This window comes from Chelon labrosus (genome assembly GCF_963514085.1).
Source record: "Chelon labrosus genome assembly, chromosome: 13".
In the NCBI taxonomy this organism is placed as follows: Eukaryota; Metazoa; Chordata; class Actinopteri; order Mugiliformes; family Mugilidae; genus Chelon; species Chelon labrosus.
Window position 1 is genome coordinate 26927905 of NC_140346.1, and position 53446 is coordinate 26981350.

Sequence of the window (53446 nt, forward strand, 5' to 3'; positions counted from 1 at the left end):
CACCAACCACTTGAGGCAAAAGCTTCGAGAATGATGCTGCTCTCAGAAATCTGCAGGATTTCTGCCTCTTTCCATACTTAACAAATTAATAAAACAAAATAACTACAAAGCCAACTACAAAAGCTAACATCTAGATGAAAAGATTGAAGTATTAGCCAACCTAAGCTGTTCCTGCAACACTAATGACTCTATATATAACCAACAGGCACCAAGAATGGACCACCTGAGTGGGATGTGATCTGACTGAGCAGCTAACTTCCACTTCCATTAATGAGCTAGATGCTCTCCGGTTTCACAAAATGATAAAAGTAAATGTTCACTTGAGTGTTTTCTCCGTGTAGCAACAGGACTGCTAAAGGCAAAAATTGTGTAATGGGGTTTGGGGGAGGGAACAGCAGGGGCGTAGTGGTTATGGTGACGGCGCTGAAAGGTCACAGGTCACTTCCTGTAACGGCACCGTTTGGGTTACGAGCTAAAATACCTGACATGAAAGTGTAAATGAACAGCTGGAGGAGCAACAGACATTAAAAATATTTATACAAGCCTCAGAGAACACCATCTGACAGTGCAAAGAAGTAGAAAAATAAATACTAAAAAACAAATCAAGCAGAATATAGATTTAAGTTTATATATTTCTCTCTGCAGAAAACATGAAGAGAACATACGCCTCTGTGTGAGAAAGCTAAACGGTTTATAAAGGAAATACAGAAGACAGGTGATATAGAGGGCAGTTGGTTTATGACGGGTCTTAGTGCTGTTGATTTAGTCACAGAAACATCACAAATAAGAAATATTTAGTTTGAAAACAAAAAAAAGAAAAAGAAAGAAACCCATGTTCTCATCCGTTACCGGGAACCAACTGTAACTGCCCCAAAAAAAATATATACGAACACATCAAACAGTTGACACAATTAAAATGAAAAGAGCTGAGGAACTGAAATGAAAAGAGAATGAAAAAAGATGTGAAGCTAAAATGTTCTTTCCATATAAATGTGTTTTTGTTGCCGTCTGAATAACTGTTTTCACTAAGCACTGAGATGAAGAGAATACATCTATTTATACATCAATAAGTTTGTTTAAAATAGAGATTTAACTTTAAACCCTTCCCGTTACCCGAGAGTCTTTTTATAGAATCTGAGTCTGCAACGCTGTGGTTAAGAGAGAGAGAGTGTGTGTGTGTGTGTGTGTGTGTGTGTGTGTGTGTGTGTGTGTGTGTGTGTATGAAATATGTGTTAAGTCAATTTGTTCACAAAACTTTGTCTTCATCAGTCTCACAGGCAGTTGCTGCAGTGCGTTTTTCTCGTCTCTTTTCACTGATAAGTTCAGTGTCCAAATAAATGTTAAAACAATCCGACGCCCAACCACGTCTTGAACTTTGTGGTTCTGGGTTCGAGGTCACTGACAGAAGGGTGAGGCCGTGGGGTCGAAGCCTTTGAAAACATCCTTCAGAGAGGCGTTGTCCTGCTCTGTGGTAGCCTGGTCAGTCTGAGCAGGGCTGTTTCCTCCAAAGGGGCTACTTGTCCCGCCAGGCTTGGCGGCCTGCTTTACTACACCAAACAGCGTGGACACCGGCAGGTTGTGGACACCTGCAGGCCCCTGTTCTGCTGTGGCTCCAGGAGCGCCCTGACCTCCAGCTGCGGCACCCCCAGCTACAGCAGGCCCGCCCTGGGCCGTGGAGTTAGGTGAAGGGGCAGGCTTGGGCCGGGGCCTGTTGTAGCTGTTGTATCGATCGGTCCCTTGCTCTACACTTTTCTCTGGCTCTGGTTGGTCCAATGCAGACTTCCGAACAAACAGGGGTTCCTTGGACTTGGGTTTACTTGTTGTGGCGTCACTAGGTTTGGAATCTGTGCTGACTGAGTTGGGGGAGTTGTTAGAGCCGCTACTAGTACCAGGGCTGCCTGGTTTGTTAGTCCGAGGGTCATATAGACTGATGCTGCTCAGCACACTGGCTCCCCCTGGTGCCCCTGTCCCCACACCGCGCCCTGCTCCTCCTGAGGAAAGCAGCCTGGGGTCATACGGGGCGATGGAAGGTGGGGAGGAGCTGGCTGCGGTTGCCGAAGATGTAGAGGGAAGAGGAGGGGGCACGGGATCTGATGGCTGCTTCAGTGCTGATTTCTGTGGCTGGAGACGGGGGTCTTTACGAGCCATACGGGGGTCAATGGGCTTTTCTACAGGTGCAGGAGTCAAGGGGGGAGGTTGCGACATAGGGACGGCAGGTGGGGGTAACAGAGGAGGGGAGGGGCTCTGGGATGCGCTGGAATTCACAGTCTTCAAGATACGAGACAGCAGCTCAAAGTCTGGTAGGGAGGAGGCAGAGGAGGAAGGAGCTGGGGGTTCTGAGGCGGGAGGAGGCTGTATGGGAGGAGGTTGTGAGTGAGGCAGTGATGTGTGGAGCTGCTGTTGAGCGCGGGACAGACGTGGGTCAAGGGAGGACACAGGAGGGATGCCTGGTGGGAGTGGAAGGAGGTCCTGCTTGGGGATTGGGAGCGGAAGGAGATCTTCAGGCGACCAGGTGATCGTTTTGTAGAAGGCCGGCATGTGGAGAAGAATATCTTTCTTGATATGGCTGAACTGCTGGAGCTGGGAGCGTGGGTCTCTCAGTGCCATACCCATGAGTGGGTCCAGAGGGATAGGCACAGGCTTGTCCCGTAAAACCCGCTCCGTCTCCTCCTCATCTGCTGCTGGGGTTGTTAGGGGCGGGGGCTTGTAGACCAGAGGAATTTCTGGCTTAGGAGCAGGAGGCGAGTGGGAGGAGGATCCGGATGAGGCAGCAGCAAGTCTGGCTAATCTGGGGTCAGCAGGTGGTCCAGAAGAAGATGGAGCCGGCATCGAGTGGGTGGGGTCAGAAATTTGACTCGACTCAGCACGTGCCAGGCGCGGGTCCCGAGCCAAGCGGGGGTCTGCTGGACGAGGAGGAGGGTTGGCAGGAGAAGCCTTTTGAAGACGAGGGTCACTCGGAAGGCCGTCTGATTTCTGAGAAGGCTGAGTCTGCTGACGGAGGGTCTTCAAGATGGAGGTCACACTGCCACCACCATCCTCATCCTCACTGGAGTACCAGTTCCCTGAGTCGCCTGATGAAAGACATTTGACATTTGATTAACGCTGAAAGTCATATTTATATATATTTTTTAATTTTTGTTGAAAAATTAATCAGCTGAAAGAATAAAACCTTCAAATGAAATCAATGTCATACTGTACAAACCAAGAGATTCTGATATATTGTATGTGCACCAAGTAACAGAATAAATTAATGTTCACAGGTGAATTTCATCCTTCAGAGATGCGTGCCAGTCCAGCAAAAATACTCTATGTACAGATGACAGAGTGGGTAAAAGAGCTGTGATCATATGTGGAAAGAAAAAAGCGGATCGTACAGAGAATGAAGATATAAGGTTCTGTCAAATTCTGCAGATCCACTGTAAGGAATAATGAATCTTTTAACAACATGTAACATGAAAGCTGGTCTACTACGTTGAATGTTCATCTTAAATCTACAGTCTTTACTAGAGATTACACATTCAACATATAGTTTTCGAGACGAATGTGTAAAATTCACAAGACAAAGACAACAAGTATTATACACAGGCAGTCACAGATGCTTTTCCTCTACCTTCAGTGTCTTTATTCTTTTCTGTTCCTCCCTCGGCCATCCTACGAGCTCTTTCCTCTTCCTCCTGTTGTTTCTGTTGGATCCTCATGAAAAGGACGCGCTGCGCTGGAGGCAGAAAGTCGGGCACAGAAATCCCTCCCTGACTGGCTGAGGCTCCATTAGCAGAGCCTTCCTGGCCGCCAGACTGATTACCAAATTTCCCTGCTCCACCTCTCTCGTCCATGCCAGAGAAACCCTGGTAGTTGTCACCTGAGCAAAAAGACCGAGTACACTCATTAGTATAAATCTCCTACAGTGAGCCGGAGTTTAGTTTTGATTTAACTGAACCTGAAACTCCCACTCACCTTCTTGCACCACTCCCTCCATCTTCATGCCCTCCTGCTGATTGTAGAAGTTGTTGAAGAAGTTTCCTCCACCCTGCGGCGGACCTGGAGGCATGGGACCTCCGTGTGGAGGGCCGTCACCAGACGAAAATCCTCCCATCATGGGTGGTCCACCAGGGCCCATGTTGGGGGGGCCCTGGTTCATCCCAAGGTTTGGGCCCATGTTCTGCATGTCAGGGGACATCATGCCTGGAGGGCCAGGGAAGCGGGTAGGGGGGGCACCTGGTGGCCCTTGGGGTCCAGGTGCTGCAGTTTGACCCTGGGTGCCCTGGGTGGGAGTCTGCGTTCTGATATAAAAGGGAGAGTGGGATTTAGGATTCATTTCTGTATCTGCTACATTAGTTGTGTCTCTAGGAAAATTAAATTGGGGTATGTGGCCTAAATCTTGTCTATGTAGCTGGGATAAATAAAATATAGTTTTTGGATAACATGATAAAATGAGCTGCCATACTGAGAGCAATCTAACAAATGTTTGGAGCTACCTGTGGGTGCAAATATTCAACATCTGAACAACACAACGAACGTCTAACATACTATAATTTTATTTGATCTCATCTGGACTGAGAGCTACATTTATGTGGGGATTTGTTTTCTGGTTTCTCACCTGACAGCCAGTTTCTGAGCCAGCTGTCCTGTCGGCTGAACTTTAATCTCAAACAACGAGGGGATCTTCTTCCCCATGCCACCTCCCCCTCCTCCAACAGGTGGTGGAGGACCCATGTGGGGAGGAGGGCCAGTGGGATTTGGGGGTCCGCCTTGGAAGGGACTACCATCAGGACCATGGACAGGTGGACCGACACAGGGGGGTGGGCCAGGCAGTGGTCCTGGTCCAGGGGGAATTTTGCCAGAAATAGGCATCTGATTAGGACCTGTAGGAGGACCCCCAAAGTCACCAGTCACAGGCCCACCAAAATCCCCAGGCCCCGTGTTGGGGTCTACAGGAACAGGCCGTGGAGGGGTGGGGAGGAGGCCGACTCCAGGAGGGGGTTTAGGAAGAGGGTTAATTCCCTGCTTCTTCAGCTCCTCCACCTCCTTCTCATCCTCAGCTCCAGCCTCTGCATCCTCTGCCAGCATCTACAAAATGTTACATGAAAAAAAAAAACTCAGCTTCTTCTTAAAAAAAACAAACTGTTAATTAAACATTTATATTCCTGCAGAACTTTTAAATGTCTCCCGGGTTCACACAAAATATAACAGTCAAAGATCTCACCTTGTTGAGCAGTTCTTGGGTGTCATCATTGAGGTCTTCGTGGGAGAACATACACTCGTCACCATTGACACAGTTCCCTGTGGTGTGGAACAGCTTACAAGGGAATTCACGTATAACGGGAGTCAAGGAAAAACCTTCATGAAGAATTAAACTTGTCTTCATACCGATAAAGAGTTCATAATTTAATTATCTCTAGCCAGTTGTATACACATTTACAGAAACAAACAGGTCCTCATCCCCATCCCAGAATAATCGTCCTAACTAAGAGGCTCTCCATGTGGTAAACAGTAAAGGATATCATGCATGTAAGGGCAGTGGTCGGCCCGGGCGCAGAATCCAGTGATGTAGAACTTGCACAGCTCCTTCTTCTTTGGCAGCTCAATGTCGTGGCTGAAGTTGCAGTGGTCCCCCTGGTGGTTTAAAAAAAGTTTATAGTATAAGTTTACGCTGGTTCCAGTGGAGCTAGTGTGCTGAGCAGAATGAGGCCTTGTTGATATCACTTTGTGTAAACCATTAAAACTAAAATTGCAGACATTTGTGCCATCGTACCCAGGTGCATCTCCCCTCAATGTAGTACTTGCAGATGGCCTTTCCTTTCTTGTCCTGGTGCTTTTCGTTCTGATTCCTTCTCCCTGGTCCTGGTCCTGGTCCATCCCCGTCCTGAATTAAACACACACAGCAAACAGCAAATACACACATGAGCATTAAGTCACGTCAGTTTGTCCAAGGTGTTTCAAAGTCACTTCAAACTGATCTGATAAAAAAAAAAAAAAATGAAAGAAAAGTTTTACCCCATTGTCCATGTCTCCGTTGTTGTCGTCATCATTCCCCATGTCCCCTCTTCCTCTCCCTCGGTTTCGACCCTTTAATCCTCTGATCATCCCCCGCCCTCCTTTACCTCTGCCTCGACCGCGGCCACCTCTACCTCCTGGATCAGAAATGAATAAACAGCGTGAGTGAATTTATTGGCAATGCAGATAGTTGTCAAGAGTGGAACAGCAGCTCTGCAAGTAAACAAACTTCTCAGATATTTATTCACGGAAAACAGAGATGAGAAAACACACAAACCTCTTCCTCTGTCTTTGGACTTCTTGTACTGGTTGAGCTCTTTTGAGTAGTCGTCGTAGTCGTCCTCCCCCATGTTGTCATAGTCGTCATCTCCGTACTGTAAGGACAGTCTCTTAGTCACCTTCGGCATCAGCTCAGAACAAAACGTAAAGCAATTTATTAAGCTGATTTCTGCCTCTAATTACTGTTAACATCTTTAAATTAATAACGTGTCTGAAGTAAAATCTGTACCCTTGATTTGGTTTAATTTGGGATATAGGACAGCAGTTATAGGACTAGGCGATGGGCCAAGAACTGGATAAGTTTATTTAGAGTATTTATTCCATTAATAGGAAAATAATCACTCAGTCAGTGCAGAGGAGCTAATGGGAATAATCCATGTTTGTCTTTTGAAAAGAATGGTATTCGTTTACTGGAATGATTCCATGTGAAGAATCTTATTAAAAACTGAGTAAATAAACAAAATACAGCAACTAAAAGAGAGCAACAGTTCGTCCTCTAGACTTTAATCCAGCTAAATAGACAATGGTGTTCATTGGGAGCTCTAAAACCTCACCTCCATCTCCTCTCCGTAGCCGTCTCCATCATCGTCACCTCCCATCTTTCCTCCTCCTCCTCCTCCTCCTCCTCCTCCACCTCCTCCTCCACCTCCACCTCGTCCTCCTCTCCCTCTGCCTCCTCCTCGCCCCCTCCTCCCTCCTCTCATTCCCCCACGGCCTCTCTGGTTCTTCATGCGACCTCTGCCCCCTGCAGCCACCCAGAGGAAAAATAAAAAGAGAGATATGAAACTAGAGTAAACCACAGCGGCTGGAGAGACTAACAGTCACTAACTTATCTGTGGAATTTGAATTGATTAGAGAACATTTGGCAAATAAGCTCTATTGTGTGTCCACAACTGTGCAAATAAAAATGTGAACTGTGCGACAAGTACAACAGCAGGGACATGATGAACTGCAACCAAGCTTTTTTTAACACAGTGCCACACTGCTTGGGGATCCTGCTAAGTTAATTTTTATAACATACACATACATCAGATCTTAAAATAAATTCTGCCATCCAACATATCCTAGCCGAGGAATTGTATCCTCTGTTTCAGTCAAACTTCATCTGAACAAATATTTCGCATATTACCTCGCCCCCCGCGGCCTCCTCCTCCCTCCTTGGCCTTGCGATACTGGTTGAGCTCCTTGGTGAAGTCATCATAGTCTTCATCCACCATGTCTTCTTCTTCCTCTCCTTCATAGTTGTCCTCTTCATAGTCATCATAGCCTCCATAGCCCTGTTTTTCCATCTTCATGTAACTGGCCTTCTTTGAGCCGCCATAAGGCCCGTGAGACTAGAGAAGGGTCAAGAATCAACAAATTAAAGATGCTGAGATACTTGATTTTCATAAAAACAAATGAGTTAGACACAACTGTTAAGAGGTGTGAGGAATGTTTGCTTCTCAGACTCACAGCGGGGGGATACTGTGGACTGTACTCTCTGTACTTCCTCTTCTCACTGGGACTGTAGTCAGAGTCATCACTGAAGTCCGAGTGGTCATCATCAGAGGATGCATGACGCTGAGAGGGAGAGAGAAGGCCGAACATAAGACAAAGAGACAGAACAAAGGCAATATTCTCTAGATAAACACAGAAGGCTGTTGCCAGAATTCTTACTTTATGTTTTGATTTGCGTTTCTTCTTGGCCCTCCTCTTCTCCCGTTCCCTCTCCCTCTCTTTCTTCCGCTTCCTCTTGCGACGGTGGGATCGCTCATCGTCCGATCCGCTGCTGCCGTGGTGCTCCTTACTTCGCCGAGGCCTCTCCACTGCCCCTTCCCCTCCTGCTTCACCTCCTCCGCCTGCTTCATCACCTCCATCTCCACCTCCTACTGCTGCTGCAGACACACTTCCACCCACTTCCTCCTCATCTATTTCTCCCCCGTCATCTTCCAGTTCACCCTCCTCCAGCTCTCCCTCTTCTGGCCTGTACATGAAAGTAATGCACACAGAGTTACGAATCTCATCTCCTGATTTGTCATGGCTCGGGCTGATTTTAAAATTTTAGGACATACATCTGAAGTGTAATTAAATTATACAAACCAATGTGATAAACTCAAAAATTGTGTAAATGTATATAAACAGTATATGCAACTGCAAATACATCAAAGGGAAAACAAGTACAGAGGCGTGGTTGAATTTACCGCAATTTAAAATAGTGAAGAAATTTTTTAATCATTTTGCAAAATAACAGCGCGTTTTAAATATATAAATAGGGAATATAGCTTATAATTAATTTATTCTAATTACACACTAACAGAAATATCAATGGTTTAAGGCCCTTGAAATTGAGCTTGTAGCTGCAGATTCCTCACACAGTGCTACAAGGTTGTGTATGATGTACTTTGAGAGAGCACTTGACACGCAGTTGGAAAGACAAACGTTAACCGGGTTTTATGTTCGTGTACTATAATAGGTGATTCACGTTGTGGGCGTAAAAGACTGTGTTTGTGCATCTCTGACTTTACCGTGTTTATTAACGAGGTGTACATATTATCATCATAATACTCACAGATGTTTGACTGTTTAAACCACTTTTAAAAAGCTTTTGCAAAGGTGCCACCGCTTCACGTATGCATACCCTCAAAAGACATATGTAGAAAAAACCAACAATGGCTTTAAGAATCAGACAAAACTGTCTAATCAACATTAAAACCTACACAAGAGATGGCTGCACTAAAACTCCAAGCACAACCGAAATATAATTTCTGAATACACGCTGTAAAATATATCATCCGGTTCTACACTACCTCTGAGAATAGGTGCCAGTTTAATCCAAGCAATACACCATACACAAACTACCAAAACATATATGCTTGCCACAATTCGACTGATCATTGGGGTATATTTTAAGGCACAGTGAAGAAACAAAGTTTTAATCCCTATTTGAGTAACATCTAAAGCAGACCGACAAGTGCGGTTTGTGGCAGGCTGGGAGAGGACCCTGAGGCCAGAGGCATCTTAATAAGATTCCTCTTATTCACTGGGGCTACTGACTTGCATATTTGACTAGTCAAAGACTGGTTTTGTCCTATAAAGCACACAGTGAACTGAGTCAGAGCAGGTGGTGAGTAGAGTCGATCTACTGTTTGGCAAACTGTCAGCTGCACAGTATGCATAAACTGAACCACACCACATCCTCAGTTTACAAGTTTCCTCAGGGGAGAGCAACAGAACAGTCACACGAAATCAAACTACAGACATTTCTGAAACTCATTAGCTCATTCCGTGCTGATTCTAAGTAAACAGCTTTGGTAAAATGCTATATTGATTTTCTATCAGAGGTTGGGCCCGCTTCAAAGTTATCTGAATAACTTTGCAGAGTAAGGAACGGCGATTCCAGGTTTAGAGTCATCCAGAATACATTGCAAGCACATTTTACAACAGGTCCCAGTGTAAAGCCAGGACAAAATCAAGTTATCTGCTGCTTGTTAAAGAGCACAATCCAGAACAAACAACATAATCTGCCTTCATGCTTGTTTTTATTGAATATTACTCTGCAAAATCAGCCAAAATTAAATCCTGGATGAGCTATGCCCTACTTCGATCACCTTTGCTCTGTAATTCTCTGCAAAGCAAACAATCACTCACTATCAGATACCAAGAAGCCTAGTGAATATGTAAACTTTTTGTCTCTGTTCATTAAACTTTACTGAACTCTGAGAGGTAATTTGTTCTGCACCAGCTTTCAGCTTCGAAACACCACAAATTCAGCAGTATTATCTCCACCACCAGACCACTCCTCTACTATTGACATGTACTACATTCCATCAGGTTAATCAAAACTCGTTAGAGTCAGGTTTAATTAAACCTTTTTGGTCCTGTGGGGGAGGGGGCTCCCTATAATAACACAGGGATTTAGCTGTATTGTGTACGCAGCTTGTTGTGAATAGAGTTTGTCTGGGATCACTGTGGGCAGAAGTCGATGGCCTCTCTGGCCTGTCAGACAACTATACACACACACATCAGCTGCTGCCAATTATGTTCCAGTTTCGAAAAACTTGCAAACATACTAAACCCATGACATCTCTGTGTCCCGCCAGGAAATTTAACAGGTCGGGTCAGCACAAACTTTAAAAGTTCAAATAAGTCTGCCAACATAAATGTATGCTACACAGATCTATGGAGAGGAAAGCTTTGCTGAATTAGTTACTGGTTAAACCCTACACAAGCAGCAGTGACAACAATAAAGCCCACCCTGGTGCAGAATATCAACCAGAATATTTTCCGTTTAAATCTATTAACAAAGCACCAAACTGTAAAATCTCCGAGCACAACCTACTAGCAGACAGCCGTGAGAAGATCTGACAATTCAACAGAGCACAAGATTAATCTGTTCTATTAAGGCTGACTGAATCAAAGGATTTACCATGCATTATGGTACATTATTAGCTCAGTGAATGAACCTATTAATTAATTAATTAAAAAACTAGAAGCAAAGGGCCATGTTTAAAATGGGGAATACTTACTGTGACAGGTTTTCTTCACATTTTGCATTCAAAACCATTGAGAAAAATTAAAAAAAAAAAAAAAGTTTTTCCTCTAACCTCTCGGGACACTAGTGGGGTTTGTGGGTTTTGGAAATGGGGCCGACTGGGTACAGCAAATTTGCCAACTGGGGACTGTGGAAAAGGGAACTTTGTGTTTGACTTTAAACACTTCTGGGATGCTTTGCAGACGTTTTACACATTTTGGAGGGGTACTTTTTGTGGATGTTTGGGGCGAGTCAGTGAGGGCACGACTGTGAATAAAAGTGACATGTTAGGCAAATATCAATGAACAACAAACTACATGTTTATAACGTTAGCTACTGTAACAGGGAACTAATTACTCGATACTTTTAAAAAAAAAAATAATATTATGAAGATAATTCAAGTGTAAGCCCTGCTGGAAATAAAAGAAACAAGATGATAATCATGTTCAGGGGCCTTAAAACAACATTTTTTCTTACTAATTTATAACTTGGTACGAAGACTTCAGATAATTTCTGAAGTGCGCAGTGCTAATATGAGGGACAAGTTACTTCCCTCCGCCAACTGAACGAATGCAATTAGAAGGATTTCACGACGATTTAATAGAATAAATTAATTAAATAATCTTACGCCGGTCTGGTAATATTAGTTGGCGCAATGTGTTTAAACGATGTCGAGGCTGAGAACGTCGGTGAATTAGATATCACCAACAACAAAATAACATTAGCCGTTAGCTTAGCTTCACTGTAGCTGCCAACAGTTTGAGTCGGCTGCTAACAGGCTAAAGTTGCTAACAGGCTAATGTTGCTAGTTTAGCCTAAAACAGGCCCGATGTTAGCAAAAAGACGATCGCTTGTATTTTTACACCTGCGACGTTAAAGCAGCTGTCACCGTACTCAAAATAAATAGAACTAACGTTGATTTGTTAACCGCTCGTAACGATGGGCAAGTGATTAACCGCCGCTTTATGATCGTTGAATTGTTAAGTTTGGCAGTTAAAAGTATAGTTGGTTAGCGGTGTCGACCTCATCTTTTCCCTTCAAAGTTGGCTTGAGTCGATTGATCGTTGGTTGAGATAACGTTAATAAAATGCAGGGAATAACGTTATCCCAGGTGATATTTGGCCTCCCAGTTGGCGTTGTCGTGTCAACATGGCGTTCGTTACCTCTGTACTTGTTTTCCAGAAAAGGCGAGTTTAATCCCTCTGACAGAAAAAAGAAAAAGAAACCCCGGGCTTTTTGTGTAAAAGCACAGGACAAATAAATAATTTCATATAAATATGATTGTAGAATTACTCGACCTTTCGTCAGTCAGGAGACTGTTGTGTTCGTGGTTGGTAGTTGGGGAGTTTGGATGGACAGTCATGCTTTCCACAGCCATTTCCTCTAGCTACATTGAGGTGCAAAAAATTTCAACTCGACACTGGAATCTACTGGCTTATGCGTCACTTCACTAGGATCTACTTGTTTTTGATTTTAGGAAGAGATTCAGTTCATAGTAGGCAATTCTCCACTACAGTTGTAAGAGAAATATGATGAAATTGAATCCTGACGTTCTCCGTCCTACTGTAGCGATGTGAAATGACGACTGATAAACCTAAAATGGCCGACTGTCTTCTCCAAACAGAAAGGGGTGGGGTTTCCGAGAATGACGACGTGACGAATAACGTACGTATCTCACGGAAATTAACGAATGGCATTTATGCATTGTTAAATAAGCCCTTGTGTTTGACTCGCAGGTGCAACGGCTTGCTAAACGGCCGAAGTAGTTTATGCAAGAAGATGGTTACACGATACTGAAATACTAACAACTTTATAGGCATGATTTTAATCTTAAATAGAGATACAACGAGAGATGTACCTTCAATGATCCCCATATGAGAAATTCATGAGGTCAGAAAAAAACAACATTCTGCGTTTAAACAATATGTGCCAGCAAACTGATTGAGTACAGCAATAAATATGACCATGTGCAATCTGTAAACAAGAAATTTCTGGTAAAAGTTGAAATGAATATGGATAGGAATTGTACATAAACAGTAAATCGAACCATGTGCAATATACAAACAAACAAATACAGACTCTGGGACTCAGTTCAACTGTATATTGACATGTGATGCCAGTTGTTAATAATAAATAAAATGCAGGTCTACAACACTCAAACACTCAAAATCGGTCAATAACTCTTTTGCTCTTTTTTATGTTATGAATTAGAGGTCTTACTCCATGGGACGTCATAAAATTAGGCACAAGCAGGTACACTATTTTTGGGCTTTGTCAAATAGGAATAGGGCTCACAATATCTGTTCTAAACGTAAATATAGTTATTTTCTCTCGACCCCTTTCTGTGGTTGTGCATTAGAACCATATATGACCTGCCTCCTGCACAGGATTTATGTAAAATACTTTGAAACCCATAGGCTAACAAGTTTTTTTCTTTTCAATGCCTCGACCGCTCATTTTGCCATCTGCACTAAAGCAAGCATCTGAGGTATGTTTTCTAAAAAACGGCTGTAATATTTTTCACAAAAGACCATACGCAGGGAAAATTTTACCCACGACTCCGCCAGAAGCCACGTGATCAATATAAAATAATAGAAATAAAGTAACTAACGGTTATGGATTCTGTATTTAAATTATAATACAAGGATTAATTATATAGATTACAATACGATAAAATTTATTTATGTATGTACCCAGCTACCTTAAAGATCAGTACGAACATTAAAACAAAGATGAAAACAAAAATGTAAATTAAATTCCGACATGAAGACAAAGGAATAACTAAATAAAGCAGGGACATCACATATTAATAAATAAACAGAGCAATGAAAAGGAAAATATGCAAAAAAAAAATAATAATCAGAGATTGTGTTACACCTGCCAAAAAACACATCTATTGTTTGTTCTGTCGACGTCATCAGTCAGCGCCCATTCAGCGGGACTGTCGCGGCATTTGAAACATCCTCATTTGTTCCGCACAAAAGGATACTTTACACCGTAATTTCGATCTTTGGGGTGGACTAAAATGATCGACATGATCGAAAAGGAGGACCCGGTCATTAGCGAAGAGGAAGCGGCGCAGTACGACCGTCAGATCCGACTGTGGGGGCTGGATGCTCAGAAGAGGTCAGTTAGCTTGGTTAGCTTGAAAGGCTAATCGGTGCAGCGGAAGGATTTGACTTGTTGCACTCTTTCTCCACCGGTTCTGACCAAGTGCTTGGTTTAAGACACTTTTGTGATTTGCAGACAGTAACACTTTTGTTTAATAACTATCAGCAAATGCTGTCTGCGCGAGATACTGTTGATAATGTCAATATGTAGCTGTATTAAACGAAATCTGTGCGTTTTTCATACAGATGGTGCAGACACTGACACTCAGGACTTCTGTTTTCTGAATGAAAAATGTATAAATAGAGAGGTATTGCTTAAGGCATCGAGTTTGTATAATAACAGATAAACATGAAGTAACTGATTTAGTTAGATTTTATGGAGTGAATGTTCTCAGGATGGCTCTTTAGGTTTATATGGTAAACGAACTATGGATTAAAATCATGCATTTAAAAACAGAAAGCCTTTAAAACTCACTTTAATTCAAAGAGTCAAAGATTTTTTAATACACATTTCAGATATTCCTCGTCATAGCTGATCATCTAATTCTACCTGAATTTTGTTGTTTAGACTTTTAACTCTTTTAATTTCCACCAGCCTTACATTCAGTCTGCGTTCTGTCTGCATTGCAGGTTGCGGGGGTCCCGTGTGCTCTTGGCAGGTTTAGGGGGTCTCGGGGCTGAAGTGGCAAAGAACTTAATCCTGGCTGGAGTGAAAGGACTCACTTTGTTGGATCATGAACAGGTACACATGCTCCTACAGTACACACAGTAAAACAGGATCAGACACTCTTCTTCTCCTTCCCCTACTGAGATCTTTTTTGCTTTAAACTGTAATTTAAACTGTTGTCTTATGGGGATACAGACAGATTTTACTTAGTGTTTTGATTTATTTATAACTCATAAAGCAGTGAAACACTAGAAGGCATTATATAAGAGTTTCAAGCTTGTAGTGCCACATGTGCCCACTAGATGGTTCTTGTGACAAAGTAATAATCTTGGTGAATCTTCTTTTTATTACATCTCAGTGAAATTAACGTTGCAGTAACAACTGTGTCATTCGGTCTTTGTGTTTATTTTGTAGTAAGAGCCGAGAGGAAATTCTTTTCTTGTATTTCTTGTACTGTTCTTCTCTTACCTTGCGTTTCCTGTTGTTGTGTCTACCAGGTGTCGGAGGAGTCATGTCGAGCTCAGTTCCTGGTTCCTGTGACGGCCCAGGGTCAGAACCGTGCTCGGGCCTCTCTGGAACGTGCGCAGAACCTCAACCCCATGGTGGAGGTGCACGCCGACCAAGACAAAATTGAAGACAAGCCAGACGACTTCTTCCTGCAGTTTGATGCGGTGAGTGGAAAAAGATGTTCATTCAACACACAGGCCTGGTAACTGAACAACAGATATACCTAAAGGCAGTAACATGTCCACAAATAAGTTGGATGATTTAAAGACTTAGACTTTGACAGACTTTATTGATCCACAAGGGAAATTGCTTGGTCACAGCAGCTCAGTTACATATAAAAAACACTCTTAAGAACCACAACTAAAAAGAAAGATAAAATAAAATGAGATCAAAATAAACTAAAAATAAAATATTAGTAATATCTAGTAAAATAAAATAAAAATAGTATAATCATATGAACTAATGTACAGGAGTAACTTGACTCAGAGTTTGTCCAAAGATACCATTCCTTGAAAGCAGACACAACTCTTCACCTTTGTATTTCTAATGCTCCCAGCTACTGTGCAATTGTGAATCATATAATATAATAAAAGTTTTTATTTTCCACTTCATTCAATCTGAGCTCCCAGTGTTGTACCACTCAGATTCACCACTAGATGTCGCTAGGAGCCCACTCTGTGTATCTGAAGTTCTCTGCCACCTGCAATAAGTTGATGTCTGTAGAGACTTGCTTTGGTATGGCAGCAGCTTCTTAGTTGGTTAGCTAGCAGTACTGGTTACGTTTGATTTAAATGTCTTTGATTCAGCTGTTTTTGATATAATCAGTCTTTTATTTACATAATGAGGATAGTTGCTGCTGGTTTAAAGAGTGTGTTTGCCTCGTATACTCCTGTAACTTGTACAGTGTGTGACGATTCGTACTCACTGGACTTTCTGTTGATGTTCAAAAGGTTTGGTTTTCATGCAATAGTTTGCTGAGGGAGCTTAAACACATATTATAAATGGGGCATCTTTCACTTACAACTAAATGACATTTATAATAATTAATTCCAGAAACTACTACAAACTACTCTGTGCTTTGACAGTGATATGTTTATGGTACTCAGTATTTGAGGACATTGGAACTGAACATGAAATACTGCAGGAAATCTAGCAAATCTGCTCAAAACTCAAGTGCAGAAGAAGCAGAAATATTAGACCCCGTATGTAAGGTCTTAAAGCGGTCAACTTTAAAGGTCTCATTATTTTATTTCAATCCTTGCTGAGAGGATGAAAGTCTGAGTGACCATGTCTCTGGATGTAAGACCTTCTCTTTCCGTTTGCATCACCAGGTGAAACGACGATGTAGGAAAATTATCATTATCACTTCACTCACGTATATGATGAGTTCGAGGTGAAGGTTTTCATTCCCTGCTGGAAGAATGTACCTCCCCCTAGGTATACCCTTGTTAAACATGATGACATAATTGCCGTGATACTCTACATTGTTGAGCCAGTCGATGGGTTTAGGTTGCGCTATAACTGAATAGATGACGTGATGAAAGTGGCTTTAATGGTTTAGTATTCATTTCCACTGACAGCTGTACACACAGGCTGGATCTCAGTTTTATCACTGCTGACAGCAAGAATGTATTTGAACACCATCAGAAGAGAAGCAGAGATTTTTTTCTCCCTCCTGTTGTGTCTGAATTGTCGGCAGTTTTCCTCCCTCTGGGGGTGCTAAGCGAGGGTCGGGAGGGGGGAGGGAGGAAGGCGAGAGTGTTATCAATAGGACGAGGGGATGTGAGGGCAGGATGTGAAGGATGTTAGTAGGGCAGACAGGGCGGGAAAAGAAGGTGGGACAATTAAAAAAAAACAAAAAACTGGAAAACAGAAGGGGGGTCTATCTGTCTGTCTCTGCCGCGGACCGCTCATCACTTTTATCTGCTTCCACGGATGTATCCGTGCGGCTCAGCAGGAAGATGGAGGGTGATTAAAGTGGAACAGTTGGAGTGTGGTCGCGGTTTTTCATCTGAGAGCCTAATTACTGAAGGATGAATACAATGGAAAGACACTCTCTGTCCATCTGTGTGCTCGCAGAGTGCTGCCGACACGCTTTACGATTCACAAATGTTTCATAAGTACAGAAAAACACCACATTATCAATAAATGTGTGGCTTTCTTTGTGTTTCTCATTAAGCACCAGAAAATACATTTTTTTTATTCTTCTGTATCCTCAATGAAATTAAATATTCATGACTAATTGAGAGGCAATAAAAAATAAATGAACTAATCGGTTGTTAGAGTTGTGTTGCTGTGCTTTGATTAAATGTAATTGACATTGTTGTCTCCATGGCAACTCAGACAGGCTGTTTATATTGTGAATGGAAATACATGATGTCACCTCCTGTAGTGGTTCGTTAATGAGAAAAACACTCATTAAAAAAAAAAAAGTAGTGTTGGTCAAATTTGCCTTTACGATTATTTTTTTAAATCAAATTTTAATCCTACACTTCACTGTTTGCATGAAACATGGAAACGGAGGTGTTTTGTTTTTGTTGGATGGGACTGGCTTCAGCCACTGGCTATGTTTTCCACACCCACAGGAGTCGTCCTCCACCCACAGTGTGGAAAAAGTAAAAAAACAACAAAAAATAATAATTTCTTTTCATGTGACAGTTGATGTGTGTGGAACCGCTGATCACTGACCCCGGTCTGTCTTCTGCTCTGTGGGACCGAGGCGCAGCGTCCATCTTATCTGTGATCTGAGGGTGTTTTTGGGTGTTCTGAACTGGGTCAGTTGGATAAGGTTGACCCAGCCCACCGGTCAGTTGTTTACAGTCGCACACCAGCCCACCCTGGCGTAACCCAAGTACACTGTGTTACTGTGTTGGCATCAGTCCCGTTCCACTCGGGGAGGTGAAGTGTGAACGCTGCAGAAGGCGTGTCTCGGTCAGTTTGGCAGCTGCTGCTCAGTTGAGAGAGTCGAGTGGGTTGAAAGTTTCTGATGTTTTAATTTTTAATTTTTTTTTTTAAAGCACTGCAGCCATCCATACCAGACAACAGTGTTCATTGATGTTTTCTGTTCATACAAGAAGTTTTCCTGCTCTGACTGTATGAATAAAAGCAACTGCAGGAGTGGATGTTACACAATATTTCATCTGCAGAGGGTCAGGGTGCAGAAAAGTTGTAGAAGTTAATTTAGTTATACAGAAGTATTTGTATTATGTACTTCACAAAACTGACAGTCAACACCTAAGTTGGAGAAGCTGCAAATATAGTCTGAAAGTTTTTAAAGGCTTTCTTAAATGTTTTCTTGGGATCACAGGGTTCCTGGAAGGATGGAGAAAATATTGATGAATTAGTAAAGAAGAAAGTCATTTAATCATTTGAAGAGGAAAAGAGTTTAATAGAAAACGTATGGTGGACAAAAAAAGCTGTAGCATATTCATATTTTCTCATCTGTCCTGTGTTCTGTCTTTACTGTAAAGGGATGGACACAGTTTGGTACATTTATAGTTAAAAGGGTTCGGTTGCTGTGAAGAGGTTTAGCAGACAGTGCTGGAAATTGAACCAGTTGCTCTTTGACTCTTCTCCCTAATCAGACATTCAGAATTTTTGTTGACAACATTTTTTTTTTGTCCTCCTTCAGGTGTGTCTGACAGGCTGCTCCAGAGACCTGATGGTGCGGGTCGACCAGCTCTGCTCTCAGAACAACATCAAGGTCTTCTGTGGGGACGTCCACGGTTACTACGGTTACATGTTCTGCAACCTCGGAAAGGAGCACAACTACGTTGAGTAAGTGTGGACGATGGTTGGAAGTGTATTCTTAACCCGTGTGTACTGTCATTACAGCCTGCTGGTTGTTAAGTGCATGAAGCCGCTCAAGACATCGAACACAGGATTCCTGAAGAGCAGTTTTGAAGCTCAGTGTAGCGTCTCCAGCTGTCGCCATCTTGGCTGTGACTGAATCCATCTAATTCCCAGCTAATGGGCAAACAGCTGGAGCTTGAGGTGCTCCTGAAGCTCACCTGGTGAAGGCTTATAGGTGGTTTACACTTGTGCACCAAATTGATGCAATTGACATATGCAGACTGTACGCAGACCCCAACGCTGTAGCCTGACGTGCACCTCCCCAGAAATGTAACTGAGAACAAGAGCAGTGATTGGTCTGCTTGGTAGTAGCGTGTTTCCGCTTTAGTATTTCTGGCTGTTTCTCCATCTCCGCAATTTTCTAAGTGATTGTTTTGGATCAATGAAGATAGAACACATGGAGGAAATGTTTGGAAATATTCAATTCAATTCAATTTTATGTATATAGCGTCAATAACAGTACAAATCGTCTCAAGACGCTTTACAAAACCCCGCCAGAAACCCCCAGAGCAAGCCTGAAGGCGACAGTGGCAAGGAAAAACTCCCTTTTAACAGGAAGAAACCTTGAGCAGAACCCAGCTCATATGGAGGGACCCATCTGCCTAAGGCCAACCGGGTACAGATAGAAGAAAGAGAGAAGAGAACAGCAAGATAAACATACATCTAAAGGCGGAGGGGAGGGGAGGGACACACAGCAGTAAACATTCTATATAGTAATAGCACAGAATTGCATGACTAGTAGTAGATAGGAAATTAGAGGGCAAGAGCTCTGTGCCAGAGAAAAGAAAGTGGAGGATGCGAGAGAGGAGAGAGAAGAAAGAAGGAGGACATGTGCTCAGTGCATCATCCCCCAGCAGCCTAGGCCTATAGCAGCATCACTAAGGGATGGTTCAGTTCAGCCCTAACTATAAGCTTGATCAAAAAGGAAAGTCTTGAGCCTGACCTTAAAAATAGAGATAGTGTCTGCCTCCTGAACCCAAACTGGGAGCTGGTTCCACAGGAGAGGAGCCTCCTATTCTACTTCTTGAAATTCTAGGAACCACAAGTAGGCCTGCACTTTCAGACCGAAGTGATCTGTTGGGATGATACAAACATTTGTATGACTAATGCTCGGTGAAATTTCGGTGAAAGTTTCAGTCGCCATTGTTGAAAGTGAAGCAGGAAGTAGAAACAAAACTAACCCAACTAGCAAAAAAGACACAGCGCTGTCAGACTGACGAGCGCACAAGTATAAGTGGGTCGCACCAGCGTAGGCTTCGTGCATAGGTTACAGCGTCTAGTTCCCACAGTACCTAAATGAGCCATCAGTGTATCCCCTCACATTCATCCTGTTATTTCCTGTCTTTGTCCACTGACAACTATCCAATAAAAGCTCAAAAAGGCCAAAAGTATATCTTAAAGAGGCGTAGCTTGATGGAAGCTGAGGAGGCTAGCTAGCTACTTGGGAGGACACAATCCTGTCACTTAAACTTTAAGTTTTAACACAGTTTAAATGAGTGATATGAACATTGATCCCTGTTTTGTATACCAGGTTGTAAAAATATTTATTTCTGCTGTAATGTTGGACATTTTAACACGGAGGTCTGTGAGGATTGACTCACCATTTGAGCCACTCTTCCAAACTTAATACTTCCAAACTCTCTCTGAGCTCAGTTTCCATTTTAATACTCAATGATTCTCTTTACTCTCTCTTTTAAGGGAGAAACCTAAATTAGTGAAACCAACCGGTGATTCCAGTGGCGGCCCAGAGGCAAAGAAAGCCAAAGTCGACCCCAACGAGACCACCATGGTTAAAAGGGTAGGTGGACAGAAATATGATCCTTTCTCACATTTTCTCCTGTGCTGTTTTCTGTTGTTGCATAGAGATATTAACTAAACGTTGTTGAATAATAAAAACATTACAATATAAAATCAAACTGAATTTTTGATATTTGCACAGCAATGAGTTTTTGTAGCCGTGAGTCTAATTTATCTCAGTCGTCTGTTACTTTCAGAATCCAAATTAAAACCAACTGCACCCATTGAAATATTGCCAGACATTGTTATGACATGTGACATTATATATTTTATTTAAATCTCCAACCGATCAGACGGCCAGTTTCTGCACTCTGAAGGAAGCTCTGGAGGTCGACTGGACTAGTGAGAAGGCCAAAGCTGGACTGAAGCGAACGCCAGTGGACTACTTCCTGCTTCACGGTACTGAAAGGGAATTTAATTTAATTTAAACAATATAAATGTTTTAATGGTTAAGAGGTTATGAATGTGAAAAATTCCATCTGTTTTCTTGTGATTTTATATATTTATATTTGGTTATATGCTGTAAATTTGTTTGTCAGAAACAATCTTTTTGCATTTTTAGCCACGTTTCTAAACACACTTTGGCACCTGCCGAGGTATATTGTTTTATATCCAACACAAACTGATAATTAAGATAATCATGATTAAACCTGATTTTTCTAGACTTTAAAAAGTTTTGAAATTACAATTTAACAACTGTTTACTTGTTAGTTGTGATATTCCTGAGTTGGAGGCCACATTGTCTTTACAGATTAATGTATTTTAGTCTTTCAAAAGATTTTATAGAGAGATTATTGTTTATCTCACTTTAAATTAAGAAACACAAGACGTCTTGTGACATTTCTGCAGAGGAGGCCGGACACAAAGTGAGTAAATGGTAAATATCAAAAAGAATCCTGAAAGCTCTAAAAAAGTATAGAAAATTGAAACTGAAAATGCGTAGGATGCTACAGCAGGACTGAAACACGTAGCATGAACATGCAAAATAAACGCATAAAATCACTGTTCCATTTATCTGGCACGAGCACGGAAAATCATGTCCGTAAAGTTTGTTAAATGTCGTTCCAGTGTCTAGGGCAAAGTGTTAAATGTCAGCGTTGCCCAAGACGTGTCGGTGGGGTTCGACAAGACAGTGAAAAACCTCAAGTAGATAAAATCAGCTTAAGATCTGTGATTACACCGAGAAATATTAAAATGTGAATCATTTCTGTTAAACGTTCAGCGACTCAGATGCCCTTCTGACCCTTGTAGTGATTTGTACCTTCCTGTTTTTCAGGTTATTTATTCATCTGATGACCTTCTCTTTAGATGTTGTTATTGTCCCGTCTGTCACCTGGCACTACACCATCCCACACCACACACTAGTTTCCATCACAGGCTGTCCATGGCCAGTCATGTGCACTGAGCGTAGAGCAGACACTGCATGACAACAAGCGTGTAAAAGAGCATGAAACAGCCAGAAAACGACTGACGGGTGAAAAGATGTAATTTGCAAAAAAACAAAACAAAAAAAAAAACCTTCCTGTGCAAAAACGCAGTAAATAATGACAGTCAAATGGAACGTTTTGCAGGATGCATTAGACACAAATATAAACCAGATTATATAATATTTAAAAGTCATATAACATCATCATTTGGAGAATCACAGCACACAGACTGCATATATTCAAAATGCATATATTTACAGTTTTTATAAGCTTCAGCTATAGCAATTAAACCAAATGCAACATCAGTATCTGCATACAGAGCTTTTATTATATTGATGCACACGCAGCAGCTCACAACATTTCAGTGCTGATGATTGTTTTGCTGTGGCTGCTGTGGTTCCTTTAGGGTTAAACCACTACTGAGTTTAAAGCAAATCCAAACGTGAAAGGATAAAATAGACATGAAAATAGTTCTTATTGTTGCACTTATAATTAGTTTCTGCTCACATTTAAATTCTCTATAAAGTGGGAAACTCAACACAGACTTTATGCTGAAGGTGGATGAAGCGTTCTCAGGTTGTTCATATGCAGGAAAATATGAAGATGATGAACCTCCAACTTATAAGAAGTGGTTTCCACAGGCTGTAGGTTGTCATGGGTGTGTGTTTAAAAAAACATTTCACGTGGCTCAGTCGCTCCTGGTTTGCAGGTGCATTCCAGAACATCTCTGCTGGTTATTTTAGGTCTGCGTCGTGGGCTTCCGTCTAATATCACCCCTTCTGAAACCCACCTACCCACTCAGGCCTCGCCCTGTCTCCGGTCTGCTCATTTCTGAGTGGAAACACCACCTAGTTGTTTTTTTTATTTTGTGAAGGTGAGAACATGTTATTATTCCTTCACTGTTTCTATAATTGGCGCTAGCGGTTGTTGTTTTCAGCAACCAATGAGGAAGTGGCTCTTCCTCTGTTACAACTGCTTCCTGTCTCACTAGGAACAGTCGGGTGATCTGAACCGCAAGAAGGGTGTGTGTGTTTTATTTTTTTGCTTTTTATTATTATTAGTATCTATCATCTCTTTTAATTCCCTTTTTTGATACATATACGGATCAGGCACAACATTATGACCACTTACAGGAGAAGTGAATAACACTGATCATCTTGTGACAGTTCAGTGTTCTGCTTAGGAAACTTCTGGACCTGGCATTCATTGGTGTGGATGTTACTTAGACATGTAGCACCCACCTAGACCAGACCAGGCACCCCCACCCCATAGCAATGACACTCTTTGATGGCAGCAGCCATCCCCAGCAGGATGCAGCCTGACACAGACACACACACAAAAACACTTTAGGAACAACTAAAAAAAAAACATGAAGAACAGCACAAGGTGTTGACCTGGCCTCCAAATTCACTAGATCCCAAACTGATCAAGTATCTGTGGGATGATCCACAGAGGCCCCTCCCCTCAAAGCCCCCCCCCCCCCCAATAACAACAGAATCAGAATCAGCTATAATGGCCAAGTGTGTACACATACAAGGAATTTGACTCCGGCAACAGTCACTTGCCAGATACCACAGGACACCCTCATAGGGCCCATGTCCATTCTCTGATGAGTCACAACTGATGAGTTTCGGAGGCAGCAAGGGGAGACCTGCACAATATTAGGAAGATGGTCATAATGTTATACCTGATCGGTGCATGTCAACCTCAAAACAAGGCCACAAAGCTAGGTGCTAGCTGGCTGGTGTAATTCAGATTTTGGATTTTCCTCATTGTGGGACAAATAAAGTTTTTTTTTATTATTATTATTGTTATTCTTATTAAATACACATTGATTTTGTGTTTGGCAGTCATGCAAAGTGACCATCGTTATTAAAACTGAAAACACGTCCATCATGAGGACACAGCTGTTTTGGATGCACAAGGGAGGCCTATACAGTATTAGTACAAAGGTGGTCATAATGTTATGCCTGATCGGTGCATGCAACCTGATAAGAAATGCTGCCCATCAGGAGAAAGTGTATAAATACACAAATAAATCAGAGGAAGTTTCCTTCAAAGTATTAAAGAAATAACACAAATACATAAATCTGATTTAATGTTTATGGAAAGAAATATTGTCCGTTGTTTTTGATGTTTATCTGCAAGTTTTTGCCATCAAGGACCATCTAGAACATTTCCTCTCTAAATCTGTGACTTCTATTACGTGTGTAGGTTCAGAGATACTATCATTGTTCCATCCATGTTCACATTATTATATTCTGTCATGAAATTGTGTTTGATTTCCTGCCTGGCGCAGACAGACCGGAGCGTGATGCCATTTGCACCAGTCTTTAACTTTCTACTCTCAAAGTTTCACTGATAAAGGGCAGAGCTGAGGTGTGAACATGATTCATCGTGACTGCTCGCATGTGTGTGTGTTGTGTCACACTGGTGGAAATGGCCGTGGGAGTACTTGACTTCCTCATGTGGTTAGGTTAATGGACGAACAGGAAACATGGGGGCGAGGTGCTGATGTGTGCGCCCGTGTGGTGCAGCTGGAGAAGTCGGTTGCTGTTTGAAAAATTGCTCATCCCCCTTAAGTGCATGTTTCAGATTTTTAATTTCTCAATCATTCCTCAGGAAAGAGATTTTTTTTTTCTTCTCACCCTTTAGAGGAAGAACTAATATCTCCCTAGTGAACGTGCGCAGGTGCGTGTGTGCGCGAGTGTCTCGGTGTGCGCGCTCTTAATTTGATGTGGGGGAAACGTGGGCCTAATCGGATGAAATGGTTGATGGTGCAACCACATACTGATCTTATCCGGTTTCAAAGGGAGCAGCAGTCAAGATGTCGTCTTTCCACGAGATGATAATTCACCGTGGAAGTCACTTGAAAACGTGATGAAATTACAAATGGCAATAGTGCAATAGATTATATGGAAAATATTGCTCGAGTCAAATGGTTTAAACTTGTTTCCAGGCTCTTAACTGACATTTCTCTCCTTCTGTTTGTTGCTTCTCCTCTTTTTTTTTTTTGTTTTACGTCTCCACAGTTCTGCTGAAGTTTCGTACAGACAAAGGCCGTGACCCCGACCCGCAGGCCTTTCCAGAAGACAGTCAGCTGTTGAGACAGATCCGCGACGACGTCCTCGACGCCCTGCAGCTGAGCAGCGACCTCCTGAACGACGACTTCATCAGGTCACTTTAATTCTACGCTAGTGGTTCATTTGCTCTGATGTTAGCGGACGCTCACCTACACCCGTAACATCGAGAGTGACGTCTTTAATATAATGACATTCATCGTGGTTCATTAATCTGCTGTCACCCTCTGATCCAGTAACGAGTGCGCGGGTTTAGCTGCCTCGTGCTGCTTTCGCTGCCAACACTGCACTGGTTCAAATATGCAAATATGCAAAACAAATTAATTAGATATATAGTCACACTGATCAGCTTTCACCCTGTTTTTTTTTTTTCTAGTTTTCTCTGTTTTACTCCCTATTCAAGCTGTATTCACACGGGACTAGTTTTTCCTGGGGACGTTTAGTAATTTGTGCAGAGGTAGTTTGTGATTTTAATTCCATGCGAATCGGCCGTGTTATTAATTCGTAAAGTAAAAATCCCACCTCAGATTACCAGCCATATTTCTCCAGACACAGAGGTCCATTATATTTTAAACTGAATAATCATAAAGGCTGTGTTATAAATCAACGTTTGGAAAGATGTTTGGGTGCAAAGTAAAGTTGCTGAGACCCTTTCACAGATAAAAAGCTCAAAACCATCAGATGAACAATATCATGAAGGATGAGGAGATGGAGGACATGTGTGGCAGTGTGATATCTTTCAGTGTCAATCTGGATCGGAGCAGCAAACATTCAGAAAATGAATTTTAAAAATGAAATAGTTGTCTGACTGACTACCAGCGACCACAGAACAACCCTCTCTCAGTAGAGCATGTGTGATTGTCTGTCCTCAGAGAGGAGAGATCATCCACTACACTAGATAATCAATATTTTTGTACTTTTAAAGTTTAAAAAACATGTAAACTGTCCAAATAAATCCTATGTGTGGAGGATCACTGGACAAATCTCGTCTCAGTCTGCAGTATGCCTTTTAAAGGGCCAGAATGAGCCTAAATTAACAGTAATATGTGTGAATTATTTTACGTTTTAATTCGTCTCCTGTAGAACTGGATTTTAAACACAAGTTTATAACAGAGCGCCAGACTTCTGTTCGCTGCAGATCACATTTCCATGTCTGTTAACGTTATCAGCTGCCCCAACAAAGAAAGTCCACCTGTGAACCACATAATCAGCAGGTCCCCTGACCGAGAGCTGATAAAGACCAAGCAGTCTGCCAACATGAGACTGGCAGGCAGCCGGAGACTCAGCCTGCAGATCTCTTGCTGCCAGTTTATTTGATACTTCCTGGAGTTTGTAATGATAAGTTAATTAATTCACAACTATATGTCCATTATAACAATGTGTATGTTTGGACAGAAACATGTTGTAGTCTTTCCAGTGTTGCACTATTTTTTCTGAGACTTCCTGCTTGCACCGTCAGTGAAAAGACATTCAGCTCTGTGGTAACGATGGCAGCACATGATTCTGCTGGCAGACTAAACCAGGCCGCCAGATGGAGGTTTTATTTTTCACTTTTGTGGCTCTGGAGCCAAAAACTTTCTCACTTTCTGTTTAGCTGCAGTGGCTCATGTTTGCTTGTGCTGTTTGTCCTCAGCTACTGCTTCTCTGAGATGTCTCCGGTGTGCGCCGTAGTGGGAGGAGTTCTGGGACAGGAAGTGGTTAAGGTAAGCATGTAAACATTAGGTAGCGTTCTGGGGAGCGTGTAAATGCGTGCAGGATCATGGAAACGTTTGACGAGGTTAATGTTATCGTATCGTGGTCACGATGCTGGAGCAGGTGACGAGGACGGCTGCTCCGCTGTGTGAGAGTCGGTCAGGTGACATGTGGCCACTCGGCTGGTTATTGGGTCAGATCCAGACCGACAGCAGCGACTCTGCTCTGGGTAGAAATGATTTTTACTGTGACAACAGTGAGACGCAGTGGGACGCTCTGGCTGCAGCCTCTCTGTTAGAGAAATGACTGAAACTGAATAACATAATAAACCCAATGATACTGCAGAGTAAAGGAACCATGAGTAAGAAATCAGCAGGAAAACATTTGACTGGACAGTTAGAGTAACACTGATCGTACTTACAGTAATTATAACGTCATAGTTTAATTAAATACAGTCATTTGATAAAAAATAAAATATAGACATATAAATGACAAGCTGCACTAACCTAATAGTACTTAGACTAATAATCTGAATATAAAGGCGTCGGCACAGAGTGCACAGGTGTGTTGGTTAGCACTGATGCCTCACAGCAAGAAGGTTCTGGGTTCTAATTCATCTATCGACTGTTTCCTTTCTGTGTGGAGTTTGCATGTTCTCCCTGTGTCTGTGTGGGTTCTCTCCAGGTACTCCAGCTTCCTCCCACCGTCCAAAGACATGCTGGTTAGGTTCACTGGTGATTCTAAGTAGAGATAGACTGGAGACCTCTCGCCCAATGACAGCCTCCAGAGGACAAGCAGTTACAGAAGATGAATGAATTAATGAGTATAAAGGCCTCATGTAACCACCTAATTCAGAACAGACTGACCACAAGAGCTGGTGTAACCCTTTAATAACGTGATCTTCTAATAACCGTGTAAACTCTTGACATGCTGGTTTCTCTCTGGTTGGAATAAAACCATTCTCTCTGAGCGTGTCTGCTCCACGCGGGGTAAAACATTTCTACATGGAGGTAGAAATACAACCAGTTGTTGAAACAAGAAGTGTTTGAAAAGATGAACCAAGCTGGAATCCACGTGGACAGCTACCTTGGAGACGTGAAGACATCTTGGTTCATTTTCTTTTATTGTTGTCATCAAAGTTTAGGGATAAAAATAAAGGTCTTCTTCTGTTGTATTTCCTAAAATCTAACGCTCCACAGCAGCAGTAACACTTTGTAAATAAAGTTCTGCAGTGATGGATGTTTTGAGCCTTGTAAACACTCATATCTGATCAGATCAGTTTTTTTATTTTCGGTCCATGTAAACAGATAAAACAGCTGGAATCTCTGATCAGATTAATTCCACTCAGTTAAAGAAATCTTGTCCGTGTAAACGTAGCATCTGTGTAAACTCGGTTGTTAAGGTCTTTACATATAAAGGTGCTCCATTACAGATCTGCATTTTTATCAGATCAGTCTGACCAGACCTTATTTCCATATTTCTCATATTTCCATGTCCAGCTCGATGTGCAGGTTTGTTTCTTCTGAGGCGATTTGCTCAGTTCAGTAACAGTTAGATTCATCTCACAGATAAAAACATCATTAATAATTTCACGAAAGCCTGATACATGAGTGCATGGTTTAAAGATCATCAGCATCAGATTGGACCATTTATTTATTCCGTGCTGCGTGCACAGCGACCTCAGACGGCGGCAGAACAGGTGAGTTCAGGTCAGAGTGAAAAAGAGAGAGAGAGAGAAGACTGACAGTTCAGAATCAGACCGTGTTACATTGGCACAAGGCCATCCTGCCGTCTCCACCATGATGATGAAACTTGCTGCAACTGGCCGACTGATGCCTCTCAAAGATAATCTGACATATTTCACTTGCACAAAGAAAAGTGAACTCACCTTGTTAACTTAAGAACTGACAAAAGCGTGACATGCTCCAGTAAAGGGGAAAACATGGACCTGAGGATATAAAAAAACCTTGCTTTGTCTTTGTCTTCAGGCTCTGTCCCAAAGAGACGCTCCTCACCGCAACTTCTTCTTTTTCGACGGTCGTAAAGGAAACGGTGTGGTCGACTACTTTGGACCAAACTGAACACGTCAGGATACACCACGAACACCAGTCCGACAAACCTTTGTTTGTTCTGTCAGATTATTTATATCAGTGCTAGCTCCACTTGTCACAAAACTGAATCTGTTCTTTAATTGTTTTTTTTTTGGGGTCATTTGAGCCTTTTACCCACAAAACCTGACACAAGTACGGTGGGATTTGTTTTTTACATTTGCTAATAAAACATTTGTTTACTGAAAAGATTCCTCCTCTGGTCTCTGGATTTGTTTTTATGTCAGATTTTAGCTGCGGTGTTGCATCCACAAACGATTTCCTCCAAAAAAGCTCTAATTATAAATCATATGCATGTCATGCTTCAGTTAATGTGCAGTACTTCTGCGGTGTTAAAAATAACAGTCATGTGAAGGGGAAAATTTAAGGCCTTTATCAGCGTGGTGGATCTGGCAGCAGGTAGTCATATGATGTCTAACATGGTGCATGCCTGTATTTGGTAATAAGATCTCACGGTCTGACATGTGACTCATCAAACCAAACATGGTTGTGTTTGGGACGGTGCAGCCGGCAGCAGCAGAGGGGTAGGATGGAGGGCGGAGGCAGGCATTCAAATGAGCCCCGAGTCAAAGCTTTCATATCCTATCGTCCCAAATAAGGCAACACAACAACAACAGCAGCAGCAGCAGCAGCAGCAGCAGCATTGCAGGGGGAACCGGCATCGCCCCGTGTCCTTGTCCTCGGCCCCTGGGAGAAGCGGGTAGTCGAACCTGTTTGGACCGTCCGACCTGTGGAACCTGAACATTCATCTTAGTGGAAAAAATAATTGCGCTTGATGCATTGTTTGCTGCAGGTTCACGTTGTTAGACGCTGATTCATGTCGTGATTTAGTTAACCTACATTGAAGCCATAACATCTAATACACATTTGCATGAGAGGTTAACTTCCCTCAGCTTCATGTTGGTGAGACAAATGTGGCAAAAACAAAATGGTTTTTAAAACTCAAAACCTGATGAATATGTATGTAGCTTTACACTGACAGGAAATGATATCAGATCATGAGGTATTAAAGGTGCTTTTGACCTTTTGGAGTTTCTCCATCACATGTTTTTTACGACTTTTGCACAATTTACAGATTAATTCTGCCATTTCTCAGCGTACCAGATCTCAGTGTTTTATATTAAAGTCTGTACCATGAGAAGCTAAAGACGTCTGGATATGTTTGACCTTTAACCTTTAAGAGGAACTGTCTTAAATCTTTAGTACGCCGAGGCTTTACAATGAAAAACAAACTTTCCCTCTCTGTGATAAATATGAGGATACCCAACATGGCACCATTGACCTGTGTTTGTTCTTGGCTGCAGAAATTAATGATTTGTAAAAATTAAACTGGCCCCATTTACACGTCAGGTTCATTTTCAGGTTCAACAGAGACTGACTACGAGAGACTAAGAGGGAAAACAATACCCATTACGCCCTTTAAAGCAGCACGGTGTAGCTTTGAATGTTGTTGTGTTTTGCTGATGGAGGTCTGCAGAGCACCAAAACAAGCAGAGCGTGGAAATGAAACTGGAGGAGGAGCGATTAGGCTGCACAGGGTGCCGCTGCTCTTTTCCCGGGATTAGAAAAGGAGATTAATTACGGAACGGCCCTTTAAGCTCATTCTGGCCCTTTAATTAAACCTAAACTCTTATCTGCCGATGCACACATTCACTGCTGCTCATGCACTCGGGACGACGTGCTGACTCTACTGTATTTTATCTTTTCCTCTCCATTCCCCCTTTCTCTCTTTCTCCTCTCTCCATCTCTTTCTTTCTCCCTCCTTCTTGTTCCTTCCTGTTCTCTCTTGTTCTTCTCTCCATCACTCAGTTAATTCCCGGCCCGGTGCCCCCGCTGTGTGGTCACTCTCTCTGTTTCGGCCTCCGCTCAGCAGCAAAAGCCAAGTGTCTGCTGTTGCAACCAATCAGATCTGTGATTTTGCTCTGAGGGCTGCGTGATTGGCTCCTTCTGCAGAGGAGTTTAAGTGAGGATATCTAGTCCCAATGCTGCCTGTTGACTCAGTAACAGACAGTCTGTGTGTGTGTGTGTGTGTGTGTGTGTGTGTGTGTGTGTTATAGACTCTAGTAGGACTCCAGCAGTCACTGTCGTCAGTCACCAAGTTATTGTCTGGATTTGTTTTGTCTCAGAAGTGTCTCAAAAAATGCCCCTTGTTGTTTTTCACAGGTCAATATCTCATCCTTAATTAGTTTATTTAATTCAACCGTCGGTGTTAAACCTCAGTATCTTCAGTTTAATCACATGAATGACAAAAGAAAATGTTCAATTGCCAGTTTCGAGAAGCTGGATCCTGGAAATATTTACACTCTTTTCTTGAAAAATCACTAAAACGAGAAATTAATCATCAAAATAATTGTATAGTGTATTAAGTAATTGATTTACAGACTGATTTTGTATGCAAATCAATACAAAAAACAACAACTTAGCACTCAAGACAGGATGATATTAGATAAAACAAGACATTTTTAATCCCCAAGGGTAAATTTAGTTGTTAAAACGGCAGCGCAAAAGTAGAAGTACATGGTACAAATAATAGTTGCAGTTGCCGTATAAAGCCTAAACCAAGGTTAAGTAGAGTTAAATGTTGGTGGAGACTGAATATAGTTTGTTTTTATTCATTCGTGAGTCAATTCAGTTATAAAAGAAGATACCAGATCAAGATAACATGTTTTATTTTGGAGTTTTATGCCATTTTGTTTTAGTTTTTGTCACCTGACACCTAAGTGTTGAGTTCTCCAAATACAGGTTTAATTTATTTAGTAGAAACAACAGAGAACTGTCAGAGAATGACATGATGTGATAAACTGAACCTCTCTGTCTGTAAATCTGTCTGACAAATTAGTAAAATGTTAGAATAAGAAATGAACCTGCCGAGAACAGTTGTTCTAATTCTCGTCTTGTGCCAGACCGTCGTGTTGACAACCACTGTAAACATGTGTGTGTCCTGACGTCCTGTCTGCTAATCCATGCGGCTCCCAGATGTGACGGAGACCACAGCGGCGTCTGTCCACTGGCTGTCACGCACGTCCAGGAGGCCAGAGGGCCGCCGACATCTGGAAACATCTGCCGGACCACGTCCCAATGAACGGCAGCGTTAGAGCTCAGATTCCTGGGGGATCAGGTCACATATTATATCCTATATTATCTTTATATTCTTATTATACTTATGTTATGTTATTAAATAATGCTGCTATTACAGACCAGTACTATTCTGTATCAATGCCATTTTAATTCACAACTGTTATTAATGTTATTCCTGCATGCGCTGCTGTGTGTTTGAGTACGTTACAGATTTTATTGCTTTATTGCTTATTGCTAAAACTAGATTATTATCAAGTCTGTTTGCAGATGGGGCTACGTGTCTTTTAATGTATTTAACCAGTCTGCTAAGGTAGTTATGATAAACCTGAAAGAGGGTATGAAATAATTTCTATTTTCTGAAACAAAACTAAACAGTTTGCTGTGGATTTTACTCTAAGGTGTCTATTTCTTGTTTTAAATGACTCTCTTTTTAAACTGAAGTTAACGAGATTACATTATTGCGTCACTAAATCTGTGTTTTTTTAATAAAACACTCACTTGCCACTTTATTAGGTACACTAGTGAAAACAAATGCATTCCAACATTAACAGTCTTGCACTAAATCCTCCTTCATGGCTGCTTCTAACGTTCAGCTCATGTTGTAACAGCATCAGAAAGGTGGTGATTCAGCTAAATGATCATTTTGTTGGATGTAGTTTGTGTTGCTGTTAAACTAGATTGGATTAAACACTAAAATGTTTTTAATTTAGCCTAGCCCACTGACTACAATGTAAAAAAAATAAACAAACAATACAATTCAGTAGTCCTACAAACCACAGCCTCCAAAATAAAAACACATTTAAATCAGGAGCTCTCTCTAGTTATTTTAAACTAATTAAAACTAAGATTTAGTGCAGGACTGTTATGACAGAATGAATTCACTAGCGTGCCCAATGAAGTGGCGAGAGAGTGTAAAACATGTGGGAAAACTTGAGCAAACATATGGCCAATTATGTGATCAGTTACTCCAAACAGTGGGAACAGATCATGAAGCTAGTGGAACTTATAAACAGCTGTGTACAGCTGTTTCCCAGGTAGTAGCGTGGGTTGTCCACTCAGTACAGGGTTGGTGGTTTGATTCCTGGTTGACAGACAGCTAGCTGCAGTGTCCTTGGGCAAGACTCTTAATCCAGTCCAGATTTTCTGACTTAACTTTTATGTTTAAAGGGGAATTACTGCTTTTTTACAACCTGGACCTTATTTCTGGCATAAAATATGATCGTTTACTCGCCCATATAACTTTGGTGTTATATGGAGTAGTTCGGAAGATATTTAGATCCAGCGGACTGCTGCGTATATCCATATAGTGGGATTGACTGGGGCACCGAAACGCAGCCTCTAAATAACACATTATCTGCCACGAAACTCGTTCATTTCACCAATAGTTTGTTATGATACACTAGTGCTATTCCCTGTTGAGTCCATATAAGGATATACGCGGCGCTCCGCTGGAGCTAAATATCTTCCGAACTACTCCAAATGACACCAAAGTTATATGGGTGAGTAAACATTCGTATTTTATGGTCCAGGTTGTAAAAAACAGTAGTTCCCCTTTAAATTATAATCACACTACTACTACACTATTAAATAAATAGTCTCATTGAGTTTCACTTCATTTTTAACCTTATCCTGTATTTATGTTAGAAATAAAACACCAAAAGTATATTTATTCTTAGATTTTATTGTATAAAAAAGAAAAAAAAGTACAAAATTCATGTAGAAATTTTACAATAGAAAAAGTTTAAAAACAGCAAACACACACTGCATGTGACTGACACTGAGCTCTGCTGGTAGGAAGCAAGGTGAGTGCTGAACCAGGAAGTGCACCCTGACAAATCAAACTGAAACAATAAAAAATAACCAGGAAAAGAATAAGTCCTCAGATCTCCCGCAGGTTGAATGATATGTGACGACAACGAGAGTGGCTGAAGGCGCCGCTAGCGAACCGCTCCACCAATATGAATACACAAGCAGTAAATGGGTGTCTAGCATGCTAGCATAGTTCGTTCTCCGCTTAGCCCCGAGTTAGCTGAACATCCACGTTATATGACTTTATACATCAAGGCTCTCAGAAATGTTAAAATAACAAGGCCCTGTGCTGAAAATGTACAGAAACGGTGAAACTAAGGCCAAGGGAGAGTGGTATGAAAGAAAAACACCTGATGAAACACCAGTCAGTCACATCTCTGATGAGTTTTTCAGTTCTAAGAGCTCGTTCTTCCTCAAATAAAAGTTGAAATACTCCATTAAGTGGGCACTTTAATTAAAAGTACATTACAGTACACAGAATCTGTGCGTTACCACTGTCTAATATCACACAGAAATACCCAACAGCAGGTTCCAGTTCAGTCATGTAAATCCGGTTTGAGAGTTTGTATCGCCTAATCTCTAAAGGGAGAATTTTGGTACTTTTCCATCTCATGCTAATAACATCACTTTCAGTCTGAGAAGTTTGAGTAATGTTTATCATATAAACACTTACTTTTTTTTCCCCCCTAACATGTACCGTTGTAAATGATCCGAGTCACTTTTTATTATCATGGGAAACGTGGACAAGAGCTCCTGAGTGACCGAGTTCAGTGACAGCTTTAGCCTCAAACTGTTTTAACAGTTTCAACTCAAATACAGCTTAAATCATATTTTGATCAGGAATGTATGAAAAAAAATAATAAAATAAATACATTAACATTAAAAAAAAAACTTATCCAGAGAAAAATTTAACAACACGCTACAAGTAGGCTACTTATCAAAATAAATTACGCTCTTAATACGAGCAATTAACATCATCTTCTCTTAAACTACAGTGAAAGTAATCGCACAACCGAAGGGCTCGTCTTAACATTTAACACCATCAAATACTTTTCAACAATCAAGTGATCCCCAATCATATTATCTGTTTTTCTTTAACTCATGGAATACCTTCTCAAATCCACTGGATTTAAATTCAGACCTGATCTACTGTCGCCAGCGGCCGCTCAGAAGCACATTTAAAAAAATAAAGAAAACAAACGAACACAGTGAACTCTCTTCGCTTCCATAAGTACTTATAAAGTCCATTAAACTTTTGGATAAGCTAAATTCATCTTTCAAAAGAGCATTTATAGTCCATCGAGAAACTATAAACACTGACGACACAGGCGGGCGAGACCCTGCCAGCTCCCAACACTGGCAGTATGAAGAGTGGTGTATTTGTGTGTCTGTGTGTGTGTGTGTGTGTGTGCGCGCGCGCTTGGCGAGGATTAAGCTACGTCTGTCCTGAAATGACCTTAAGGTCGTTTGAAGCTGGAACTAGGATGTGAATGACACTTGAATTTCGCAAACAAAGCAACTAAAGAGAGTGTGTGTTTCCTTTACTGTGTGCATATTTGTGTGTGTGTGTGTGTAGTTGATTGTCCTGGTGTTGGGGATTAAGCCTCAACAGGGCGCCAAAGCAGAAAGGCACATTGTAGGATGAAGTGAAGCCGACGGGGCGAGAGGTTCACTCTGTGCTTTGCTTTGCTCCGTAGTGGATTAACACCCGACGTTTCCCTGCGATGCAACCACGGCGTCCGGTTTCACAGTTTAGAAGAATGAAGGACACGGGTTGCACGATGAAGACACAACTGGCAGCACGCACACGTCAGACGAGGGTCGAAACGGGTCTGTGAACATTTAGCTTCAACCACCTCAGACAGAGAGACAGAGACGTAAAGTTTCCGGGCGAGGAGACGACAGCAAAACGACTTTTTTTTTTTTATATATATATATGGACTAAACATTTTTGCACTGATTTCTCAGTATACACTTCCAATCTGTGTGACCCAAGTCTTCCATGCGCACACACACACCTGCTACATAAAGAGTTGACCCCCGAGACACATGACAAAGACAAAAACAAAGTCATTTTACAGAATATACACATATGTAAGTGGCCGTCAGTTCGTCAGCTGCAGTCTGTACCAGCAGACCGACTGACTGGACAGACGGGCCGTCATGCAGACATACAAACAGACAGACAGACAGACAGACAGACAGACATACAAACAGGCAGACAGGCAGACAGGCAGGGTCCAGTTTCCACAGGGAGCAGCCCGATCCGACACCTCCAGCTGCTGCCGATCTCGTCCTCCCAGTTCTTTTGTTCAAGCAAAACGTTTTTTCTTTCAGGCTTCGTGTTCCCGAATCCGATGAATGACAGTGCAGCAACCAGTCGTGGTCGTAACCAAGTCCAGACCGTGTCCAAAAAAAAAAAAAAAAAAAAGAAGTCCTTAACCTGTGGCTGCAGGCGAGGCAGCCGTCTACGTGAGCCTGTAGAGAGGACTGAGGGTCTGAGCGAGGAAGTTGAGGAGTCCCCGGTAGACGTCTCTCCAGTCCCGCCAGCGGGGGACAAGGCGCTAACAAGAGAAAGAAAGAATGAGAGATGTTAGTCCAAATATAACTGACCTTTTTAGACGATGCAAAAAAATGCGCATTTATTTATTGACAGTGTGACCCACAAACAACATGACCGCAACTTCATGAAAGCCAACGCTGTCCTTGTTGTACCTAGAGCGGCGAATCCGAATTTGAGTTTGGTAAGATAATAAATAATTAAAAATAATAAATAAAAACACAACCAACCAATCAGAGCAATGGATTAAGCATCCTGCTTCTCCACAGACGCTTTAATCCCTTTAAAGTTATTTCTCTTTTACAACAGACGCGATTAAGGATTTTAAACACCTCACTTCTCAGACGACAGACATTTCGTTGAAAATAAAATCAGCTCAACGTCGCTCACATGGCGTGTACGACTGCATCGCTGTTACTCTTCTCGTCGGAGACCAAGATGTTGGAACTATTTACTACTTCAGGTGGTAAATTATTATCATTATCATGTGAAAAATAAGTCTTTAAATATCCGATAAAGACGCCGTGCAAACAAAAGAAGTGTTAAACATTATGTTTTTGTGGTGTGAAGTGAACAGGGGGACGTACTGCGTGTCTGCCTGTGCAGGAATAATGAATAATAAGGCATGGCTCAGCTTTAACACAAAGATAAACAAGTGTGCGTCTGTGTTGAGGGATGCTACTCTGAACTGCCTGAACCTCACGTGCCTGTGGTCAACCCTCCCTCTCTCCTTCCTTCACAATCTCCATCCCTCCTTCCTTTTGTGTCAAACTGCTCGTCGTAAACAACGCAAACAGCACAAATTTCCTCAACTCCCCCTCGAGGATGAAGCATCAGCATCAGACAGACAGCGAAAGGGCAGGGTGGGGCGGGGTGGGGTGGGGGGGGTGGATGCTCAGAGAGGAAAGCGACCCCTGAAAACCTGCAACACATTTCTGCTACATCCTTCAAAGTGTGCAATCCAAGTCTGAGTGAGAGCAGAGCGAGGGTGACGTCAGCTTTGTTTGTGTGCATAAGGCAGGATGGAGAGGGAGAGAGAGAGAGAGAGAGCGGTGCGTGTGTGTGTGTGTGTGTGCGTAGTGGGGGAGGAGGTAGAAGGGGGGGAGAGTTGCAGCCAAGTCCTCACGCGATCTGGAGCATGGAGGGAGGGAGGGAGGGAGGGAGGGGTGAGAGAGGGCGAGATAGAGAAATAACAATAAAAAGGAATGAGGAAAATACTGTGGTTTGATCTGCGAGATATAAAACCAACCACAACATGATGTTTGAGCGTTTGCAGCAGAAGTTATTGTTTTAAAGTCATAAAGAGAAAACAAAGAAAAGAGAAGGAAAGAAAGAAAGAAAGAAAGGGAAATGAAGGAAGGAAGCATGAAAGGAAGGAAATAAGAGGATTCTGCATGTGACCAAATGTCTAAAAGTGAAGCAACCTGAGTCTGTGCAGAGAAGAGAGAAGAGGAAAGACTATTGGAGTTTAAGAAAACAATAGAAGGAAGCAAAGAGGAGAAAAGATAGAATAAAGGAAGGAAGAGAAACTGGCTCAGCGCGCTGTCGTCATCGATTCACTCTTTCGAGCGTGGAAATATTGATCCTGTCTTCACTTGAACCTCAAACACCCACCCACGTGCGATTGCGCACACATTCAAACTCACGTGTTCATCCATGCAAGAACACACCGGACTGATAAAAACTGTTGTTTACTGCGTGTGAGACGGAGAATCAATGTAGCTGCGCTGTGTTCAAGGACAAGAAAACTTTTGTGTTTTTATCAGCTTTGTAAAGGCGGACGTGTGTGGTTTCTGTTATATCATCTTATTTTTCACACCTGCTTGTTTGCAAAAGATCAAATAGAGTCAAATTAACGTTGCTGACAGTCGCGTCTCCATTTTTTTGTCCAGTCTTCTGTACTAAAGCAACTTCAATAACCCATCCCGGTCCTTACCGCTCTGCGGACGACTGTGGTGTTAAATTCATCTCCAATTGTCCTCAGCTGGTTGGCCACTCTCATGACGTCCAGCTCCAGCACTGCCTCTCCTCCGGGGGCTTGGTGGTGTGGTGCAGCCCAGGACAGGTGCTCGTTTTGGGGCAGCAGGTCCGGCAGAGGTCCGTGCCGTCTGGAGGCGTCGTGATGCTCCTCTCTGTCCGAGCCTGCAGCAGAAAATGCAAAAACCCATTCAGAAAAACTCTCCATCTCATTTCATTTTACCGTCTCTCTTCCTCGTGTTCTTGCTCTCTTTCTCTCTTGACAAGCCATGCTCATCATGAAGACACAGAAGTGCTTTATTGGGTGCGCTGAGCCTCTGGTTATGGTTAATTGATTTTCAACAAGCAGCATAGATTAATAGCCTCCTTATGCACTAATGCAGACAGTTCACGGGCAGGCTGCACAGACCAGGCAACACACCCCAAATCCTCTGTTAGTCCTGCTGTAGCTGCACTGAAACCGTTTTAAAATGATCTACACACAGATTACTGGTTTTGTTTTGCAGGTTTTTGCTCGTCTGAAGTGGAAATTATTCTATCTTCTCGGTTCCTAAAAAAACAGGAACTGATGGACGCTCCTGATATGGAACAACAACACGCGAGCTGTTGAAACATCAGCTCTGACGTCTGACGATGAAAACAGGCTAAAAATAGCCTGGGCACATCCCCAGTTTAGGGATTGTTTAGTGCTCTTTAACACACAAAACTCTTAAGGAGCCTGATGGGGTGACGGTGACTTATTTTCCTCTTCATGGAACTTGGGAGAGTAATCTCTTAATCTGCTTAATAAGTCTGGTATAGAGAGGTACTGCTATGTGTGTGTGTGTTTGTGTTTGTTGTGTGTTTACTGTTTTGTTTTTTTTGCAGACATTTACCTTCTTCCATTAGGAAATGAATGAATCAGTTAAACCTTCTCAGGATATGATTTAACATCTTCTTTTTGTCTCTTTCCATCATTTATTTCTTCACGCAACACAACAATCCACCCACTCTAGACAGGAAGTGATCTTATCTTTATTTTCCCGTTTGTTTTTCTTTGCCTGACGCTAAGTTTTAACTCCATCACAGCTCTTCCCATCAAACGACCCCCCGTCTCTTCCAGCTCGGAGCCGAGAGCGCCTGCGGCAACCACAACTCTAGTTGCCACAGAGACGGGCACCCCTGGCAACCACAGCATCTGCTTTGCTAGGAGGATTACAACTGATCCTTTAAAGATGCAGGTGACTAGACAGGCAGAGAGAGAGAGACGGACGGAGACAGAGACCGAGAGAGAGAGAGAGAGAAAGAGAGAAAAGAGAGAGCAGGAGAAAAAAACAGGAAAACTCTGGCTTGTTGCCAAGGTAACTCTAAAAAAGGCTGCGCTCATGGAGACGTCTGCGCGTGATTGGACGAAAGAGCAATAGGGCCGAGATGCCATAGGGTGAACAAAAGGAAAGAGGGGGGGAGGCGGAGCTCGGGAGCTAATCTGCCTGTCTGATTGGTTGACAGACTGACAAGGTGACGGAGACCCCTTGACCAGTTAAATATGGGAGAAACAGAAGGGTCAGTGAGATGATGGGAGGAGCGTCGGGGGGTTTCATTAAAAATCTAGAGAGATACAAACAGCAGCTGCAACGTATGTCAACTAACAAACATTAACAGTTAATTATTTCTAATTGTATTAATAGATTAACTATATCTGAGCAGCTTGTTGAATAATTAACAGTTTAACAAATTCACTCGCTCATTAACTGACTGACTGATAAGCCTGACTAACAAACTGTCTGACTGTTAAACTAAATAAATCCCGCACAACTGAGCTCCATGAGAAATCTGACAAGATTTCCCATTCAGGGACAAACTGCCTCGGTTAACATCGTGTCGCCTGGCTGAGCCGCTCAGAGGACAAGGGAGGAAGCGCTGCAGACTGTTTCTTTACAGCAGCCAGGGCGCAGAGGACAAGTCTGAACATGCCTGCCTGCACAGCTGACCTACAGCTGAGGGGAGGAGGTGGAGGAGGAGGAGGAGGAGGAGGAGGTGGAGGAGGTGCAAGTTATCTGTTTACATTGCTACAAATCTGCCACAGAACAGTGGCTCTGTGCCAAATTTAAAACCTGACTTTCCTGCTGAGCCACGGCCGCCAGCACACCTGAATTTCCCTTTCTACAGATCCCAGAATTCCCTCCATCGTACTGACGTTTACAGTGAAGTCAGCCCAAGAGATAAATTCCTGCTGCAGCCAAAGAGAAGCCAATAACATCTATATAGATATCTATTACTCTAAAAAAATAAAATAAACAAGACAAAAAATGACAATACACAGGGAGAAAATGGGAAAGAGATGTTCCCGTCACCTAATTACCTCATAAACTCAACCCAGACATCTTTGCATTGTCTGGTGAACAAAACCGGTTTGTGCAGTTTACTGTTTACTGTGCATAGCTCAGTATGAGCATAAAGACCTGCTGGCTACAAGGCCACGCTGCAACAGAGGAGTCACATGCTTGACAGCTGTAACACATTTCCTCTTCATCTCCCTCCACCTGTCCCTCCGTCCCCACATCGACACCGGCCAAACAAACTCCCGTCACAGAAATAAAGCCCCGGCTGCACCAATACACACAACTGGTACCCTCCCGCTAACTGATAACATTCATGTTTACTTAAGGGTGTGGGTCTGGAAGGCAAACTGCTCCGTGAGGCTGAGTCATATCGGACGTTTCCTCGCTGTGCAGGCTCTTCCTGCAGCAGAGGCCTTAAATCAGCTCTGGCTCGAGCTGTTGTCGAGAGACTTAATGATTAATGACATACAGATACAGATCTTGGAGTACACTGCCTCCTTTCTCTGTCCGTCAGAAAAGTGGGAGAACTAGTGCACATGTTGTATGAATTTGTTGCCGTCTTCTCATGAAACCCTATCAGGCCTGTAAAGTTTTAAGTAAACGCCGTGATCCTACCTGACTGTTGTCCTGAGAAGTCACTGGGGGGAACTCCACCTCTGCTCCTCTCATTCCTCCGATGCCTCGGCGGTGTAGGAGGAGGCGTTGATGATGGCGATAGCGCCGTGTGGGGCTCCTCCTCGGCCTCTGGTTGCTGGTAAGGCAGCGAGTATGACAGACAGAAAGCCTGCAAAGGGCGCAGGTGATTAGGGTGGACGGAGATGGCACCGAGGCCGGCCCCGATGCTTGTGTTGGTGTTGAGCCGTCTGGGCCAGGTGTGGAGGGGTCGAGGCACCTCCATACGGCAGACGTTGTAGCAGGGAACAGGGCCGTTTCCTCCTCCTCCTCCTCCTCCTTCTGGTTCTCCAACGCTCTCGATGGTCTCTGCTCGGGCCATCTCAGTGGAAGCCTGAATCACACACGAATATGTCAATAAAACATCTGCAACGTTAAAAATCACAAGTAAATGAGGTTCATAACATGTTTAAAACACCAGATAAAGTTACTCAAGAACTAAATAGCTGCTGATTGGACAAGTAAACATGTTTACGTTTTAAAATATATAAGCCCTGTGATAGACTGGAGACCTGTCCAGGGTGTACCCCGCCTCACGCCCGATGACAGCTGGGATAGGCTCCAGCGCCCCCGCGACCCTTCACAGGACAAGCGGTTACGGAAGATGAATGAATGAATAAATAAATTTCATTAGGTACACTTATGAAAACATTCTACTATAAAAGTCCTGCACAATAAGCTTAATTTCGTGGCCATTATGGTATTTAGAATTAGTTTCAAATAACCGAGAGGGCTGTTGATTCAACAGTGTTTTCATTTTAGAGGCTGTAGTTTTTAACACTATTGAATTTACTGACACATGTTCCTAATATTTTGACGTTTTAGTCGGCGTGCTAGGCTAAATAACAGCAACATTTTAGTGTTTAGTTCAATCCAGTTGAACAGCGCCACCGACTACATCCTCCACAATGATCATACAGTTAAAGTACCATCTTTTTTTTAACCTTTTTTAAACATTTAAACAATTAAAGATAAGATTTAGAGCGGGACTTTTATATTCACTAGTGTACCTAATGTTTTGGCAGGTGGGTGTATATCCCGCCATCGGCCGCTAGGAGGCGGATGTTGCGGTTCTATTTTTTTTTTTTCTCTCAGGAGCACGAGACCTGTGTTTGTAAACAAATCCTCGCCGTCCGAGCGCGAGGAAGCGCGTGCGCGTGTACTCACACACACAAACAGTTAAGACCGGAGGCGCGTGCGCAGTTTAAATGGAGGAAAATATCAACGTTAATTCGTTTAAAATGCATAAAAAGGCGAAAAATACGTCCTCGCGACACGAATCGTTAATTTCAACGTCAATATTTTCCCAAAATAAAAAATAAAATATGAATTAAAAAACGAGTTTGAGTCATTTTGACCGCCAAGCATGTCTCCATTTTTAGTTTATTTATTTATTTTATTACTATTTTTTTTTTTTTACTCTTTATCCAACATGCCCGGACATATCGCTCACCGAAAAACACGATGTTTGAATATCCGCTCACTGACCGATAAAGATAAACCTAAAAGCATGCAGTCTACAGCTAACCTGTCAACTTGAGGAAATCATATTAAAGAGAAGAAACGTCGTCGTCAGGCAAAGTTGAAAGCTATTTTTTTTTTCCTGACAGCTGGACAGATGATGCAACTCGGTGCTGTCAGATTCAGCTCCCGCAGCGAAGTAAAGACACCGTTTAAGAATAACTGGATCGTCTTACTTTGTGTATGTGTTGATCCGTGGTGAGGCTGTCCGCAGGTCTGAGCCCGACGGTAACAGGTGGACATCAGAGAAAGGTGTCGAAGTTCAAACCTCGGATGGTACCGGCGAAAGGATCGCGAGGGAAGATGTCAAAAGTCCACTCGGGAGGATAAAACGTCCTATTCCATTTCAAGTGTTCCAGTTCGGATTGTCTCTGTAACTATTTGCTCTGTTTTTTGTCTTAGATTAACCCATCAAAACTGGAAAAAAAGTAAAGACGAGCAGTTGAGAAGATGCAGCGAGTGTCGGAGCTGTGTGTTGTCTTCTCTCATGTCTGTCCGGGCTTTTCTGACGGAGTTAGCCTCCGCTGCTATTTATTGAGTCAACGAACTGCAACAGTGGTATAACAACATCCGGCCGAGATTTCAAAATAAAACCCCGGAAACCCCGGGTTTCCCCCCTCCCGGAAATGTTTACATGAAAAATATATGTGGTATGTTATGAAATGCATATGATACAGTTTTAATGAGAATATTTCAATGATGTGATTGAAATAAATATAATTAAACAGTTTAAACAAGAAGAAATTTGTTTGAATCAGGGTAAAGTACCAACTCATTACATGTACACAAGAGTATTACACCTGGATCATGTATGACAGAGACAAAAACGTGCCTTTGTAAACAAACTGTAATGAAATATACAAAACCATTTTTAAAGCGTTTGCACTTTTTGTACCTAAAGTAGAATCTTGCACCCCCATCTTCACCACAGAGAGCATATCAACCAACAGCATCTCTGTCCAATGCCTCAGATAAGAAGTCGGTGGAGAGAGTGGTGAGGACAGCAGAAAAGTTCATCCTCACCTCGCTTCCTCTCATCCAGGACATTGCAAATAATAATGACTGCTGAAAGGTTTGGTTTTACAACCCTGATACAGGGAGTTGGGTGCCAGGCCCTAAGGTCATGGGCTGTTAGAAGGTCCGGTAGTCGTTGGAGGGCGGTGCAGAGAGTGGTGAGGACAGCAGAACAGTTCATCGTCACCTCGCTTCCTCTCATCCAGGACATTGCAAATCATAATAAAAAATAAAAAAAACACTCTGTCTTCAGAGCCCGTGACAATGTGCAATGTAATGTGCCGAATATTTATACTTTTGTATACACATGTACGTGTAAATACATGTTATATTATATATATTTTTAATGCCTCTTTCTTTCTGTGCTGTTTTCTTTTGCTTCTTTTGCTAGCTTCTCTCTGTGCTCTCCACCAATGCGAATAGTTAACATGCTTTTATTTTGAAGGCGGTAGCTCTGTTTGACTTGACTTCCTCCACCTGATTTTTTTTTTTTATGTTTTACTCCTACACAAGTGCTGACATGCCCCCAACCAACTCCGAGGACAGGATACGCCGCCCCGCATAACCCTAACCCCCAACTAGAACCGAAACACCCTCCCAGTCATTTCCTTACTAGTGTGACTCTCACACAATAGTATCCACTGAGGTCTGAGTCAGCCTTTAGTGGTGTACAGTAGAACACACATGTGTTTACAACACATTCATTGCAAAGGCCACGAGTGTCTGTGCAGACTGGCTGCTGTGACGAAGTCTGGTCCACTGTGAATTGTGGAAATTATGTTTTATTCTTACCCCAAGCTGAACACAGACTGCGTAGAATTAACAAGGGTGTGCATTATTGTGGTGTAGATGTTGCTGCACAGATGTTGAGGAGCAAAGAGACACTTATCAACGACTGTTTTACATTATTTACATGAAGAAAACATAACATTTTAAAGAGATCAGATCTTATTTTTGTCTGATTTGCACCAAGGTATCTGTGCCCACTGTACAAATAGAGCAATGTATTATCTATATAAGGTATAATCCTAATTTTATTGCTCTGCACACATTGTGTTTACCCTGAATGTCTGTCTACATGTTCAGTAATTTGCATGGATGTGAGTGTTTATGTGTGTTTATTAGTTTCTCTCTGAGGTCACTGTAACAACAACCAGAGTTTCGTTGACATGCAAACTGACTGACTGCGCTTGAAGCTTCAGAAAAAGAAAAAGAAAATCCCTCTGATGGCATTTAGGATAGCTTTCCTTAACCCAAACAGTGGAAATTATAATCCCCGATTAGTGAATGTTTTGTTAACAGTGGAATCCAATTATGACAAATCGTTAAATCCAAACACACAGTCAGCCATTAAACACATCTGCCGCACGCTGCCACTTATTTTCAAGCTGCACATGTGCTTATTTTTTTAATCTCTCTTTGCTTTTTAAAAACACTTTATTCAGTTTTTTACCAACATGATTACAAACGTGATTACAGCTCTACAATATTACAATACAATAAGGTCGATCAACAAGCCACTTCATGGCTTGAGGGTAACCTGCTGCAGTAAAGTTGCAAGTCAACAGCAGCCTAATTGTTCAAGCTCTTACTCCCAGTAGTCTGAGAACCCTGCATATCATTAGCATTCTTAATAGCCTCAGACTCCCCCGCCGTCTCAACCCCTGACCCCGCAGAGCATTGTCTTCTGGAAACACCCCTCAGCTGCAGGGCATGGGACGGGGGTGGCTCAGCTGAGCTACGGGTCGGAGGCTGTTTAATCGGCTGGAAATGGCAGCTTGTCTGAAGACCCCCGCCACCACCCACAACCTCTTCCAGCAGCAGATTGGTACACACCCCCTTGTTTGGGGAGGAAGGGGGGAGCTGCCTCTCAGGTACATGCCCGGGCGAACATCCTCTGCCAGCTTTGACACAGGAAGGGTTTGCATGACACGTGGACAACAGTCGGCTTGTGAAGTCTAGATAATGCAACGACTGTTGACTCGAGACAAGACTGCTTCCATCGAAAATCCTGTTAGACTTCTTTTGTGATTGTTGCACTTGTGCTTTGTTGGGTTCTGAATACCATGCATAGCTTTTACAATAAAAAAGTCAAAAGATTCCCGTAAATTTTATTCAAACCCTTGCCAAAGTCCTTGACAAACGTGTCTTATGAACAGTTTCTGCTGTAGCGCTGTGTTTCCTAACATTTGTTGTATTTAATTCTGAGTAGGTTGCGCTTCATTGTTCAGATTCCCTCCCAGATATAATCTTTTTTCTTTGTGCCCTCATTTGTCAGTTTTATTCTCAAACAAAGAGCACATCTCTCTCCGAAGTAGACCCTCGGTAACTGTTCTTCGGGTCGGGTCTAATTTTATTATATAAAAACTTTAATCAGCTGAATTTGTTCTCTCTTTGACAGGAAGAGGAAGCGCAGTGCTAGCATGCATCACCAGTTTTTTGTTCATTTATTTGCAGTCATGTTTGTGTCCATGTGATGAATAAAAGTGCTGTTTGTGGTCTCTACCAACTCCTGCATCCTCCCTATCTTTTTAATGATTTAATGATTAACTTCGTTCACCAGTCAGTCCATACTTCTTTCTGCTGTCTCGGGGTTAGGGCATTTTTTTAGATTTTGTGTTTTGCAAGAGCCAGCCAGATAGGTCCCTTTTACATTGTTTTCACAGTTTAATTTTATACCCTGTGATGTGAATTGTATGTTCATATATACTTTAATTGTATATGAATTCAGTTTTAGACACTTAATATTATCTAATTATCATTTTGATGCTGCGGCAGGACAACAAGCGCAGGTAAGGTCTCTGCAGAGCACCTGCTGATGCCAGCCCATGAGTGATGCCACCTGAGATGATGTCGAACTGTCAGGTTTTTGGTTCCAAACCTACATCATCATTGTTGTTTTCAGTGCTTTAGAGTGTGTGTGTGTTATTCACCGTAACCTGAGTGCACTCATGCATTAGAGAGACGATATGACGCCACCAGATAAGGTTTTACACACACAGCTCACCAACCGATGCTTTTACCTGCACCTTCCCTCACATGCTCACACACTCTCTCTCTCTCTGACTGGTAATCTATACCTCTGTAGCTGTGATAAGCATGTAAATGAGATCTGGCACCTTGTGTCTCGCTTCTGCACCGGGTCTCTTATTCCCCGTTTCTGTCTAAAACCTCACAAACAGTAGAGGTTCGTGTTCGTGTTTCATAATTTACCAGCCAAGACACTCCTCTATTGAACATGCATTTTATTTTTTAAATAAATAATAAGAAAGGATGGCCTAAGAGATATTTGTATGCTCGCGTTCAAGATTATTATTATTGTCATAGGACTGAATGAGCTTGGTCAGCATTACATGTGATGTGATGTATGTCTGTTATTTGAAGAACATTTTTCGTCAGGTGATTTGTCCTTTGTTAATTTGCTGTGGATTCTCCCTCATGTAAAAATCTTGTGACTTTTCATTCTTTGATTTTCTGAGTCCAAATTTAAATGCAGACTGTTTGGGCGTCTGAAACTTTCCCAAAACTAATTAAAGAAACTGAAACCAGCAGGGTTGTGAGGCTGCTTTGTTTTTCTTACATCCTGAAAAGTTGACATTTTCCAGGATTCAAAGTTTCCATCTTCAAAAATGTGCTCATTATTGACTTGAATCCTTCATCTGTGGCTTTATACATTAATAATTTATTCATTTTATAAGCAATACATACTGAATGTTCCTCTTTTATCTTTTTATCTTAATTTATTTATCGTTAAAGATGTTTGTTATTTGCCTCCCAAATTTCAAGCTTGAAATCGATCTCATTGTTTTTAGATTTGACTGCAGGTGGCCTGATGAGGACTCAAATGTGGAGCCTCCAGCTCGGAGGAATCCCCATCATGTGTTGGTAGCCACTGTTTGTCCGGCGGTAACCAAAGCACATGGCCTCAGCGTTTGTGCTCACAGCTGAAAGCTGAGCCAGTGTTTGGGTTGCTACAATGACATCATCTTTTATCGCGCTCACCCCCTCCACTCTGCGTCCCCCCGTCCTCCCAGCATCCAGGGATGGGTTGAGACTGGGCCTCGAGATTTAAAGGAGGGGAGGGGGACAAATATGCTGCATGGTGTCACTGGTTAAAAACGACACTCTCTCTGTCTCAGCTCGGTCTTTGCTCGCTGCTCCTGAGGGAAGTACCTGGCTTTATAACTTAATTCTCCACTGTGTTCAACAGCTTAACTCTAACTGTGTCTGCTGTTCACACTGAGTCCCTGGAAACTGAATCTCTGACTGCTGCAAAATAAAATAAATCTAATATCAATCACTTCATTAAACATGAGCTTAAACATTGTGTTCTGACATAATGTTAAATCTAGGGCTGTCAATAGATGCTTCACGGCATATTTTTAAGCATACATTAATACATATAAAGAAATACAAATACTCTCATCAGCACGGAAATGGACAGATTTGTTTGAGGATTCAGTTGCAGCATGTGTGTGAAAATTGCATGTAAAAAAAAAAATAGAAATAATAATTGATGCTATTCTAAATTGGCCGTAGGTGTGCGTGTGAGTGTGAATGGTTGTCTGTCTCTGTGTTAGCCCTACGATGGACTGGCGACCTGTCCAGGGTGTACCCCCGCCTCTCGCCCGATGACAGCTGGGATGGGCTCCAGCAGACCCCCGTGACCTTAACAGGACTAAATGGGTATAGAAGATGAATGAATGAATGAATAAATGATGCTACGAGGCCTGTGCATTAAAATGTTACCTTTGACAGAACTTGTTAAAACATGTGCAGCTAGATAAGGGACAACACATGATGGGGAAGTACACTATTACATCAGCTGACAGTGTCAGGGACAGTAGCAAAAGTGATTGAGAGAAAACTTATTACATAAGTCCCATGTCGAATCAAGTGTGAAAAGTACAAAAGAATAATAACTGTCTTTTCTCATTTTTAAACTCCTTTAATATGCGAGATAAAACAATGAGATCATTGATGACCAAAAACAAAACTTGGAGTTGCCAAGAAGTACAGTTTTCCTCAGTTTTGCTTTTTTTTTTAATGAACTGTGAGCAGGATCATTGTGAATCTTTGCAGACGCATGATCCCTGATGTTGTAATAAGTTCTTAAAGGACATACAGCTGCCTGAAATGAGTCGCATGGCAGTCTCGTTAATATTTGTCATACGTGACTGAAATCGTATATCGTACCTCGATGTGCCGATTCTAGAGAAGAAATCATGAGTTCATCACCAGGCCAGCAGGCCATCCGTAAAAGCCGCACTAACCTACAGCTCAGGCGGTTACAATATTTCCAGTCACAGCAGCAGAACTGAAACCAGGGAACTCATCATTGAAACCAGGGAACTCATTCTCTTCGAGGTGACGACCGGTTTTTCTTTCAAGACGTCTCCCCGCCGCCATCCTGTGTTTTCTTTCCTTCTTGTTGTTTTCATTTAGTCGTCTGTCCATCCTGAATTCCTTAACTTTTCCAAACACACATTGTTGTATTGTCGTGACCTTCAATGTGTTTCCTGAGGACTCTTCCTGCCCATTAGTACTACTTTCATACCCCTACCTTTTAATCCAGGTCTTCAACTTAAATGTTGTGACGTGCAGAAAGAGCCAAGATTTATATCACCACAACACAAGCATTTTCCCTGTTATTTAAAGCATATACTGTATTATCTCCTTCCCATTAACCTCAGCAAATGTCATCATTAGCAGCCCCCTCCTTCTTTTTTCTCACCTACATTCAACAAATTAGCTCCTGTCATTGTTGTTGTGATAATTATCTAAAGAGGCACCAGAGGTGGAGGAAGCCGTGGACCTCTCTCTAACACCAGCTAATGACAAAGAGGCCTGGCGTGTCACTGGGCACAAAGCCACCTGTTAACAGGTAGAGGTAAAGCTATCTGAGAGGGGACGGTGGCAGCCCCAAGCTCGGTGCTGCCTTATCAGATGTACGTTTGTAATGTTAGCAGGGTGCTGATGGGAGGATAAAGATGCTTTGTGCCCGGTGTTTGCAGCCAGAGATAAAATGAATAGCGAGTCTCTGCTGGTGTTCACATTCAAAACTAGAGGTAATTTTTCTCTGATCCAACTGTGACAGACCAAACAGGGCCTTTATCTCGCCTTCAGTCCCCATGACGGATGTGTTTTCAGTTTTAATAAGGAAATCAAAGGGTTTATTAACGATGGTCACTGGACACTTTGCATGACTGCCAACACAACGTTTCCCTGAAGAAAATCAATGTGTGTTTCATGCTAATAACGTCCACTGATGAGTAGGAAGTTAACTTATTAAAATTTGAATTTCACAAAGCCAGCTAGCACCTAGCTCTGTGGCCTTGTTTTGTGGTTGAAAGCATGACATACACCGATCAGGCATAACATTACGACCACCTTCCTAATATTGTGCAGGTCTTCCGTGCGGTGACTAATCAGAGAATGGACATGGACCTTCTGAGGGTGTCCTGTGGTGTCTGGAAACAGGATGAGAGGAGGGACCTCTATGGATCATCCCACCACTGAGTTGTTCCTAAAGTGTTGTTGTGTGTGTGCCTGTGTCAGGCTGCATCCTGCTGGGGAGTATCATCAAGGAGTGTCATATGGGGGGGGGTGGGGTGGGGGGGGGAGGGGGGGGCTGGGGGCTGGTCTGTTTCCCAGCAGAACACTGAATTGTCACAAGATGGTTTCAGTGCGATTCCCAGCAGAACACTGAATTGTCACAAGATGGTTTCAGTGTGATTCACTTCACCTGTCAGTGGTCATAATGTTGTGACTGATTAGTGTACTCTGGTAACAAGCCTGGATTTCCAGGTTATGTGTAGAAAACACTGCCAGACACCTCTGTCGGATGCACGCTTTGTATAATTATAAGGGCAGTCGTATCTGTAACTGGGTATCTTGTGTTCACACTGCAAACAAACCGCTCCAGGGAGGCCTCAGCTCGGTCCGTTTGTTCTGGATGAAAGTGTGATTGCTGTGTTCACACCAACCCAAACAAACAAACCAAGGGTGGAAATGCTCCAGACGACACAGATGTAAAAGCCTTAAAACTGTTAAGTGTTACACCAGCAGAAAAGTGTGCAGGGACAGCCTCAGCTTTAAAACCCTGTTTTCTGCCTTCAGACACAATTAACTCAGACATATTTATCACTGAACAATGATAAAGAAGTGATTTGACTGTGGCTCCCTGTTAATCAGGTATAAAGTCACTCTACACTGATAAGTCAGTCAAATTTGAATTGTCTGTCTAAAGTACATTTCACTTTCAGTTGAGGATCAACTGCAGAGTCGACAGTAGTGGCCTCTACTGTTGAAGACCGTCATAACAATTAGGAGACAGAATGATGTCGTCAACTGTGTAAATAGAGCAAAAGTATGTAGTGGAAAAGTACCACAGGACACATGGTGGGAGGCTTTGTGGATGTGGAAACTTTTAATATTTCCTGCAAAGTGGTGGTGTAACACCAAGCCAGGGTTCGTTTACACAGCATACAGATGGACATGAAGGAAACAATAGAGAGAAAAATGTTAACAAACATCGTTGTGTATCCATGTAATGTGAGAAACGTTGTGGAGAAGACGTTGTGTTCAACACACCATTACCTCATCCATTTCACCTCAAACAGAGTCGGACAGATGGACCCGGTGTGTGTGTGCGTGTGTGGGTGGATGTGGGTGTGTGTGTCCATGCTCCAGTCAACCAAATCCCTGTTATGATAGGTCGAGTCAACACGGTATGGAGGAATGTGCATCTGCAGCACATCGTGTCACACGCAGATTTACTTCTTCAGCAACAGATGGGTAGATGGGTGGACATAATGTCACAAGTAATAATTTAAATGTTCATATACAGTCAGGATTTAGAAGTAGTTGAGGATTCATGAATGAATAAGGAACTGGAATAGTTTCAAGAATCAGAGGGATCACGTCTTTCCCTGAGGTACAGGACAAATGTGACCGTTGTCCAAATTCAGTGTGTCATTTGAGCTATATGTTTTTCTTTTGTCTACTTAATTATTGGTCCAGTTATTTCAATATAATATCCACCATAATGGGAATTGACATACAACCCTGTCCATTTAACGCCATCTTTGGAACCCCCGTTGACCAGACGCTAGTCAATTCAGTTCAACAAGATATTATTAATATCACCACTTTGATATCCAAACGCCACCTCCTCCTCGTCTTCAAGGCTTAAAGACACCGTGCTTTTTCTTAAACTTGAGAAAATTAAATATATACGCTGAGAGGGTGTAACGATAAGTTCCTTTGCACTGGCAATCATTTGTTTCATATTTTAATGAGTTGTTCGTCCTGCCACATTATATGCTGTTTTGTTAAATGCTTCTGTCTCATTCTGAATGTTGGGATTAAGTTATTGATTTTATTTTATTACAGTGATGTGGTGGTTAGCACTGATGCCTCACAACAAGAAGGTTCTGGGTTCTAATCCATGGGCCGACTGGTTCCTCTCTGTGTGGAGTTTGCATGTTCTCCCTGTGTCTGCGTGGGTTCTCTCCAGGTACTCCAGCTTCCTCCCACCGTCCAAAGACATGCTGGTTAGGTTCATTGGTGATTCTAAATTGGCTGACAGCTGGGATAAGCTCCAGTGGTTACAGAAGATGAATGAATGAATTTTATTCTTGTGGTTGTTGTTGTTAAGGTTTCCTTTATCTAGTTGTCTGTTTTGCCAATAAAAGTATTTTGCAAAAACTACTCGGGATGGAAACGAGGACAAATACTTGTGCTGGACTAAGACGTAGCAGCCAATTCACAGTGGATGATGGGGATGATGAGTCCCGGTTAGAAATGAGTGGCGGTAACAGAGGGATGCATGTAAGGAGACCAGCAGGAGAGAGAATGATGCCACAGTGTTTCAAGGAGAGATGCTTCTCCTTGTTCAGGGCAGAGTTTTTTTTCTGTTTCCCTCCTGAGAGACATGGTCCACCCTCTGGTTTTATCAAAATCATCCATTCTGCAGCAGAAGAATGATCCCAAAAAGAAGAATGAATTGGAGTGAGTCAGCTGATCTTAACCCTATTGAACATTTAACTGGAAGACTGAGAAAGACAAACATTCCTGATATCCAGAAGCTCTTTGGCAAAATGTCCCATACATTTTTATTTGATTCTGAAGACTGATTATTTCTGTAGATACATGTGCAAAGAGAACAGCACATAACGTTTAATTATATATGAGAAAGTAGAATGAAAACTGAGTCAACTGACCCAACTCAAACAGAAAGTGTGGGATTTCATCCCAAATGAGAGGAGCCTGTAAGTTTGCTGAGAGTCACGTAGTCACTGACACTCGGTGGAAACCCCTGAGTGCTGGTTGTTTATATCAACAAGAGAAACCATCGTCACTGTCCTCCGTCCGTGATCAGAGCCTCAGGGGTCCTGGTGTCATCCCCAAGGAGGCTGTTGTTTGGCTTTCACAACAATGAGCTCATCCCTGAGTCCCGTCCCCCCCTCC

General features: G+C 42.4%; 3 protein-coding genes across 4 annotated transcripts; 1 reads left to right on the top strand and 2 right to left on the bottom strand.

The window, feature by feature from the left end:
- Window positions 1-607: 607 nt before the first annotated feature.
- Window positions 608-12490, bottom strand: zc3h4 (zinc finger CCCH-type containing 4). Of its 2 annotated transcripts, none has more exons than XM_084558647.1 (14): window positions 12082-12490; window positions 7930-8236; window positions 7726-7833; window positions 7403-7607; window positions 6828-7018; window positions 6272-6368; window positions 5995-6131; window positions 5753-5863; window positions 5502-5613; window positions 5204-5313; window positions 4598-5067; window positions 3955-4280; window positions 3611-3859; window positions 608-3071 (listed from the first exon to the last, which is right to left on the bottom strand). In XM_084558647.1, the coding sequence occupies exons 1-14, from the start codon at window positions 12159-12161 to the stop codon at window positions 1396-1398; spliced, it is 4179 nt and encodes a 1392-aa protein (XP_084414773.1). In that variant the 5' UTR covers window positions 12162-12490; the 3' UTR covers window positions 608-1395. The 2 variants fall into 2 exon arrangements, with proteins under 2 accessions (XP_084414773.1, XP_084414774.1); XM_084558648.1 differs by having other exon boundaries at window positions 10779-12490.
- Window positions 12491-13330: 840 nt separating this feature from the next.
- Window positions 13331-29215, top strand: sae1 (SUMO1 activating enzyme subunit 1). Its single transcript, XM_084558651.1, has 9 exons — window positions 13331-13909; window positions 14524-14635; window positions 15058-15231; window positions 18699-18844; window positions 20618-20717; window positions 21010-21115; window positions 25176-25320; window positions 26857-26926; window positions 28904-29215. The coding sequence occupies exons 1-9, from the start codon at window positions 13809-13811 to the stop codon at window positions 28994-28996; spliced, it is 1047 nt and encodes a 348-aa protein (XP_084414777.1). The 5' UTR covers window positions 13331-13808; the 3' UTR covers window positions 28997-29215.
- Window positions 29216-33762: 4547 nt separating this feature from the next.
- Window positions 33763-43449, bottom strand: bbc3 (BCL2 binding component 3). Its single transcript, XM_084558653.1, has 4 exons — window positions 43138-43449; window positions 41384-41774; window positions 38407-38612; window positions 33763-36474 (listed from the first exon to the last, which is right to left on the bottom strand). The coding sequence occupies exons 2-4, from the start codon at window positions 41760-41762 to the stop codon at window positions 36379-36381; spliced, it is 681 nt and encodes a 226-aa protein (XP_084414779.1). The 5' UTR covers window positions 41763-41774; window positions 43138-43449; the 3' UTR covers window positions 33763-36378.
- Between the last annotated feature and the right edge of the window lie 9997 nt (window positions 43450-53446).

What these genes read in the sequence shown, in the direction of transcription:
- zc3h4 (XM_084558647.1), bottom strand. Translation starts at nt 12,161, where the DNA reads ATGGCTGTGGAAAGCATGACTGTCCATCCAAACTCCCCAACTACCAAC. An exon ending in ACGGAGACATGGACAATGGG is followed by an intron (nt 5,864 to 5,994) that starts GTAAAACTTTTC and finishes TGTTTAATTCAG; the next exon opens with GACGGGGATGGACCAGGACC. An exon ending in TTGAGGGGAGATGCACCTGG is followed by an intron (nt 5,614 to 5,752) that starts GTACGATGGCAC and finishes TTAAACCACCAG; the next exon opens with GGGGACCACTGCAACTTCAG.
- sae1 (XM_084558651.1), top strand. Translation starts at nt 13,809, where the DNA reads ATGATCGACATGATCGAAAAGGAGGACCCGGTCATTAGCGAAGAGGAA. An exon ending in GGGCTGGATGCTCAGAAGAG is followed by an intron (nt 13,910 to 14,523) that starts GTCAGTTAGCTT and finishes TCTGCATTGCAG; the next exon opens with GTTGCGGGGGTCCCGTGTGC. An exon ending in GGACTACTTCCTGCTTCACG is followed by an intron (nt 21,116 to 25,175) that starts GTACTGAAAGGG and finishes ACGTCTCCACAG; the next exon opens with TTCTGCTGAAGTTTCGTACA.
- bbc3 (XM_084558653.1), bottom strand. Translation starts at nt 41,762, where the DNA reads ATGGCCCGAGCAGAGACCATCGAGAGCGTTGGAGAACCAGAAGGAGGA. An exon ending in CTTCTCAGGACAACAGTCAG is followed by an intron (nt 38,613 to 41,383) that starts GTAGGATCACGG and finishes TTTCTGCTGCAG; the next exon opens with GCTCGGACAGAGAGGAGCAT. An exon ending in CCACAGTCGTCCGCAGAGCG is followed by an intron (nt 36,475 to 38,406) that starts GTAAGGACCGGG and finishes TTCTCTTGTTAG; the next exon opens with CGCCTTGTCCCCCGCTGGCG.